Here is a 72089-nt window from a genome sequence, read left to right on the forward strand (position 1 = left end):
CGGTTGGACTCAATGGTCTTAAAGGTCTTTTCCAATGTAAATAACTCCATAAATGTGTGATTTTCTGGAACGGTGTATCCTCAAGTTCAAAATATTTTAAACTAAGACGTGATGAAAATAGGTGTAGCTCCATTCAGTTTGATGTTCAACAGCTACAAGAGAATTACACCAAGGTGTTTATTTTTAGCTAGGCATAAATTGCACCACATTTATGGGGTTGCCACACAATCACATACTTTTACTATCCACACAGCAGGTATGGATGGATCCTGACAGAGATGTGGGGGAAAAGAACTACGATAGCATGATCTAACTTCCCAGGAACAGCAGTACAAACACATCACTTTAGTGAAGGGGTTTGAAGCTTCTCAACCTCTTCTATATTTGTTACCCAGGATTGTTAGTCTTGGTCTAACCATGATGAATTTGACAGTTTATTTCAGCAGAGATACAGAGAGATTTTGCCAAATCCTATCTGAATTAAACATAATAATTCTTCCACAAAAACATGAGCTAGAAACATTGGCCTGTATCTCCATGTATCATTTGATTTTATTTTCAGTCCAGACCATAGCCAAGCAGGCCAGTAAGTGAATAATAAAAGGAGGGGAGGAGCGAGGGCAAAGGGTCATGGTAGGAAATTACTAAACTTGGTTTTCATCTCTGAAAACTTCTATGTGGCAAAAATTCAATTTTTGGTCAAAGGTTCAAATAACTTGCTATTTTTTATAAGTATCCTGTTTTCTTAGGTTTGTAAAATATGATGAAAAGTTTAAACTTTTAGTTGCAATTTTTATTATTCTTGAATTATTTGATAAATGAAGACTTGTCTTTATTTTACCTATCACCTGAGGAAAAAGTCTGTTCAGAAGAGTCTGTAGATTTACATTAAAAGGTCTTCACAAAGTGTCTCAGACACATTTTGCTTCACTGAATGTTCAGTTTTTTTACACTTCTAAGTTAGTTGAAAGCCAGGTAAATTTAAAGGTACCAAGAGATCTTTTTATTAACCTTGCAAAGTTTGTATATTATGTATTCTAGCAAATTTATATGATATTGAATACTCACCATATTCTCCTGATAGTATAATAATACAGTGGAAGACAAGCAGCATTGGCTTTCCTCAGGTGTAGGATATGACTCACTGTCACGAGTGGAAACAGAGGGTATATGGATTTTACCAGTTGCCTAGGCCTATGACAACTAGTAACCAAACCTATTCAGAGTGACCAGCACTCCAAAACCCAGTCTCACTCGTAAGTTCTTATAAAGACAGCCGATTTATGTCTAATGTAAAATAGATTATAGTTTATTAGACACAGGTGAGAACGGAACAAAGAACTAGACAAATTTTACTACACAACACATGAAAAGCTATTCATAGCTAAAACAAACATATATATATGTGTGCCCAAAATAGGGAGATTAAAACAATACAGCGCTAAAAATGAAAAGGTACCTATTAATATTATTGTAGCTAGCAAAGAGGAATACAATTCAGGAAACTGAATGCTTCTTACCAAATCCAATTCTTTGGAGCTGGGGATGCACCAGATCCGCTCTCAATCCCACGGGAAGTAACCGCAAAGCCTGCGTCCAAGCTTAGGGGAGAGACTTTTCTCCACGCTCCGATATCCATGTAGAAAAGCTTCTGATTTTACTGAGTTTTGCGTGGTGTTTTATAGGGAAAAGAGTGTGTATTTTGCGGTCACTTGAAAATTATTCACATTCTCTCAGTGTCTCGCTCTGAATTCCAGACGCCAGCATTGATAGTCAGGATTAAGCCATTGACTTAATCTGAGCCATCGATCTCGGCTAGCAATCAGGGAGAGAGAGAAGGGGGGGGGGGTGTCTGTCCTGCCACACTCACCAACACACACATATCTGAAAATTTGTAAAAATATTCAGTTGTAAAAGACATTTTGGATGGAGATTTTCAAATTGCTTGTTTCAGACAGGAGTTGACAGGAAGCTTTCTCAAAAGTCTAAAATATCTATCTTGGTACTAATGTCTTCCAGTCCTGGCATTTCTTTCAGTACAAAAGCAAATGATGTTTTATTAACCTTCCTAAGGCCAAATTGTGACTGTGTGTGTGGAGGGTCCTGCCACCCCCGAAATTGTTGCGGTGGCCCTTAGGCAGATAAGCTTGGAGGACCAGCTGTATGGGTCAGTGACAGTGACCCATGGAAGTGTCCCAGGAAGCAGAATCCTGGGTCTGAGGTGAAAGCTGCCACTTCCGAAGTTAGGGTAACATGCTTGTCACGACCCAGAGGACCCTGCGGCTGGAAGCATTGCTATGTGCCATGTCATAAGCCTATTGGCCCCATGCACTTCCCTGCCTTTGTCCCATTTATGGTTTCTGTTCTAGAATGTTCCGCCCAGCACAGCACCCCATTGGTTTAAAGGCTTTGTACCCTCCCTTGCTGTATGGTTATTGGTTTGTACCCCTTTCCATCTCCCCTCAGACTCTCCCTGGTTGGCTCCTCGGAGCCAACCACGCCCCTTTTTCCTCCCCTTTTAACCCTGTGCAGCCCTTTGTTCTGGGCTCTTGCGTCCCGGATTCCTGCCCTGCTGCCGCCTCCCGCTCTCCACCCTCCTCGCTGCCCTTCGCCTTTCCCTGAGATCCTTCAATAAACCTCCTGGAATCCCAAGCGCAAGAGCCTCCTTCATTTCTACTGCTTTCCTGTCTCGCTACTGTCCTCCTGGGTGCCACAGCCTGCCAGCGTGCTTCGCTGCCGCGGCGTGTCCAGCGTGTGCACAGCGCAGCCATTCACCCTTGCTTGCCGCTTCTTGGCGTTCGGTCGCTTTTCGGAGCGCGAAGCGCCATGAAATGTCTCCAGCTGTGGTGTCAGCTGGGTTGATACAGTCAAATTAAGCACTTTTGATGACAGTGGCAACTACAGCTCACCTTCTAGTTCATTGGTGCCCAAAATTGCTTCTGTTGAAAATCCAAAGACCATCCCCAGCCTAAAAATACCAGTGTAGCCCTACGAGTTAAAAAAAAAAAAAAAGCTAATAAGCTTTGACTCAAGAACCTTGTTCCTACTAAGTGTGCAGGTGTCCTGCTCCCTGCTGCAGTTTTTGCTGGGAGCAGGGATGTCTGCCTTGGCAGCTGGGTGAACTCCTGTGTCCACAGGGGAAGCTGTACTTACAGAGACTCCTGCCCTGGACTGCCTGCCACAGCCATTGACAGTCCAGGGCAGCCTCACATCCCTGCTCTTGGTAGCCAGGACTAGCTGCAGCAAGGCCAAAGAACTGCAGAAATAGATTTCAGAGCTTGGGATAAGAAAGGCAGCTACAGATGAGTTAAATAAGCTGTGAGCAGAGACCAGATGTAAACTTCTTTTCAATTCTAAACATCTCCTGTGCCAAGTATTCTTGCTTGACCACCCCATAGCTCTTTGAAGCAAATGGAACTCATTTTTCTCTTCTTTCTTTCTGTTTTTTTAAACAACAGATGGCAAAGCTGTTCACAGTCTCCGTTTAGACTAGCATTTTCCGTATTGTAAATAATCATGAACTGAACTTTCAGTCCAACCATTCCCCAGCCCTCAAATATTTTTATGCAACATATGACAAAGTGGTTCTCAGAAAAAGTTCATATATTGCCGTTGTTATATTGTCTAGTTGTTGGGATTAATTGTGTCAGGTGGATGAACAGCTTGGCAAACTCTAGGAAGCCAAAGAGCACAAGACTTTGTGAGCTTTTTGCTATTACCACTATTACTCAGAGTAAATATCTGTGCTAGAAACTGCAGACTGTGATAATGCCTCAGGGGTCTAGAGTATCAAGAGCAACACATTATAGTTTTCAAGTTCTGACATAACATGCTTTGGTAATTTACTACTTTGAAGTGTGGTGACTTAACATGACAGCTATTTATATAAAAGGATAATAAGTTGATCTACATTTTCTGTTTCTGTGTGCTTTTGGAACTTGAACAGGGCTAGCTCATCCTGTTTTTTCTCCAGTTTTGTTGTACAAAATGGCAAGATACTAATTGTGACAATGGCAAAATTGCAAGTGTCTTCATGATGAAAGTAATCTTACATATATTTAAGAAATTTTATTTGAGTGTTCCAATGTCACAAGCTGCACTTTTTAAAAAATATTATTTTCCAAAACCAATGAGGTTTTACAGTGGAAAATGAACTCCACAGCCTGAAGATACATCTAATGGATTTTTCATTTATAGTCTCTTGGCAATATTGATATATTTAACTCTCTATAGCCTTCCACATTTTTATCATCCACCACAAAAAAAAAATTAAAAAGTCCAAGTTTTATCTGAAGATAAGTAGTCAAAGAAAGACCATATATCTGGTGTTTGAAAAGACTTGGGTGACAGTTTATGGCATCTATCACACTGGGAGGGAGGAGGAAGAGATCCTGCATAGCCCTGAACTTTTGCTGTATCGAGTGAGAAAACCGTGTTTATGCTTCACTGAGGGATGCTAAATAGAAAAGCCTGCTTAATTCTTTCTTCTCTCTTCCCTACCTTGATCAACCAATGCAAATCACTACCTAATATGATGATCGCCTTGATCACATTGAACATACATTTAGATGATGGAACAGTAAAATGTAAAAAATACAACAACCATTAAAATATCTAGAAAGAGAGCTGAAGCTCAATAGGAAAAAAAAACCAGACAAAACCCCAACAAAACCCAAACCAACACTGATTTGTAAGTATTACAGAGGATTAAGGTGCTTCAATCCTGGCCAGTAAAAGAATTGCTGAACTCAATACCACTCCCTGCACAGGGAAATCAAGAACTCCCTGAAGAAATTGCTGTAACTTTCTAAAAACCTGGATATATTATGATATCAGAGAATTACTCTTAATTGTTTATCTCCATGGCATAAAGAAGTATCCCAGAAGCTACAACAAAAGACATTAGGAAATTTGTCAATCAGCAATGCAGATTCTTTGAACATTATTAAGGGAGTCCTACAAGTACCCCACCAGCATGGAAATAGACCTATGATAACAGAGAAAGCCACTTACCTCTTGGGACAGACAGAGGTGAAACCAAGACACTTATTCCCAAAGCAGGAGACAGAAATTCAGCAATGATCCCATTATCCCAATTCACTGACCCACATTTATCCATTCAGTCACTCGGGTGTGTGTCAGAAAGGTCATGGACTGGTGTTAAACACTCACAGCTGTTCATCAGCACCACAGTCACTACCCACCTGGCTTTGAAATCACTTCCAGTGTTACTACTGGGCTTTCTCCCATAGAAAGAAACACATCTATTGGTGTTCCTCAGTGAGACAGCCTGATTAAAATATAATCAATTAGGACATTTTCTTTGCCCATGTGAATGCAAAAGAATGCACTTCATGAGGCCTTAAGAGAGCTGCACACACAAATCTGCACTATTTTATATCAGGCAAAACCAGCAAACCACTGACTGTTGTGGAACAACATAGTCTCAATTATTTCAGCAATGTGATAGTGGAAGTGTCCACTTGCAGGAGGTCATCAGGCTTTTGGACACAAATCCTGTAGGACACATAGAGTGTTGTCTTAGCTTTACTTCCCACTGTGACTTTGGGGAACTGGATTTAGTTTGGGCCCTACCTGAAGGACTTCTCCAAGGGAGCTATGACATTTTTTATACATTTTGAGATCTCAATCCCAGTGCCCAGGTTAGGATGTCTGCCTGATCATATTTGGAGCTCAGCTGACTGTTGCCTGACTGAAGAGAACACCAACAGCCTGCAGCCTGTTGGCTCTGTCCACACTCTCAAAAATGCTACATGTATTTTGTCCTTAATTTTCTGTTCACTAATCACATACATTACATATTAGAACTGAGCCTGGCTCTTTGAACATCAGAGAGCTGTGAGTGCTGCAGAATCTTTGGATTCAATGCTGTAAGGCACTGAGCACCCTAACCCCACTCCATAAACCTATGTAAATACCTAGGGTAGAAGAGAAGGGCTGCTCTTAACCAGAGTTAAATATTAAAAAAATAGTTAAAAATATATGTTCACATTATGAAGTCCAGTAAGGGCCAGTGTGCCAATTACCAGCATAAAGTCAGATACTTTTGTCATTGTTGCTAATACAATCCCATAAGCAAGAACCTCAGTATAGTTCCAATTATATCTTCAACTACAAACATACTCTTCTATACCAGCTTTGAGAAAATAGAATGAAACTGAAAATATTCTCCATTTGTACACAACTTTGACACAAGTCAAACTTCAAATTAATATTGCACAAAGTTCTGTAATATGTACGATATTGTGCAATAGATGTACAATGTTTTGTTTTGTCTATAAAATAAGAATGGAATCTATGTACAAATAAAGAACACAAATATTGAGTGAAAATTGTAAGGTAAAGAAATATAGATTTCTGTATGATTTTTTCTTTCTTAGATGACAGATTTTTTTATAGGCCATTACCAAAAAGAGTGTAATAAGAATACAAAATAAATAAATATCCTGTTTCTTTACTAAGACAATAATATGTGGGGTTTTTTGGTTGGTTGGTTGGTTGGTTTTGGGGTTTTTTTGGTTGGTTTTTTTGAGGGGGGGTTGTTTGTGTGTTTTGTGTTTTGTTTTGTTTTGTTGGGTTTTTTTTGCTTGCTTTCTGAGCGGAAGAACGATCAACATAAAGAAAATTTCATAAAGGAAATGACTAAGATTAATTTCTTTAAATTGCACTTAACTATGTAGAAGTAATACATGATGTAAATTATTCTTATTTTCTCCCTGAATTAATGATTAAGAGTCAATTTTCATTATGAAGTACTAACAAAAGTTGTCTCACTCAAAGATAAAACACAGAAAAGCTTATAAATAGAAATAACATTTTGTATAACACAGCTTAGCATTATAGAAGTAAAGTAAAGCAAAACTGTGGTTATACAAGTCTTTCTGCAGGTCTTTTTTCTGAGTTTGAAGTATGAACTGTGTCTGAAACCTTGTGAAAACTTTTCCTCAGTACTTGTTGATCTAATGGAGTATAACACTTGTTGATGTACTTACGAACTTTGCTCTGCACATGTCCTAGCTGCACTGAAATATTACTCACACACTGATTTTACAAATACATGAAAAATGGTTTTGTAAACATTGAGACCAATAACTCTTTCTTATGAGGAAGCATATGGAATTGGTTGGAATTTTCTGTGAGAATTTCCTTTCTGACGCTATGGGGATGTTTTCCACATGGTGAAGATTTCTCCTCTGCATCCAGTGAGAGAGAAATGTAGTGAATTTTCTCTTCCAAAACCACATATATATTTTTGTAACTACGGATGACTGAGAAGAAAGACATCCACATGCTTATCCTATCTCAATTCATATTTGTCAAAGCTGGCATCACTGTAACTTCATAGTCCCTGATAAATATGTTCTATAACTACACCAACAATAGTCTTGTATTACCTTGCATTCTTTCTATATTTTAAGAATAAATAGTGCAAGAAACTTCTATTAGGAACTGATTGAGAGAAGAGGAAGAATGTATTTTAACCCAGACAGTTCTCACTCCTAATGCCCAACATCTTTACTTTGCAGATGGATACCTGGAGCAAATTTATAGCTTTCTTGGAAGCTCACAGATTCTGAAAATTCTGTGAAAATATTCTGAAAATACCACAGATTCTGTGGTATTCCTGAAAAATGTGTTATACAAAGAACGGTATTAATTGCACAGTTCCATGTTTCTGACAACAAGTATAGCAGAGGCAAAATGAGATATAACTATCAAGCAAGTACTTCAAAACTTCAGAGGCAGAGGGAAGGAAATAATGAGAAATAAAAAAACCCTTCTCTACATTTGCTTTAATGTGTGAGAACCATTCTGGGAGCCCATCTGTACTTCAAAATAGGTGTTTAACACTTGGGTACTGACCTGTGACACACTCTGTGCCTCTTGAATCAATGACATGGAACAGGGAAGGAAAGGGAAGGACAGGGAACAGCACAGCACAGGTACCCTGCAAACCCTACAATGTTGGCAGCTGCGCATTGACAGAAGTCTTATTTGCAAGATTTTTGTAGGTGTGTCTTGTGCTCAGTATATGTTGAAAGCAGTTTTATGCTGATATAATTACATATTAGTATAAATGGCATAATGGTGTCCTTATCAAGTGTGTACATAGTCATTATGTTTATAGTTCTTCTGTCAAAGGAGTCCAACAGAAATGGGGTGGTTTTGTACTCGACCCTGAATATATGCTGTTGTATCAGCATTTCTGAAGGTCATAAATAATGGTACAGGTACTTTGCATGCTGCATGTATGCCTGATATTGGAAGCATAGAGCAGAGATTTCATATGTTTGAAGACACAATTCAGTTGGTTTTTTTTTAATTAATTCATGAGAGCCAAGTGTTACCAAATATGCATGGTATGACTAGTAATCTCCAGTTTCTACAGAATTAAGTAAATCAGAAGAATTCGAAGTACATAATAATGTCCCAATATATCTATTTCAGTGCAGCACAAAAGGCCTAAACTAGTGTGTTTCTAGTGGCTAATGCAAGCTAATAGCTGTTTGTGCACTTCAAGGTGGTTGAAGGGCAAGCAATTCAGTCGTTGTAATAGCAAAAGTAAGTCATTAACTCATGGATATAGCTAACTTGGAGAGTAAAGAAAGAACTAAAGAAGCACTTCATTTTGCAGGGCAAAAGTGGACACATTTGGTTTAAATGAGTTTTGTTAATTACAGAGACAGTCAATTTTGCTATAGAAGTATAATCCCTAATGTTTATAGAAACTTCCTAAATCTCTGACACTATTGAAAAGCCCTGTATTTTTACTGGACAGATATGAAAGGGGAAGTCTGTGACATGAGTTGTAAACAACCATTCTTGAAGAACAGAAACCAAGAATATGATGCTTATTATTTGACAGCCCTGCAATAGTGCAGAGCTTTGTTTTGCCATGGTGTAATAATGTGTACTATGGAAAAAAAATCTTAGCGTACATAAATGGAATTTTTGTCTAATTTTGCTGATATTTGTAGTCATTCTGTTCTTCATATATTTCTCTGGTCTACAGTCTAACTATAGTCAGAGCTCTCTGGGTAAAGCACTGCTTTCTCCCTGGTTGTCTTTCACAAGAGGTCAAAAGGCTGCTACCCTCCAGAAAGATGTTGGAGTGATCTTACTAGAGCTATATATTGAGGCTCAAAGATCTCATTAAAAATAAAATAAAATAAAATTTAACATGGAAAGGAATAGTCACATAAATATTTGATTACATACTTTGCTTGTAATATATTAATGACCCCAAGAAGTATCAAAGCCCCATTTTGGATAAATGCTATGCAAACTTACAGAAACCTCTTGTGACACAGACAGTTGTTACAGTAATTACAGCAGCAAGTCCAACACTGTAGAAAGAAACAGTGGGAGTGGAGATTAGTCTTTAAAACAGATAATGGTACAGTGTTAGGGGCTGACAGGGTATATCTTTGCAAACTCAGCAAAAAGAAGTTCAAAAGCTACCGCTGATAGATATGCAAGAGGAATACACGCTTGTCAAGCATCAGCCCTTCCCCTGGCATGTCCTGTTCCCCTGATCCTTTCTGTGACAGCATACTCTCTGCAGTCCCGATGTCTAATGTCAGCACCTTTACAGACCTGAGTCACTGCATTGCTACAATTTTTAGATTTCTTTCATGTGCTCAACTTATATTGAGAACAAACAGCCTCCTGTAAAATTGAGTTATCCACATTTCTTCAAAGCTGAGTGGTTCTTCTATAGTGTGTTCATGGCACATTTTACAAAGTTATCCCTATTGTAATTATTTCTGGATGTTCTGCCGTATGCTTTTCAAAGATATATCCTTGTTTAATTTAGCATTTATTTTTGAAACAGGTTAATTAAACCAGTAGAAATACTTTTTTTTTTCTGTGTACATAAGGCTTGTTTTAGTTTGGTTTAGGTAAATTAAGAGGAAATGTGAGCTAAATTAAGCAAAACAAGAGAAGAAAGAAATAAAAGCAAAGCCTAGTCTATATGCTAAATTTCTGCCAGCATAGCTAAGTAAATTAGGCACATTAAAAACCACTGCACTAAGCAACATCACTATCCTCGTTGAATAATAGTAGCATAGATATAGCAACAGAAATGTCCTCACAGTATGGTTTATATCATTCAGGTACAATCTCTAACAAAGAGTGATGTTTATATAAATGCAATTTCCAAAGTGGAAATTGGAGTAAATGGAAATTGGTATAAATGGAAATCTCCAAAGTTTTCTGGTTCGTGTTTTCAGTATGGATAGACTATCAGATTCTTTCTGCTCTAAGTGTCTGAAGATTGATTCAAGCAAATGTAAGAGCACAAACAGACTTTTGGAAATCTCACAGGGATTGTGATGACAACCACCTTCGATCCCCCATTTCTCAGAAGGGTTACTGGCCTCCCATTCTCCATCAGTTTTGGAGCTGTATTATAGTCCAGGATTAAGTGAGCAAGAACAAACAGAAAAAGAAACTTTTTTCCCCACATGATGCCTGGCTAAATGATGATACTCACTGATGCAGAATGTTGTATAAACCAGAGGTATAAACAATTTTGAAAAGTGGCTATTATGGTGGATGGGTTCAAATTAAACATGTGGCTTGGTTACAATAACCAGTGCAGGAAGCCTGAGAAGCACAGGCAGCTAGAAACTGCCAGGCTGCTCTAGAAATAATCCCTCCAGGCATGCTCAGCTCCTTATTTATCAGTAGCCCATGCTAAGAGTTGGCCAAGGCAGCTATCATGACTGTTTTGCTGAATGAGGTGCTTGCAAGCCTGGCTGGTCTGTTCACTTTGTAGCAGCAAAGGAAGAGCTTGTGTAACCATCAGATCAGAGGTAAGCAGGGGGCTGTTCACAAAGCAGCCCAGGGTGAAGAGTACATCTTTCTCTGTCCCTTTACTACCCTGCAAAATTTTGCATTAAAACAAAGCCATAGCACTGCAGCTTCTCAGAAGATGTATTTGTCTTAAGTGTGCTTCCAGTCAATTTCCACATCATGATTTCTGAATAAGTATTCCCTCTGCTCCATACAGCTTCTGTCCTTTTTCCTCTCTTAAGACACTTAGCCCTCATAATTGCTGACAGGAGATGTCCAACTGCATCCAGCTCAACTCAGGCCAATATATGTGTCTATGTGCACACATAAAGGTAAATGCATAAAGGTCTATGTATATATTATATAATTCTTCCATAACGTAAATATATTTTGTATTTCTATATGTTCTGAATAAATTGTTGCAGATCGTATTTTTCTCCAAACTTTCTTCTGCTAGCTGTGAAAAAGACCCCTCAGATATTAAACACTAACAGTCAAAAACTGGTGTTAGATAGTTTGAGGAAAGACATCCTCTGTAATAGTTTTTAATAGGATGAAAAATGAGAGATTTTATAACTTAGATGCTCCATTTTGGTGTTTGAGAAATGATTGTTTTTAAAGTATTGAGGAAAACCATTGCTGCCCCTTAAGCTTTAATGAAAGTTTCTCCCTATGTCTTAATTGTATGCAACCTGATTTATTTGGGGTTTTTCTTTTTCTTCTACGATAATTAAACAGAAGACACATGTTAAAATATTAAAAAGAGAAAAACCACTGTCAGGTTTCTGAACTGGCAGCAAAAAGAGCATAGAGAGCAAGATCCTTACCTGTAGTCAGGAAACGTTCTCATTGACATTTTAAACTTTGGTTTGGGGCCTTCAAGAGGTTTGGATTAAATGGACAGTTCCATTACATAATAAAAAATATAAATATGGGCTCCTAAATATAGTGCAGCAAATGCTCTCAAATTTGTTTATACTGTTTAAATTTCATATCCACAAATGAAACTAAAAATACTTATGGTTTCCTGGAAGAACTAGTTGTAGAGGGAGATAAAAACTTTGAAAATTTGTGATATTTAAAACAGGTAAAAATATCCAAGAAACAACTGTAATTAACATACATAAAAGTGATTATGGAGTTCTTACAGACTTGTTATTTTCAAACCTCTAGAACATAGAGAGGTTAATAGAAGACACTGATTCATTTACACTGGAAAATGCTTCTTAATGTCAGTGAACATAGCATGCACAGACACACTCTTTGTTCCTCTTTATTTTCCAATTATTTTTCTGTCTATTGTATAATACATGTGATACGGTAAGGTAGTGATAGGGTAAATAGAAACTGTGGGGTAGAAGGGGTAGAAATTCCTAAACTGTGGCATTTCATACCCATCACAAACAATATCAAATATGTTTCCATGGGTCATATATGGGTATCATTCCATGAGTCTGATCTTCGGCAGTGTTTGGTTTGTGGATCGTAAAGCTAAGTTGATGGCTGAAATCAGGAAGTTCAGTTCCATGAGCTTAGGGATTTTTCTGCTCTGGTCCACTTTTCCTATTTCCATAAGAAGGTTCTATGTTTAGAGAGGAGATACATGAAGTAAGTTGTAGGCCCTGATGGCATTTCCATCTGTTGGTCTCACTGCCCCGGCACAAGGGATTTTTTTCCCCTCAGATTTATCCTTTTTTTTCTCTCTAAAAAAGAGCACCACAGTGCTATTACAATGTGGACACAGTAAAGCATATGGAAAGTATAAAACATTATTCATGAATGGTGGTATATCAAAAATCAGAGAAACATCACTGACCAGTTATGCTCACTCTTATGCTGAGATTGGTTTTTGAGAGTGATAGCCTTCTATTCCATGTCTTTTCTTGGTCCATTGTGATGTTTACAATGCTTCCACAACAAAAATTAAACTAAAAAAGGGAGCAATATTTTTTGCACAAGGGGTAACATGGCCCTATTTTCATCTGTGATTTAGCAGTCCATCATTGGTGTCAGTGACAATAATTGTGGTTAGGGCTCATCTCCCCTCTGAGCCACCTAGGGAGTAACAGCAAATCAGTTTACTATCTTTGGTATTTTGCTACTACCCACTAGCATATAAATTGTCAAATAATATCTGGGCAAAGATCTCATAAGTTCAAAATTCCCATTTGGACATTCACTGTTCCTCAAACATCACTTTTAAATAAATTCTCAGTATACTTCTTACAGACAGGCCCATTTTTCTGGAGTGTCTTGAGTGTTACAGGAGTTATGAACTCTGAAAGAGAAATGTTCCAAGCAAATAGGGTTAATAAATAATCTCAGCTTGATTTACAGGGCCAGATTGTGGTTTTGCTCATACCAGTTGTACACTTGCATAGTCATATTAACATGAAGTGATTTCTTTCTGTAAAATGAATGATTTCCCCTCCTACCAATGAAAAGAAAGAACTGTGAGTACTCTCTTTTTTTCCAGTCTTCCTTTTTTTTTTTTTTTTAAATAAATTTGTTTACAAGAGCAGACTCATCACATTTTGTCATGAAGAAATTAAGAACAGATAAGGAAGGCAATTCTTAATTTGTCATATGTAGTGATTTTCAGTTTCTTTTCTCTTGAATGTGACAATTGGAGTCATATTTCAGGATTCATTAGCAGCTTCTTTCATAACAGCTGAAAGACCCTGTGATCCTTTTTGTTATCTTTTCTGTATTTTCCCCAAACATGGAAATTGAAGTGAATGTGGGTTACACAGTTGGGAAACCATTTCCTCTTTCCAGAATCCCTTTTCAAATGAGAGGTATGACTGGTCTCGTAGGAGTCTTGCTCCAACAGCCCAGTGAGGCTTTTCACTGACTTTTCAGCTGCAAAATTTGTTGGCAAATGCAGGCCTTATGTTCAATCCTTCCTTGTAGACATTGAGGTGAGTAAGGATGTTCTGCTATTCATGCTTCTTTACCAATTCCATGCCTTGTCAGAATATCCCTGATGACTTTGAATGCTTTGTTATGCAGATCTTTATTATACAGATAAGTCTCAGCTTTCATTTAGTAACTATATTTTTTTTACAGTTTTTCAGATGTTGATATGAGAGTTTTCTGAATTGGAGCTTTTCTAAAAGGGAGAAGGAATTCTGTTACAAATCAGACTCAAGAGTCATTTGAGTAATTGTGATCACAGTAGGGTTAATATTTGTGTCAAACAGTGAAGAAAAGTGTTGCAGAAAAAAATTAAGTCAATATAGCGAAGTTCAGCCTGCTCTTTCTGTCAAATAATTGTGTTTGTTCTTCACAGAACAAACACGAGGGTTTTTTTGATCATAATGATTTTTTTTTTAATCATAAGGAATCCAGATTTTAAGTTTAGTTTTCATGAGGTAAGTACTTAAAAGAGTGGTCAATATGTTCTTTATAGGATCATAGAATCATTAAGACTGAAAAAGTCCTCTAAGCTCATCAAGCCCTACCATTAAACCAACATTACTATTCACCAAAAAAACATTTTCCCAAGTGCCACATGCATATGGGTTTGCACTGCCAAATGTATCAATGTATCTCCATCCTTTCCAAAGTTTTCTGAAGCTTTCTGGGAATATCATGCAAAGATTTCTGAGCTGGCTGCATGAGGGCAAACTAGGGTCTGGAAGTGGCATAGCCACAAGGAGAAGGTGACCTTCTCAGTTCTCAGATGTTGACTCTTTTTCCGACTTGGAAGTTTGTACACTGCAAAGCCAGGCACCCTCGCTCCATGTTCCCCAGTCCCTTGTTTCCAGTTCTAGGGTTAGCATGGACATTTCTTTGTGATAGTGTTAGCCATTTCTTTGGAAGATTTTCTGGCAATACTGAGTGCTCTGGATACAACATAAAATACTGCACCTGTAGAGTCTCCAGGGCCATTAACCTGGGCATGTCCTGGTGTGATTTTAGCTGAGGTCTCCCAGCCTGAGGTTTCCATCATGTGTCTCTATTGTGTGGCAGAGACACAGTCTTGGGCAGACTCCCACAGGCATTTACAGAGGGAAGGAGGGAGGGAGAGAGGGAGGGGTCCTTTCCTGCAAACCAGTACAGTAACCCACATCTTTAATTTCACTGAGGTACTGTGGGCCACCCCTTCACTCCTCAAGTCTCTCAGTATGTGTGGCACCATCCTGCCCCAAACCTGTACAGGTGCAAGGGGAAAATGAAGTAGCTGCCTGTGTTCTTTTGCCTACTTGGCACACCTTGCTTTACATGCCAGGATTTTGCCTTGAGCATCCATTCTAAGAGAGAATACCATATAAATAAAAGCAAAGTCTTTCTTTCCATCATGTCATTAAATAATAATCCCAAAGTAGAAATTATGTACAGCGTCTGCAACATTTATTCTTTATATTTAATGTTGTATGTTTTTAATGTTCACTTGTAAACCCTCTGGCTTTCATTGCAATAAAACTAATCTTCAAAGTTCTGAAGCAATACAGAGTTTCCCAATGCTCTGTAAAAAACCTCACCCAGTTTCGAAGGTGTCCAATTTCAGAAGTTGATTACTTGGCTGAATAAAATGTCTTTATTCACTTGTTGGAGCTGTCAGTTCATGTCATCTTAACGGGTTCTTTTTTTTTGTATGAAGAGAAACTATGACTGACCACAAGTGCTAGGAAAATATTTCTGTACTGAATGAGGGGCTGAGAAGACTCAAACTAGTTGCCTTGAATAATGTTGAAAAGTAGCAGGTTACCTATGTAATTTGTTTGTATTTGTCTTTTTGCATTGATGTTTTTATTTGCATTACAGTTGTGCCTAATCTAGATCAGGACAGGTAATGCTCTGGTACACAGGGAGATGCATTTCCTTTCCTAAAAATCTGTTTATGTTCAGTTCAAAAATAAGAGGCGAGTGTAACCAAGACAGCGAGTGGGGGAGGATAAAGGTAAACTGAAAAGATAATGCAGCTGCATGGGTAGTGAGTGTCTAATGGTTTTGATTAAATAATTTTGGTTTTAATTAGTTATATAACTCTTGCTTGACTCTCCCACATTGTGTTTGCAGAGTTGGCAGTTAAGAAAACCATCTCTCTGTTTTCAGATTTCATCTGGAAATTGTTTAGAAACAATAAACAGCTATACAATGCCATTTTAACACAGTGTATTTTTCCTCAGAAGTCCATGGCTCTTCAACATTGTTTCTCTCATTTCTAGCTCTCAAATCTGGTATTGAGGCATTCACAAAAAGTGGAGGCTTTCACAACACTCTAGCAAACTGTGAGAAATAACCAAATTATATAAACAAAGAAATAGTGTACTTCTATATGTGTCAAATATAAGCACAGAAATTAACCAAATACATCTTGATTATCTTCTCCCTTCAAATTCTCCCCCAGCATGTAGGAGTAAATGGAAACTCTGCCATGTGGAATACAAGAGCACAAGAGAGAAAAAAAATCACGAGACTGAAGGGATGACATCTCCAGCAAACTGAGAGTAAAATGCTACATGATAAAGTTGCTAGCTAAGGCTCCAAGTCCTTATTTAGTAAGATGCTGTAAGCACCCATATGGTTGTTCTAAAGTTTAAATCCTGTTTCCATGCTTGTATTCCTAATTAGTCATGTGTAGTGCTTTGCTGAATTGAGGCCAGTAAGAAGACATTGGTGAGTAACCCCAATACATTTAATCAGTACCAGTGATCTGAACTACATGCCTTTATTTGGTTTAAACTGTTATCCTAAAACCTCAAATTGTACTATTTCTGATGCATCTCCTACTTGCTTCTTTTAGATATTTATTCATTTGTGCACTTTAAATAGTTAAGATAGAAATAATGTATGTTACACACTATTTTAAAGTGAGTGGGGGTTTTTTTGTGGATTGTTTTTGGTTCTGTTTTGGTTTTTGTTGCTTTGTTTTGTTTAATGTTTATGGGGTTTTTTTGCAGGCTTATGTTTTTTGGTTTTTGGGGTTTTTTTTGAGAGGATTTTTTTACATTACTTACTAATCTCTTTTACAGAAACCTTAAAAAAAAGTAAGAAGGAAAAAAGACATTCATGTTTGATTTGGGAGTAAGCCAGTGTCAACGTGGCCAATGATGGGAACTCTGATGATATGTTGGGTGAGTCTTTCAAGTTCTGAAACATGTAGAAGCCTGCTAAATGGGGCAGAGAGATCCTGACAGAAGAGCTCACCTGACAATAAAACTCACTGCAAGGATTAAGGGAAAAAAAACCTAACAGTAAAACATGCCAGGTTTAAAAATTCTCTTCCTTCTGCACAGGTCTCAAATCAGAGAAGCAGCACTAAATGTTGCAATTGAATATTCTGTGCATCCCTGATATACAAAAATATAAGTTGGTATTCTTTTTCAGTCATAGCCCCAAAATACTCTTTGCTCTCTTTAAAATGACTTGTGGGTGTGGTTTTCTTCATAAATATTTTGTAACATCTGTTCTTTCATTAGGTGTAAGAAAAAAATTGTAACAAATATGTGACCTCTCTTATTTTTCTTTGAATTCAGTATTCACAAAAATTGTTGGTTTGTCTACCAGATGGCCTAGTCAGAACTGAATTGTAGCTTATACCATATACTGCATATTTATACGACTACAAAATTTCAAAGCCAAAACAGTCTGTGAGGTTCTTACCTCCCCTGCTTTTGGTATTGTGCAAGTACTTCCCTCCTCCAGTTCTGTTTGCCAGTGTTCCTCTATTCCAGTCTCAGCAGGTGAGAAGAGTTTCCCCTGAGCAAACTCAGTACTCTGTTTCTCTACTGAAACTGAAACAGGGTATGGCTATTTTATCCATGCCAAAGTCTGACTGTGCTTTCTTGAATATAGCTGAAATAAGATAACAATAGCAGCTGGGAGGTGTTGCCACAGGTTTCTGATCAGGCTGAAGGTGCAGAATGTTAGCATATTATGAAACTGTACATGAAACAGAGTTTCATGGTTATATGCTTAAATTTATATCCCATGCGGGCATTTATGCAATGGTGCTGCCAGGTCTATTTTTATTTGGCCCTTGCATCTAAGGTGGCAATGCTTATTGCACCTTTGTTTTGACGTGTAGGTACACCCTTCTTGCCACTTTAGTACTGTTTGTTGCTTCATGATCTATCTGGCCAAAGGATTTGAACTGTAATTAGAAGAGCTTTTGTATTTGGTACCAAATAACCATTATGGCTTCAACTAACTAGGAACAAAAAATTAACACATGTGAAATAACTTGTTCTAAAAGTGCAGTACAAGAACATTATGTTTATTTCACATTTGCATGGATCCCACCTATGTGTTCCACTGTTGAATTTTACTCCCTCTTCTAAACAAGCTGGACTTTTCAGTAATTTCTAAGTTAATATATATTCAGTGTCCCTGGAGCCCTTATGTCATCCTACTCATAGCCACTAATTATTGTTTTGAAAACAAAATTTAAAAAATGTTTCTTTCTACCTTTGGGGATGTGAGAGGAGGAATTTAGTATCTTGAAGACCAGAGGATATAATGCTTCAAATGGTGGTCTTCTATAAATGCAGATGACTTGAGAAATATGAACCAGAAAGCCTTCTAAAACTAGGAAGGAACAAACTAGTGAGAAATTCACCACGGAAAAATATACCATGGAAAAAAATGCATCTTTCAGTCATGCAGAAGGACAAAGTGTAACACTGGAAGTTAATTTAAAACTCAGACTGTATAGAGTTCTTGCTTGAAAGGTAAAATAACCTGTCTCCAATCTTTACTCAACTCTTCTGATTTTAATTCTGTCTTTGTTAATCTATTTAAAACAAAACCAAGCAAATTTGTTTTGTGTTATACTGTGGGTCCACTGTATTTCTTTAATAGCTTTAAATGCAAATTATCCTGGCAAATTAATATTTCTGAATAATATTAACAGAGAACCCCCTCACCTCAAGTCCCCAAACCTGTCTCTTGAAGAATAGAATAGCTGATTTTTAGTTCTTAACACTAACACTGGAGTATTTGCTATGGTCATTCATTCAGAAAGAATAAAAAAGACAATAAGCAAAAGACTATGAAAGTACTGTTCATAGCAATAATGTATTTTTAAAACTGCCTGTTTCTGTCCATCCATCTCTCATGTGCTGTATGCACTGTCACTCCTACTTAACCCACTGCATTCTCTGTCTGATTTGAACTGCCAAATGACAGAGTGCTCTTGCTTCAAAGGGGCAAAACTGAAAGTAGATCAGGCTGCTTAGGACTTTACCAGCTCTGCCAAAGGTGGAAATTTCTTGGCCTTTCTGCACAACCTGTTTCAATGCTTAGTTATCCTTGCAGTTGCAAACCTCTTCTTATATCTGTGTGGAACCCCTATTGGTTTTGTCTATGCCCTTCTCTCATGCTCCACTGTGCAGGTTCTGGCTTCATCTCCTCAGTGTCCATGGGTATTGGGAGCTGCTGGTCAGTCCCACTGAAGCCAGGTGGGACAAGCCCAGGTCCTTCACCCTCCCCTCACCAGCCAATTGCTCCAGTCCACTCATCATAGTGACCCTATACTGAACCCACTCCACTTTATCAGCATCCTTGTTGTCCCAGGGGCCCAAAACGGGATGCAAGGATCCAGATGTGGTCTAACAAGTGCCAGGTAAAGTGGGGTGACCATTTTCCTTCATCCATTGGCTACCCTCCTGCTGATACAGCCTGGTGTGCTGCTAAGCTGCCATCACTGCCAGGGCATACTGGTAGACCTGACCTCTGGAGCAGCTGTAAGTGATAACTTAAAGTGATTTGGCAATTAATGCTTTAATTGTTCTCCTCTCAGTTCGCAGAATTTCCCAGGTCAGAATAAATGAAACTGGGTACAGAATGTGCAAACCTTTAGCAGGAAGTTGTAAACATTATAATTCACTGGAAAATCATGGGCCCTTCACTGTGAACAGCAGAACAGATACTTACAGCATATGATCCAGTCAGTGAGGACCTGAAAGACAGCTTCTGGGAATCTCTGAAAGCCCCTTGTTCATTTAGTAATTTAGATTTGCAGCTCCACAGTTAATGCTCTTTATGTATTGATCACCTCAGTGTAGAATATCACTCATCTTTTTCTACAGTGGAGGCATTCTTTTGATGCTTTCCATCGTGTTAACATTTCAGTGGATTAAGGCTCTGTATATTTGGGCAACCTTTGTATAACATTTATACTATGCTTTATTATATAACACTGATTACACTGATGAAATTAAATAACTGGCCTGTGAACTGATCTGCCCATCAAAGGCTTTTAGATGTGCAAACGTGTATGATTTCAGTCAGCAACGTGAGAGGCCATAAAGAACTGTCACCACTCACACTGGGGAATGGAATATGAAGTGGGACACAAGGCTTTACTATGCAGGTCTATGAAAATATTAAAAAACAGTCACATGACTGTGTTAGTAAAGCGTTGCAGCGCATAAATAAAGACTTGCTAATTCTTTTCTGGAATTGGAATTGATTGCAATAATTACAGAGATACTCATCAAGTACTTATTTTTTAAATGCCCTGTTAATTACCACAGGTAAAGTCAACCTCAGCAGATACTATTTTTGCATTATCCCACTTCACCTAATTTTTGCTGAAATCAGTGGTAGTTTATTATATTTCACTACAGATGTGTATGTGTGTATGTATGTGCATGTATATATGTGTGTGCACATGAGACAGGTAAGGAACAAGGAAATCAAATTCTGCCAGTGAAATGCCAAAAACAGTCAATGTTTATGAAATGTGTCATATGAGAGAAAATTGCTGAAAGATCACAGTATATTCCAATTGCTTTTATACAAGTGGTGCATTTTTAGTTAGTTGCTTTTTTTTGTTTTTTATTTTCTGAAAGTGTGCAACTCTTTTCTTTCTCTTTTTGTAGCATTGAACCTTCTTGAGATGAGGAAGACTGTGACTACTTCCATTCCAGTCTGAATGCCCTTTTTGAAAAATCCCTATAAATATCTCACTTTTTTTGCTTCCTCTTTCTGAGTGTCAGTAGGACAGTTCATAAATTCAGAATTCTTTTTCCTGGCAAAATTTGCAACTATATGGAAAAAACCAATCTCCAAAGTCTTCTACTGGGAACAACGGCTTTTGCTTTCCATGCTGACTTGAGCAAATTGCAGTGAAAAGCTTAATACCCTATTTTTGCTCAAGTGCCTTTGTGGCCTGGCCTTCCATAACCTCTTATTGCATTGCTGTAAAGGACCATGGCTACTCCTAACTGTTCTAAATAATGGGAAATATCTCTCTAAGAAATCTGGAACATGGAGTGGAATGAAAGCAGGAGGTGAACAAACACTGCAATGGCAAATTAAATAGACTGTCTGCAGTGGCCAGGTCTAACAGACATCACGGCACCTTCTCTTCAGCAGCAGCTTCAGATGCCAGAGACTGGCAGTCCTGTAAAGTCAGCAGTCTGAATTGTTCATTGTTCTTTCTTTTTGCCTCTAAATTTTCATGTTCTTTTTGTCATAGTTACTTTCCTATCAGATTGCCTGAATAAAGTTAATAATTCCTCTTATTTCTAGCAGTATATCTACAGAGCTTTGGAGCCAAGAGAATCTTGTGGAAAGGAACCAAGATTACCTTCTGTAAGACAAATCCAGGTTTCAAATCTGTATGAGGAAGAAAGGAAGGAAGGAAGGAAGGAAGGAAGGAAGGAAGGAAGGAAGGAAGGAAGGAAGGAAGGAAGGAAGGAAGGAAGGAAGGAAGAGAGAGTGAGAGAGAGAGAGAGAGAGAGAGAGAGAGAAAGAAAGAAAGAAAGAAAGAAAGAAAGAAAGAAAGAAAGAAAGAAAGAAAGAAAAAGAAAGAAAGAAAGGGATCCTGAGAGATTAGTCACTAATGTTAGAAATTGCTGCCGTCTGCAGAACCCAGACAAGATCCTGGATTGTAGGATTTTCTGAAAGAGAAAGTGATTTTATATACTTTCATATGGCAAAAGTACTTTACTACAAAGTGAAACTTTATCATTTTTGGAAAAAAAAAATTTACTTGTTGTGCAACTGAAGAAAATGCACTGTCAACAACATTAAAAAAGTCCCTTAAAATTACTATAACTTGAACAAATAGAAATGTTTTGTACAAAAATAAATGTAATACAGTAAAGTAATATAATAAAATCCAGGCCATTTAATGATTCTAAAAATTCTGTTCATCAGGAACTAGAAAACACTTGTTTATACATTTAATTTTAAATGAAGGTTGTTGATGTGGGGGACCATGGGTTTAGTGTTTTCCAACTATTTTTCCTCCAAGTTGAAAAACAGGTGGATGTCTGCTACCAAAAGTTAATCAAATCTTTATCAGTTTTCTCTCACAGTGAGTTTAATTGTTCTACAACCAGGCTGGGTGCACAATGCAATCCTCCCCATGGTACATACATTTATTTAAATTGCTTCAGAAGGTGACAGTGATAGATGGTAACATGGACTTTGAGTTGATCAATTGCAAACTCCCCACAAAACAGTTAAGTACGAGCAGTGCAATAATGTGAACAAATCATTCTGCTAAACAAGCTGGCAGGTGGAAGATCAGGTTCTAAATACTGAGACTGCAATCAGTTGAAGTGTTGAACTATAGGTACTCTTGATTAGGATGTGATTCTAAGAGAATAGGAAGGCACTGCGTAGAGGGGAACATTTTCTCTGGTAGGGAAAGCCAACATTTATTTATCTTAATTACAGTGGCTTATAAGTAGAAACCCCTCTTGACAAGACTTCCTATAAGATGAAGTGCTACTCTGCAAAAAAAGTCAAGATGGAAAGTGACTGTAACTTGCAAGTTAATATTCAGAATATTATTTAATAACATACTTGAAATAAAGATTTTGTAATTCACAGTTGTGAGGACATCCAAGTCATGATATTCATGTCTCCTAGTATTAGTTATACAGCAGTTTAAGTACGTTGGTGCACTGGTGCCACAAATAACAGCATTTAAGTTGGTGTGTATTGAGACAGCACATCCTGCTCCAATGTAATTTCTTTTTCTTTTTCCTTTCAGAGCTGCTAGATCAAATGGCCATTTGAATTTTTCTAATATTCTCAATAATATGCATATGTGTCTAGTAGTTTTCTTTGTAGTGCAGTGGTTTGGCTTCTCAAAAATTATGGTCACTATACCGGCCAGTAATAATCTGAACTTTTTTTAGCTGGTCTATAAGCCCTTCCTTTGGTTTTCTCTGGGGTTTTTTTGGTTGGTTGGTTTTGTCAGTGGTTGGTTTGTTTGTTTGTTTGTTTTTCTAGAGATGTGCATTTCTTCCTAGATTCTAACGTCTTCTGCTGGCATTCTACTGCCAGGCAACCAGTTCATATGTCAGATTTTCATTTGTGTTGATAGTATCCCATGAGCCAGAGTAAGTCCTAGAGTGATATGTAACTGCCCCAACTGGCAAGTAGTAGGAACTCATGATTTATCACTGAGTGAGAAAAAAGAAAAAGTGAAAAAATACCTGCACAACAATTTTTCTTGTTAAGTTTTTGTAGATCTCTTTTAAGGCATACATCAAAGCACAGTATCCACTGTGTGCAGTAACAATACTTCGTGGTTATACTGGATTGCTTTAGGCTTCAAAGTGAGATCGAGATGTTTAGGAAGTCAGTTCATCAACTTATAGCATCTCAAATATCCTGGAAACAAGGAGGAATTAATATTTCCTGTTTTCAAGGAAAAGTGTTACAGGCAGGACCCTGCTTCTTGAGCTGCCTTCCATGTGACTTGCAGGTAAGGCTCTGAACTTCAATGAGCAGTATACAGTGATTAGAAAATGAGTAATGGTAGAGGAGGAAAGGAAGATTTCCATGTAAATTGGGATAGTTTCCAAAGTGACTCACCCTAAATCATAGGAAAGATTCTGATCCCTTGAAACTGCTCATTGTGCCAGAATTACATAGCTGACTGCTCTCACCCTCTGTTTCACAATCTCACTCTACAGCAGTTTACTGAAAATAATCATGGTAGTGCTCCACCCTGAAAATAAAATACTGAAATCAACCTGAGGTTACATGAGGGAATTCTGCTAGCCTGAACAGTGAAGACAAATGGAAAAAAAAGAAGGAATTACCTTGAATGTAGGTCGATTTCCCAGGTGCCCTTGGGACGTGAGGTCACTTTTTGACATTATCTTTCTCTTTATGAGAAAGGCTAGTAAATAGCCAGAGGCTTGACCCCATGAAGGCAACCAAAATGCACTCCAGACCATGTTATACACTTGTGAGAGGGTCAATAATCTATTGCAGAGATATTTTCACCAAAAACTTAAGTTCTCCATGACAGAATTCTTTAAATCAGTTTGTTAGCAATACTTCCACAAAATAACCAATCTGAAAAATATCTTCAACATTAGTTCAGCTGCTTAGAACAGGGTCGCCAAGATTGTGGGTTTGATCCCTGTATAAGCCATTCACTTAAGAGTTGGACTTGATGATCCTGGTGGATCCCTCCCAAATCAGAATATTCTGTAATGCTGTGAAGTAAACTGAATGAAAATGGAGTACATCAGCAATGCAGAGAAGCCAGAGAAACTCCAGGCTGCACACTGCACTCTCCAGTCTGTATTCATACTGGACTGTTAGGACTTGTGTTTTGTTTTGTTTTGTTTTTTTTACCTTGACCTTTATTTAGGAGAATGAAACTTGTGATCTTATGAGGAACAGGTATGGGAAGAGTCAGGTGTATGAGTCAACTCTTTTACAAGTGCTGATGAAGAGGCCAAGATTTGCGTCATACTGAGGGGGTCAAGATTGTTGTTGAAATGCCTCATTTTGTCAAGGACTCAGCCTGTAGTGGTTAATAGATAAATATTTGTTAAGTTAAATAAACCATGAAATTAATAAAGAAAAGAAAAGCACAGAGACTGATAAACTTGGAGATGGGAAAAGAAAAGAAAAGCACAGAGACTCATAAACATGCAGATGGAAAGTTATCATTCAAACAAACAAACAAACAAACAAAAAAGTGTGTTTATCTGTTAAATTTTATTCTGAAATAATAACTTTTCACATTTCCTTATACAAAAGAAAATAATATTAATCTCTGGTCTTATCCTATGTGGCAAAAACAGTGTCCGAGAATATAGAACATTACAATGCTAATATTGTTGCTTAGCATTATTTTAAGGCTGTCATCAATAGTGGCAGCATCTGCTAAGTGTTTCATGTTTAGGAAGAGAATACTCTGAAATGATGTATGGGAATACAAACAGCCTTAGCTCCACAGAAAGCTACATGGAGAAGGCTGAATCACAGATTCAAGCCCAAACTTTCTTCACATCTTCACTACTTTGATGCAAGCCTGCTCTGAATCAACAGCACCCCAAGGAAAAAAATTCAGGCTGCTACATTCCTTTGCAGAGACTAAAACACATACCACTGTGCAGGTTTCCAGTGTCAGGCTTTGCAACTCTAATGTGATCTCATCCTGACTTTTGCTGTGTTGCCATGGGGCTGACACCATGCAGACAGCTCAGCTGAGAAGATCTGTTCCAGAAGGCTAAAGGCCGGAAGCCTTTGCCTCCTTTTCACTCTGTTTGCATATAGGAGCCAACACCAGTGCATCTGCCATAATTCAGTTTTTAACAGCTAGCCATGTAACTCAATATTAGACTGTCTAATCATATTGACACTTCAGAGTGGAGACTTCTCAATGGAGAATCAGTACATATATCATAGTTGCATCTTTTAAGATTAAAGCCATTCCACTGTGGAAGAACTTGTTTGTATTCGGTTGTTGCAAAAGGGAAATTCTGTGAGGAGCTCAGATGTTCATTTTTAGTATTTAGGTGGCTAGTGCTAGCTGAGTTTTAGTCAGTTTTGATTGAATGGGAGCAGGAACAGTATACAATATTTTTAATATACTGACTTATTGATGCATGCCAACAATTTCCTTTCTAGTTAAGCAGAAGAATAATATAAGCATCTTAGTTTTCCTTTCTCCACAAAACCCTTGAGTCCAGCAAGTCTCTGATGTATGTGTCAAACTTCAGCTTAACCTTCATTGTAGAGTACCTGTCATAGACAGGTACTTAGCAAATGAAAGTTTCCTGGTTTAGGGGATTTCCCTTTGTAGGTATATCTTTTGAATCTTGCCTCCGCATTCCTACTTAGAGTGTTAGTGAGCTAGGGATGGGTGGGGAGCAGGTCTAGGAGGATAAGGGAAGTCCTGGTGCTCTGTTGCACTTGCCACTGGTATTGAGTGTTGGCAAAATGCCTGCAGATGCCCCACAGTACCTTCAGGGCCATATCTATAATGTGTATTTGCACTTGGTCTCCAATCAGGCTGGCCCAGGTTCAAAAGCCACATTCAAACAGCACCAGTCTCGAGCTCTGCCTCTCAGAAGAGTTCATTAGCAGGTGTAGCATTGCTCTGTCAGCAGTTACAGAGATATTAGTTTGCATGAGTTCAAGTCTGCTCAGAGATTTGTGGGTGTCCCTTGTTATGACTATAATATTCCAGGTAAATATCTTCCAAGCAGCCCCAGAAGCACCAGGCACCACAATGCAGAGTTAAGTTTTGCTTAAATACAGTGTGTGACTGGAGTAAGCATCTTTTTGAGTTGCCTTGTTAATATCCTGAAACTATAAGGGAACTTTAAAATCTCTGTTTATGTGTGTGGAAGGTTTTCCAAGAGATACTTGCTCTTAGAAGCTAATAACTCACATTAGCTCAGTTCTAAAAACACTTATGTGTATGATCAGCTCCATTCATGCAAGTGGTCCCTGTCCAGTTTGATAGGAGCACTCATGCATGAAGACTATTCATATGTGTGAGTATTTGCAGGACTGAAGCTCATATCAAGAGTTCAAAGTTCACATCTGACAGCAGAATAAATTTTGAATTTCATTAAAAATATAGGTCTGTTTCATAGCAGATGCATGAATTGATAAGCACCACACTGAAACATGGCTTGGACCAGGAAGGTTGGAGGAAAAGGAAGTGTTTGTTAGTGATTGAATCTCACCCAAGGGCTTAACCCCAAGGCAAAGCCTGAGGGCATATGAAATTTTCAAGAAGCCAGTATCAACAACTTTCTGCTTTCCATAGATTATTATTGTTGTTAGATCACAGTTTGTGAGTCTGTAGCTGAAGAAGGTCACATCGTTTGCAAAAAATCCACATTTCTTTGAAGTAGAATGTTGTCAGTATAGCTTAGCTTTGATTCTAAAATAGAAATTAAAGTCTGGACACACTGGATGTCACTTCTAAAACTAAGACATGGTGTTTTTTCTCTTCTTGAACCATAGAAGTTTGGAAATAGAAATATTTTTGAAACTATTTTAAAATTAATAAAGCACACTGGGTCATTTGTCTCTTTATTATATTTCTTAATTAAATAACTAAGAAATTCTCAGTAATTTTACTGAGGAAGAATTGAAATAGGAGAAATGAAATCTGTGTTGGAGATAGTATTGCTCAGAATTTAAGGTTTACTTCCTTTTAAAATAATTTATTTCCTTTTGCAACCCTTCAGTTCCTTCCTTCAAAAACACTGGGGTAATTGATGTAGCACATGCTTTCCAGTCTCTGTAATATGTAAGAAGCAAAAGAGAAATATTTCAAAAGATATGTTAGTGCAACATAGTGTTCATTTATAATGACAATGAGGCTTTTGTTGTTGTTTTGATTCTTTCAGGCATATTTGTAATAGTTGCTCTTTGAGAGGCAACTTGGCAGTCTACAGTTAAGAATACTCTAGATCCATTTTCTCAGCATTTACAGTCTGATGGTCAAAAGATGCCAAGAATTAATATCTTGGTGTATCACCTGTCATGTTGCCAAGACTCACTTTTCAGGGGAGTATATTTGTTTACGAAGCACATGTAAGACCACTACAGTAAAACATGTTCACAATTGGCATTCAGGTTAACACATTCTTCAGAAATTTCAGACAAAGCACCTGTGCTCTGTGCTGAGTACCTTTCTTATTTTCTCTCATTTTCTCTCCCTCAGATATTTAACAGCTGTCTCTCTAGCCAACCAATAGTGTGGCATAACTTTTCCCATTTTCTTTGCCTGGCCTATTGTTCTTACACTGGCATAAGGGACACTAATACTGCTTGAACATTTGACAGCAGTGTCTTCCTTACACTTTTGTGTATCTCCTCTTTGTGTATGTCAGCCACAAAACACACAGATCTCCTTAATCCTTGTGTCCTGGAAATAAAAAGGGGTCTGGCTTTCATATGACTTTTCACAACTGCTTTACCACACAAAGAAAACTAGGAAAAAATTAAGGCCTTGACAAAAAGGTGGTTCTAATCCAAACAGTTCTGCTAAGAACTGCCTGGCTGTTATTACTGGAGGCAAGAATTGTCTGGAGAATGTCATCTTGAGAGATTACATCTGTAAGTGTCCTCAGTAATGGGGCATCCATTTACCTTAGCATTATTTTCATTGATGCTTCATTCACTTCCTGCCTCTGTTCTTTGTTTATTGCAATACAGTCATTTCACTTTGCCGTTCCTTGATTCATTTCTCAATTGGATGCTGCCTTCTACTTTCTCATCTGGACTTAATACATGCAGTTTAAAAAGAGTCGTGCTTTTCATACATATGATATAATTTCTTTTCCCTGTTTCTGCTTCTCTTCCTTATCCACCAAAGGCTTAACCTCCTTTAAGGGAATATATAGTATATATTTTCTGTTAATACAGTTTTCTGTGTTATATGAGGTGATAATAAACAGAAAAAAGATGCTTTTCGTTTTGAAGTCACAGTTTTTTTCTACCTCTTCATTCTCCTGCAACATAACTTCTCAGTGGAAGGAGGGGTGAAAATAGAAAACTGAAATCAACTGCTACAGATGTCTCCTCAAAAGCTGGAATATCAAACCCAAAATATGTATTAGGGGGAGGTGTGTGTGCACAGAATATATTGTGATACACAAAAATGTAACTAACTATAGATGGTTCTAAGTATTTATATGTAAAAGTGTATAAATTATGCTTTAATTATGTTAATAAGTATACTGTATAAAATAAACATAATTCGAATAGAATGGAGTAGAATAGACTAGACAAAACTAGAAACAAAAGGAGTGTGGTGAATTAAATAGTGCAGATTTTCTGACAGTATCTAACACTACATCAGATTTCTATTCTGTCTCCATATGTTCAGGCTAGCATTTATGAATGATGAAAGTGGCTGAAGTGGCATAGGGGAATATTTATGTTTTTTATAACTTTATGTCTTTGGCTTAGATTTTTAAGCTGGCTAGCAGGTCACCCATGACCCTGTTGGAAGATAGACATCTAAAATTAACTGGACCAGAAGGCTGACCAAAATGCTCTTAAATAACCTTTAGAGCAGCTATTTATACCACACAAATCCTGTGAAAAATTATGCCCCCCATACTTCTGACTCTGATCAAAAACTTGAGAATTTTTCATCTGACTTAATCCATTTCACTTGTTGTACATAAATTGGAACAGGAGGAAAAAGTTGAATCTGAACATAAAAATTACAAAGTGTAGTCTCAGATTTTGCTAGTCAAGGTGAATATTACTCTTTTCATCATCTTAACTTCAGTCTTTGGGCCAAGTAGCCAAGTTCAGATAAATCTGCTAATGTTATTGTCTGTGATATGAAGAATTAGTTGGATTATGGAATTGTAATTTTTTGTCCCATTTTAGATATGTTATGGGGGACCCTGTGCAGTGATTTGCCTACATGCAGTGAAAGCTCTTATCAATCAGCATTTTGCTGTGGTTATACTAACATTTACTATTTGGTTTGTAATGCTGATGCTCTAACACAGAGGGTAAAATAAAAAAATGAGGCCTTATGTTATTTTTAAAATCCTTAATGCAGAAATAAATTATGAACATTTGACATAAAGGGTTCTCACTGCTATATTCACCTACTACTTTATTCAATAGCAGTTCTACAGATACGAAAAGGACAGCTCGCAGAGCAAGATATTATTTTCCCTGAGAAAAGCTGACAATATGTCCTTGAGGTACTAAATGTGACAGAATTCAGTGGGACATCTGTTAAGGGAGACACAAGTTCACAGTCTGGAGCACATTTTCACATACTATTATGTAGCACAAGATTAGCATCCCATGTAAAATCACTTTCAGCCATCCAGTCTAAAATAAATATAAGGTTGTATCAGATTTGCAGAGGTGAGTGCTGACCTATTTTTTTGGTGAGAAAATCTTAAGTGATTGCTTCCACTTAGAAAGGTTGGAAAAATAGAAAAATAATGGGTTAAAGTATATATTCTATTAGCTTTATGCTGCATGTTATTCTATGAGTACATTAAAAAAAAATATATAGTGGAAAATGTTCAAATCTCAAAGGAAGAAGTCATTAGAAATGAATGGGCTGTGTGTGATGGAATCATTACCACAACATCCTGTAGGATACAAAAAACAGACTAGCAGTAATTACAGTCCTGCAGGAAAAATCAATGAGTGCTTCTCAAGCCTTTCTGATCAAGACTTAGCATGATATTAGCAGCCTGTGAAACTATGGGGTACCCATTTAATCTTACTTGAAAGTATAAAACGTTTATCAACTCATTCATATCCTCTATGCTTGCAAAACTCCTTGGTTTCCTGACAGGATAGTCTTTCTGATGGAATCCTGAAGGAAGGGCATTTCTGTTACGCTTAAAGGAATTATGTGCTGAAGAGGAAAGAGAATGAAGTGGTAATACATTTAAGTATTCAAAAGAGAAAAGAATACATTAAATTTAAGGTACCAAAGGTAAGTGTATCCACACAGGACTTAATTCTTTGCTCCTTTTATTGTATAAATGAAGAATAAATCCTCTGACTTCATTAGAGCAACACCTCATGAATCTTTTATAGTATGAGAATCACGTCTAAAGGATAGAACTACCCATAGTTTTGCATTATGGCTACTAATTAAAAAACAAATAAGACTTTAATCACTGTTACTCAATTGTGGCATTTCTTCAGCTCCCAAAATGTTAGCACCACAGGGACTTCATAGTTATAGATCAGATTGTAACATTGAGCTTAAAATTATTCCCTTTGAGGATGATATTTGTCCTGCCTTTACCTGGAAAATTAACCACCTTTTAATGGGAAATTGAGTTCCTTTCCAAAATGAAGAGCTCAAGAAGCACATTATAAAGTTCAGTCTCTTTCAGGAATATTATATTGCTCTGTGACTTATTTATGGCTCTATCTTTTTATATTTGACATGGCAATATAGAATACCATTTACTTACAATTCAGCTGATCTCATTTACTAAGTGTATCTTACAAAAATATATTGCTACGTGTATACACTGTATTGACAAATTCAGCTGCAAGTCCTCAAAGCACTCTTTCAGTTTATCACACATGTAAAAGTTTATCTTGAATCATATGCTTAAAGCTATTAACTTCTGGATAAGCCACTTAAAATGGGAATTAACTTTAAGAAACTACTTAAATGTTCTGCTCTGTCAGAACCTTTTCCTTCTCACTCTCTGCCCACATCAACTGCCTGAAAAGCATCAGACAAGTATAACCCTGTTCTACAAACTGGGAAAACTTCAATCCATAGGTCAAACTGAAGAACAGGTTAAATGAATAAGAAAGTACATTACCAACTGCAATAAATAATAGAAATTACAGTAAAGCAGTAAAAGCCATTAGGATTATATAACTTTCAGTACAGTGAAAACAGTGTAAACTAGCATAAATTAATATGTTCATTGCTTGTTGAGCTATGTTTACTTCAGATAAGTTCTGAGACAAAAAACATTTTTAACGCTGGTCAAACTGCAAAAAAATGTGAAATCATGTTTCAAAAAGCCTATTTCAAATACTAAAATAAAATTACAGTGATGATTCTAACATCCACTGCAAACAACTCCTTATAGAAAGGATGCTCCAATTGTAACACAGTTAAACATGTGCTTAATTTAATTAATCTGCTTAAATATTTCACAAGATATCAGATGTTTTCTAAAAGGCCTGGGGATGCAACATTACATTGACCTAGACTACTCTCATCTGATTAGCTCTCAGTACAGTTTGCTTCAGTAATTAAGATAATACAGAGTATTTCTATCTGAGAATAAGAAAATGTATATCTGATCAACTTACCTGAGAACAAACTGCAGTGAAATATAAGCTCGTCTTTTTTTACCCAGTACATGAGGCCATTAGAATAACCTAGTGTTTTAAAACCTGCATGCTGCTCTATTTGCTTAGCCATAATTGCCTCTAAAATCACAAATTCTTTGTATAAGATACTAGCAGCACTAAATAAAATAGGTCCATTCCTTAATGTTCCATTAAATTTTATACGTACCATAAACCAGACCTACACTGGGTAGGATTCTTAATTTAATTATGAGATTCTCATTCAACTTTATCTCTGGAAATACATATCTACTAACTTCCATGAATATGATTTTCATGTCTGCTAAATATCTGCATCTTCTGATTTCATTAGAAGTTGTGGATGACCACCACACCTTTAGGTTCAAATGATAAGAATCTGAGTGGGTTAGAAACACTTGCCTCACAGCTCAGAAATTGCCATTTGTTTTTATGCCGCAACAGAGTGATGTCCAGACCCAGCAATTTGTGAAGGTAACACACCATTATGGTTATCATCTATCTGCATGCTTACATGTAGCCTGGCTTTGTATTACGATATATACCTCGAGCAAGTCATTATGTTAATTACAATTCATTTGTCAAGTTGCAGATTTTCAGGCCAGAAGGGACCATTCTAACTAAATAATATGACCCCTTGTGTAATATAGATGATACATTTGCCCAGAGATTTCTGCATCAGACTAAAATTTTTGTTTAAGCTCAAAAGTAGCTTCTGGAAAAAAAGTCTAATAAAGCTTGTAAATTACTGCTTATAATAGCATCATGTGGCATGCCACCTCTAAATGCATTGTGACTTACCTTCATATCTACACCAGTGTTGTTAGGTCAGTCATTACAATATCTCTGCTAACCTATTACATATTGCTTCATTTACTTACAGGCATCATTTAATCATCCCATTTATGATGCACAACCCAATGCTGATGGCATTTGAGGATACACCCATCTGATTACCTTCTCTATATATGCAAGTCAGTTTCTCTTTGTGATTCAGTGCTGCTGCACTTGCAAAAAAATAAACAAACAAAAAACCGAAGTTGTTTTCACTTCCAACTTTCCAGAAATTTGCTTTGTATGTTTCAGGTAGATACAAAATCATCATTAATACACAACTTGACATCTTGATTTATTGTAAATACGTGCTGCCAATTCTGTGAGCTAATTGATTCCTTGTGCAGAAGTGATATATACTAAATTCCCCATGTAATCAACCTAATAAATACACGTACTTTAAGTTTGTGTGCCCACATTGCACACAAATAGCCTAGTATATGTTATTGGATTAGGTCTCCCTTTAAAAGAACAGCTAAATTAAGTGCTATAAAAAGAAACATGTTTATACTCTAATGTATTTTGTTGACAAAGCAGTCACGTGCCTGATTTATACCTGTTGCCACTCTCTGCCCCACAAGGGGAAAGATAGAGAGGGAATAAAATTTCTTCTTCAAAGCCAAAATCATATGACTGATAAGGAATTGTTCAAAACTCCATGATAGTATAATGAAGAATAAAGTAATATACATTCAGTGATTACACTGAAAGTTAAGTTTTGGCTCAGAATTAAAAAATATGTTTATGTTGTGGATAGGTGTGCAATTTGATATAGCAACAGGAGTCCCTAAATCCAGTATGCACAGCTTGCACGTCTCTCTGCTAATCATGAAAATAGTTTGAATTGCAGCTACTGTGCCACACTGCACCATGGTCATTGGCCATGTTTACAAGCTTGTTTTCCATACCTTTCCCATATCAGTGTGTGAACTTCTGGACTCGAGAATACTTTCCAGCTGTTGCGCAGATGCATCTCATCCTCATGCTGGGGCCAAAACTCTGGGACACAGTATTTCACTTTATCTCAGAAAACTTCTATTTTCCCTAGAAAAGAGACACAAATGTTTGATTTGTGGGAAAAAAAACCAAACCAAAACCCCAAAACAAGCCCACAAACAACAAAAAACCGACACGCTCCAATTTCTCCCAAAGACCACAAAGTCTTTTTTTGGTGAAAACCATTCTCATGTAAGCTTTGTTGGTTCAGGCCATTCATAGGACAGGGCAGGTCAAAGGCACCTCGGGAGATCTCTAGATCAGCCTCCTGTTCAGAGCAGCATGAACTGAAAGGCCAGTCAGATTACTCAGGGTGTGGTTAATTTGGCCTTGGAAACCAGTAACCATGGAAGTTGCATATCCTCTTTGGGCATGTCCTAATAATGAAATAGTTTTTTCCTATATCTGGCCATATGTTTGTTATTTCAGACAATGCCTGTTGTCTTGCCCTTGCCTTCCATCTCCTTGATGCCCTCCCTGTTGGTGCTGAGGGCTGCTGCCTTCTCCTGAAGTCATCCCTGCTCCAGGAGGAAGAAACCCAGCTTCTCTCAGCCTCTCCTCGCAAGGAAAGTGTCGCCCTCGCCAATAATATGTGCTGAACTCAGTCCAGTTTATTTGTATCCTCCTTATTGGAAGGCCCAAACTGGGCAGGTACTCAGTACTTAAGACAGCCCAGCAAGTGCTGTGCACATGGAGATAATCACTTGCTTAATTGACAGACTGTGTCATGAAAGTCTGGGATACTGCTGGCTGCCTTTGTTGCCAGAGCACACTCTTGTCTCATGCTCATCTTGATGTCTGCCAGGATCTCCAGGGGCTTTTCTACAAAGCTGTCCCCCATCCTTGTCTGCACTGTTTCAAGGGTCTCATCCTTGCAGAAAAGGTTCAGGGATCTGCATTTGTCCTTGAATTCATTAGGCTGCTTTAAGCCCATTCCTCCAGAAGGCCTCTCTGGATGGCAGCCATGACCTCAAGTATATTGGCAGTTCTCCTCAATTTGCTGCCATCTGCAAACCTGACAGGAGTGCACTCCATCCAATTCATTACTCTGGTCAGGTGATTTGGTAGGTGTTGCAGGAGGGAATGAGACAGAGGGAGAGCACATCCAGCTTTTCAATTCCTTCTCTTCAGTTACCACAGGCGTCCATATACAGACTGATGATAGAAATAATAGTCTTCCAGTATCTAAAGAGGCAACAAGAAAGCTGGAAAAGGACTTTTTACAAGGGCATATAGTGAAAGGACAAGGGGTGATGGCTTCAAGCTGAAAGAGGAGATGTTTAGATTAGATATCAGGACTAAATTCTTCACTGTGAGGGTGGTGAGGCACTGGAACGTGTTGCCCAGAGAAGTTGTGCACTCTGCATCTCTGGTAGTGTTGAAAGCCAGGCTGAATGTGGTTTGAGCAATCTGGTCTAGTGAAAGGTGTCCCTTTCCATGACTGGAGGGGTGCAACGAGATGATCTTTAAGTTCCTTTCCAACCCACATCATTCTGACTCTATGATCCACAGCTCAAAGTTCAATGATGACATATGTAAATGGCAGCTCTCATATGTCCTTTTTCTCTGCCTTTCTGAGACTTACCAGGAACAGGAAGCAGCTTGACCTTACTTTGAGAAAAGAAAGGTGTTCAATATAGAATCATAGAATATAGCTTTTTGCATCTAATAGACAAATAATCAAGATTATGTGTGGCTTCTTGCATCATTACCTTAGCATGCATATTCAATATAAATGTTTGAGCCATATACTTTTGCTGTGTTCCTTAAGCCAAGCATTACGTGTGTCCTAGACTTTGTTCTGAGTAGAATGAGCAGTTCTGTGCTGACTTTCCAAAAATAAGACAACAAAAGTCAAAGGTGGTACCAATTTTTTCCTTGGTTTGGGTATTCTGTTAGTGGCTTTGAAGAATAACTGCTAATTCTGTGGGTGTGACCAAACAGAAATGGAAATCTTGCTGTTTGCTTTAATTCCAAAGTAATTTCTGTATGCATTCAAAATTCTTGAGTGCTTATGGTAATTTGTATAATTCCCATTAGGATGGGCTATGGCAAATTAATAATCTAGAGAAACCTGATCGTAAACACCTACGAGTTGATCAGTTGGTAACATCACTCATTGATTACTGAATGACTGAATTCACAGGGTTGAAAATGTTACTACTCTCTTTAAAAGGTCTCTCTCTCTCTCTATGCACAGATAATGGCATATCTTTTGCAAATTTATTGTAAATGTATGGCACACACCAAAAGATTTAGTGCTTTCAGGTTTAGTGATACTTCAGGTGAAACAAGTATGTGGAAATGGTTGATACAAGAAAACCTTTGGAGATTTTGTAGCTGAAAGAGTTAATGTCCCATACTATATCAGCTTTTGTAATTCGAAAAGATGATGGAAAGAAATATAATTTCATAACTAGTATCCTCATTCTACAAAATATTTCAGTACCTCAGGCATATGGGTTGTCTTAATGAGGCATGAAATATGCTTCCTTGATAAAAACTTATATAAAAGTATAAGTACTAGCAATTTTAACAGTAACATTGCTATATTTACATGCTGGCATGGCTCATGTTGCCTTTAGGAAAGTGCAGTTAGAATTTCTTTGCAGCATTTTTCAAAACCTGCAAGTAAATTACACAATGAGGAATGGATTAATCAAAATTGTGATATTGATAGAGTGTCTATTGATAACAATGACTTCAGTAACAAATGAACTATAATTTAAGATCCGTACAGATCAAATATAATGGCAGATATTCTGCAGGTTGGAATACACGCATTTCATGGTGTAAAATACCATTTTCGGGGTGTTTTCTTTGCCTCCACTACCCCCCTCAAAACTTCCCAATACAGTGAATAATCTGAATGATGATTTGGACATTACTGAATTCTCAGTATTGATTTAAAGGAAATCACGTTAGAAAACTTTTTGATTTCTTTTAAATCAAGGATTGTTAATCCTTTTACAAATGTATCACAGACAGAAATCACTCTTACAAAATCTGTACTTCCAGCGATATCTTGGCTTGACAAGAATGCAGAGAGATAAAATGATGGAAGGTAGAAGTAATGATACATGCAATGATACACATTTTTTTGTATTATTAAATTTAATAAAGCTCTTGAATAGAACATGAATTGTATCCCTTTAACTCAATTCCTCCATTCTTACACTAAATAAAATATAGGGGGTTCTTGGCAATATACATTGATATTAGTACATAAGACTTGGATTTTAGGAATTTCCCAAACTCACTTTGTAAGAAGAGGCAATAAATTGAAATCTGCCCATATAAACCAATGCTTTGTGGATGTTATTTCTGTAGTGTAAAAGTCATTACTAAAATTAGGATGAAAACCCAGTACACTACTGTTTTATCTTTACTCAGTGAATCAGGCTTTACTGGATAGGAATTTCAGAGAGATAAAGGACCATAATAGCTATAGCTATATCTATTCCCATGTAAAGCATGATTATAGTACACCAACACTAAGAATATCTTAGAAAGAGTTTTGAATACATTGATTATAAAAAGGAGTTGGTAAAATAAATCCTATTTAACCAGACTGTCATTTCTCAATTTTCCCTGAACAAGGTTAGAATGTTAACAACTCAACTCTCAGGGAAAAACATATCATACATTAATTCTTAGTATGTTTTAGTTTTCTTCTTCAGCAATGGAGTGACACATTTGTTATTTGAGCTAGTATAAGAACTGAATTATATTGGCTCAAATATACCAGCAAGAACACTGATGACTGCTTTATCCCTTTCACTGTTACCTGTAATTAAACAAATGATCACTGCAGAAAGATAATGAGATGTTCTGAATTGAACTCATCCTGTTTAGCTTTACATGTCTGTGGTAAAGGTAACTAAATATGAAAAGTCATTCTCTATTCAATTCTATCAAGTGAAAAGGAACTAGTATTTTGCAGATATTCTTAGAAGTCTGCTTATAAAACTCAGTTTTATTCACTAAACATAAAGGAAAATAGGAGTTCCCAGTAGCATACTTAGGAATAATAAATACTATTGCAGCAAAAGGAATATCCTCACACTATGTGTTTGAACCTCACAGTTTCAGGATGCAGAGAAACCTTTAAATTTTTCTCAAGTAATTGGTTTATGTTGCCTGTATACTTCTTGCTCTTCAAACACCATCTGCCTCACTAAAACACATATCTGATCATAACAAAGCTAAAAGGAAACAATCTAACAAGAATCATTAAAAAAAAACTCTATTGTCATGTGAAAGTTAAATTCCTCTTACTGTAGGAATCATAAATGAAGATTAACTTCATTTAAGGTCGATGGTGCAATATTAGATATGACCTTCATCTCTCACAACTCTTAAATATATATTTGATGTTAAGTAAGCAACTAATATCCTTGACTTCAGGGACAAAATTTACACTCTTAAGTTCATACACGTAGAACAGAACCTAGAGGATAAAACCAGGCAAAACTTAGTTACTTTTCCACAAACTTAACCTCTGCTCTGTTAGGTGCTTAGGTAATGGAATGATCAATAACTATTTAAAGTTTTACCCAGGTTAATCATTGCACAGAAACAAGCTGAAGATTAAGTGAAATGCCTGCCTGCACTTTTCACACAGGTAGAGATAAACCTTCAACTGGGACATTTAAATTAGTGAACCAAAGTTGAGAATAAACAGTCTTGTAAGTGGAAAGCTTTTTCTAACACTTCCCACCCCTTCTCAAATACAACAGTAAAGCTTATCTTACAGGCTTATCATATAGGCACTTAACTTTTTTCCAATTAGGAGATTTTTACACAGCTAGTGACAGCTACTTCTTATGTAAATGATCACATTAAAATTTCTTCTAAAACTCTGTTAAAAGAATAGCTTTCTATTTTAATTGTGATGTCAGACATTCTTCCATATTCTTTCCTTCTCATGTTCATCCTGACTACTTATATCTCAGATATTCTGAATTTCAGAGTTCTGTCCCACTTAGACCTTTTTATTATTCAGTAAAGTGATTTCCTAGCTATTGCTGTCTTACCTTGTTTTGATTCTTTTAAATTCTTTGGAAAGAGAAAATAACATGCCAAATAAAATCTATGGCATCATATTGGGAAAGTCTAAATAATACGATAATACAGTTCTCTGTAGAATTCACAGCAAGTCAGACTTAGAAATCTGACAAAAAATTCTCATGAATGTAAAAGTAATTATGTTAATTAATGGCAGGACATGAATCTGTTCTGGTGAGTACGTTTTATTTGGAACAGCAAATTTTAAGATTTAGTGCCAGTCTTCTTCAGGATATTGTAGCTGGGATTACAATGATTTTAATTCCAGTTTGTCTGTTACAAAAGGGAGAGTATTGAGTTAAACAGAGAATAGAAACAGAATCTGCAGTTTAGACTCAGGCCCCCTGAGGATAGTTTGTGCATTTGTTTGGGCTGCCCTGCATTCTTCAGGTACAGGGGTCTAAATCCTTCAGGGAAAAGAATAAGGCAGTAACTAATGAAATCAAGTACTTATAAATTCTTAGGTTTTGACCACAATTAAAAGTAAATTGCAAATAGTCTCTTGAATACAAATTTGTTCAAGGATATCTTCTTCCATCGAAGGGGCCCTGAAATGGACAAATCTTTGAATGGCTACATCCTCTGGTTTGGGGTATCATACAGGACAGAAACCACAGGCAAAAAGATGGACAGACTAACTTAAAAAAAGTTAGGATGAGCTCTAGCAGATTCAGGAAGAGAAGTGACAAATAAAAATTGACACTCTCAGGGACACTACAATTATTTTATTCATGGAACATCTGGGACTGTCTAGTGCAGCTGAAAGAACAAGAAATGTTAGTTGAGTGATCAGTCATGGCTCCCAGTGAGTCACGCTAACAAAGACATTGTGGAATAGCAGCAAAGGCTTCTGCAGGTCAGTTGAGAAGTTTGAGATAGACTTGTTTTCTTCCTTCTCAAGTATTATCTAAGCTTGGTGGTGATTTTAATGTCTTAATCTAAATAGATGAGAATAAAGTAAATAATTTTGAAACAATGAAGCAGTGAATCTCTGTGAAGAATACTCACAGAATTTGTTTTCTTCGTGGCTTTTACCACAGCTCAGGATAACAGGTGTCACTATTTTTACTTTCAAATGTAGATAAATCTAGAAAATTTATAGGTGTTGGGTAGGCAGTCAGTATTGCCAAAAATCCTCTATTATGTCAGTAGAGGTTTTCATGGTAATTTCAATAGGAGCATACCTTTGAGACCTTTCCTATGTGGTTTGTGGAATGCAGACACCTTTCTTTAATTCTGAAATAATTTTTGAACTTTGTGGAATTTGATGTGTTCTGATCTTAGCAGGAGAACTCAACTGCCTTTCCTGTTTAAAAAAGCATGAAGTCACTCTTCTTTGATCTTAGTAGTAGTTTCTGTACCATGCAAGGACACAACCCTTTCTAAAAAGCAGAATTATTAAAGTTTGTATGCACATGGCAGATAAGAGATTGAGATTCAAATATAGAGTCTGTTTGGTCTGAACCAGATACTGAACCAGAAGTTCCTGCCTGAAATGTATTGCAACTGAGTTGAAAACCTTTTGACATGAATTTTCTGTAAACTCTTCCTATGCAGAAATTGCAGTGATAAGGTTTTCCTGAAGAGATCAATTATCTATGAAGAATGGAGAAATTTTAATAAGAGAAATTTGACAAATCAGAATGATAATATGTAATTTTTTTCAAAAATTTGTAATTTTTTTCAAATGGCCATTCACTTTGAAAAGTGAAATTTTCATTTCTCTCAGGCAAAGGGTCAAGCAAAGATGGGATTTGAGCTTTGCTCTACAAAACAAGATTTTCACAATATTTTGTATTCCAATATATTCCTTTGAAAAATATTGATAAAATCATGGGCTGGGAATCTTAAATTTGAATCTTAATCTGATGCTGCAATGGCAAATAGTAGCATGAGATGGTCAAATTGATGCATATTTTTGTCTCAGTTTCTCACTTTGTAAAACTGCGATATTATTATCTGCCTTCTTAGTAGAGTGTGTTGAAATCACTGGATTAATACTCAATTTTTTTTTAATCTTTCTGTTAACACACTGAATCTCTACCAGATTTATCAACCCCTATTATTTTAGGTGCCCTTTACTCAAGTTGCTGTCATATTAATTGTATGCCACACCTCTGTCCAATGGTCGAATATATCCCCCACAAAATATCAAGTCTTTGAAAATGAGGGCAACAAAAGAAAAAACAGGTGAATAAACACCTCCTACTGCCCAGCCTGATAGTTTAAGCTTTTGCTTAACTTTGCATTCTATTTATTTATTTAGTGTTGTCCAGGAGGGACCCCCAGGCACAGAAGCAAGAGTAAAGCCCATTCAAGAAGCACTGATTACTCATGTTTTGTTCCACTGGCTTATTTGCCATCATGTCACATACTCATGCACATGGTTATAAGCATTCTTCCATGGTTTCCTTCTCCTTGGAGGCCTTGATAACTGACACAGTAAGGAATGCTCTAAACCTCAGAAGATTAGGATGCCTGCACCACGCTCAGAGGACTAAAGACAGTGCTTTGATATCACTGCTTGTCTCCAGCAGCATGTACTTCTACTGACAGCTACAATTCCCATATCGTAACAGTGCCTCAAAAATATGGTAAAAATACATCCTGAAGTAAATTCTGTTTTCAGTAGACCCACACATGGTATTCATTGTCATTAATACATACATTATATGGAACATGCATACAATATTGCAGCTCTTCCTTGTCCAAATCCTTCTTGGCCTTGGTGAATGAAGTAACATGGTTCAGGACTACAGCAGTTTGCATGTGATTTTCCTGTCATGGAGCCTCAGTGTACTTGGTAGTACCAAAATGGAACATTTCATTTGTAATTCCATTGGTGAAAGAGCAGAGATGTAATCTTATTTTACAACAGTAGTATAGATATAGTTTCAGCCTTATTCATTTCAGTTGGAATCCACATAAATATGGGTGCTATCAGTAGAGAGCAGTTTTTGCATGACCAGAGCTAAAACTGCTTAAATATCTGCAAAAATGATCCTTAGCAAATTGTTCAATTAATGTTTGTTAGTACTCTTCAAATATATTACTTAATAAACAGTATTTGATTGGGTATATTTGCATACGAAGCAAATTATTTTAAATAATTTTTTCAATGCAGAGAAGATGACTTTCACTACGTAATGTATCTACTGCAAAAATGTCCATCCAGCTGGCAGGATAACAATTTCTCATGCTTCAGTACTTTATCCATTTGCCAAAACTGCTATGAACTGGAAGAGGTCCCACCACAGGTAATCAGCTGCCCACCTGTTCAGCTGAGTTCCCTTATCGGACTTTGTTTTCTGCAGCAATTTGTCTATCTCACAGCTGTAATAAGTTTATATTTAGAGGGTACAGGGTTTAAGAACAAGTTATCAGCAAATTAGTTGAACCTAGAAAGAGGGTCAACAGCTAACTTTACTTTTCCAACAGTTTATATTTGCTCTTCTCCTGGCATAGTTCTACCAAGAGTGCTACAGCCTTGGGCTGGTTTGAGCAGAGCAAAATTTCTTCACAGTAGCTAGTATGGGACTATGTTTTGGATTTGTGCTGGAAACTGTGTTGGTAACACAGGGGTGTTTTCACTGTTGCTGAGCAGCACTTACACAGAGTCAAGGCCTTTTCTGTTTCTCACACTACCCCACCATCAAGTGGAGCTGGGGTGCACAAGGAGCTGGGAGAGAACACAGCCAGGAAAAGTGACCCCAGCTGCCCCAAAGGATATTCCAGACCATATGGCATCATGCTCAGCATATAGAGCTGGGGAAGGAAGAAGAAGGGGGGTGAATATTCAGAATGATGGTGTTTCTCTTCCCAAGTAACCATTACATGTGCTGGGGCTCTGTTTTCCTGGGGATGGCTGAACACCTGCCTGCCCACAGCAAATTAAATAGTGCCTTGTTTTGCTTTTCTTGCACTCATAGCTTTTGCTTTACCTATAAAAATGTCCTTATCTCAACCCATAAATCTTTTTACTTTCACCCCTCCAATTCTCTCTGCCATCCCACCAGGAAGGTAGTGAATGGCTGTGTGGTGCTGAGTTGATGTGTGGGGTCAAACCACGGAAAGCTTTAATGGCCACACCTGTGCAATGCAATGACAGAGTGGTATTTGTCATAGATGTTTTATATGGTTTCTATATCTGGCCTAACATGCTCAGAAAAAAAAAAAAAAGAAAAAAACTGATTAAAAAAATTAATTGTACAGTAATACCAGCTCTGTATTAGTGAAAAATAATCCACAAAATCAATTATAATCCTGTTACTAAACCAAATGATTTTTGTATTGCTATATAAGTTAATGTCTCATTTTTATTAGTGTTATTTATCACATATTGCAATAGCATAAAGATGCTTATCAGAATCAGGAACGCACTTTATGAAGTAAAATAGAGAAACTTCTTCAAAAACATTGCATTTGATTAACCTCAGACTGCTTCAGCTTTTCATAGAAATTGGTTTTCTGGATGGTATGTTAAAATTCCTTCAGTGGCTGGGTATCAATATTTGCCTGAAATCTGGATATTATTGGAAAGAAGAGCAAAATGCCTTTCATAGGACTTCTCAGTGAACTTGAATTTCAGGTTATTTCTATGGTTATTTACTCTTCATGTGAGCACATCAGAAATTCCTTATAGCAGGCTTTGTCTTCATTTACTGTAAATCAATGTATTTTTATCAGTAATTCTTAAATATGGACATGCACCGTTTTCTTTCTGGGGAAGAAATAGTCCATTAATGTCTGGATTCAGATTCAAGTTTTCTGTACTACAAATCAAAAGTGAGGTTTCTAGCAAAGTGTTGGGAACATTCCTGACCAATTTCTACTATGGGCACAGAGGAAATTTCATGCATTTCCAAGAGAAGTTTATACTTTTGGTATGCGTCTCCAATCATCTTGTTCTTAGCTTTACATATTCTAGTCATCTATAGTGTTTCTCTTCATGCAGCAACGTGATTTCTGTGTCCCAGTACCACAAAGGCAAAGAGATTCAGGGGGACAGCTGCAGTTTCCTTCATGGCAAGTCTCTGCCCTTGTGCCACTGAGACCTTCTAAAGCAGATACTCTTCCTCATCACCTTAACACTGGAAGAACATATTCACAGGTTTATGTTTATTAAAATAAGATTTCATAAAACTGCTGAAGCATCTGTGACCAAGGTAGGAAATGGTTGCTATAGAGAACTGCTATTTTAGTCTGCACTGATCAACAAGTTTGAAAGATTGATGTGCTGATGGGAGTTTTGCTGACTCCTACCAACTTGAGTGAAGCTTTAACCACTCTGAACTTCCTGTTCCCAAAGCAGAATCAATCAAACATGTCCACACTGCATCAGGGCCAGAGCAGCCTGAAGCTATAGCTGAAGCCATTACTGAAGGTAAGTTTGAGTTTATATGCTGCAATATAAACCGTGGTGGCTGAGGTGCTGACATTAATTTCTATTTTCTGAGGATGTTACTGATGCAGAAGTCTCTGAGAGACCACTACAACAGACTTAGGGTAGAAACATGACAACTCTGCTCCTAAATGTGACAATGTTTGAATGTCAGGGTCTTTAGATTTACAGCTGAGCCTTTAGAAATAAAACAGAATATTCTTGCCTATAACTGGTCCTTTTTCAGAATGAATGCAGACAATCTAAGTAATTATATTACATAGTCTTCATTTATACCCATCAAAAAAATTGTTATTCCACTATGAATACAATAGGAAACTAATTTAACTATTTATTATGTTCTACCAAGAACAAGATAATTTCACAGCAAATTCTTTACTGCATGCTTTTGTGGACACAATTATTATTTTTTGATGTAGCTCAAAATTATTACCTTGGCTAAGCATTTTGCATTTTTTTAGTATTTATCTTTCACTTGTTATGCTAAAACTAATATTTCTTCTGCTGTGTATGAATTCACTTTACTGTTTGTGATACTTTCAACATTACTGCTGAGATTACAAAAAAAAACCAACAAAAAACACTTTCTGGAGTTGTATGTAATAATTAAAGCTTATTCAGGGAGAAGCATACTTTCTCAACATTTTCACTATCTTGCAAATCATGCAATTACCTCTTTCTATCAAAAAGATATTTTTACAAAATTTTTACTTCTTTGTTTGTAACATCAGACTTAGAAAAGACAATATTGTAGCTCTTAGAATTGAATTTGCAGCAGTGTTCCACTTCTCACTAGAATCAATGTAACAACAAGCAATATCCCACCAAATTTTTAGTCATGTTGCAAAATCAGTATGTCTTGCAGATCCTCTGCAAAACAATGTAAACCATAATGTTTGGATCATTTTACATTGTTTATCTCCCTCCCTCCCTCCCTCCCTCCCTTCCTTCCTTCCTTCCTTCCTTCCTTCCTTCCTTCCTTCCTTCCTTCCTTCCTTCCTTCCTTCCTTCCTTCCTTCCTTCCTTCCTTCCTTCCCCACTTTTCTTCATGTTCTTAATTTATTTAACTTCAGTCAGATTAGAATGTGTAGAGAAGAAAACTCCAGCCTCCAGAAAACTGGAGAAATTCCAGAAAACAATTTTGTTTGCATGTGTCTGTAGATTATTTTGGTCAAGCAACATTATATCACAGCTCTAATCCCAAATCTAGGTCTTGCAAAGTAAGTCTGTTCATGACTTTGTGTCTCATTATACTCATCTGGGGATATTGGTGTCTCAGTTATGATAAAGCTTGCAATAAAACCAGATTACCCCTAAACTAGAAGATATTCTGTTAGGAAAACATTTAAAAGAGAATAGGTAGAAGCATAATTTTAAAACATTTTCATCGCAGTGCAATAAGAAAGAAAAAGCATTTCCACAGTCCAACTGGTTTAGAGTTTTATTTCTGTAATCCAATCATAATTTCATTTTCTGGCTCAAAATGCAATGGACCAGACTTCTTTGTGATGCAAGCTGATGTAGCAACTGTAAAGATATTATATTTTGCTCAATTAGAGCGTAAGAAATAGCTAAAGAAAAACAAGCAATTAAGCAAAAGAATAAACCAATATTTTAGGGGCATTTGTTCATCCAGTCATATTTAATCTCTGCCAGTGTAGATTACAAGGCATACAACAACAAAGAAAGTTAACATATTGCATTTATAACCATATACTGAATGTATTTCACAATCTGTTGAGTACATTTAAAAATACTTGGAAGACATCCAAGCTCTTATAAAAATTGATATATCTCTCATTAGCATTTTGAAGATGTCAGCTGTTTTTATATTGGGTTGTAGAAAGTAATCTGCCAGGGGAAATAGTTAGTGTACTGCTGTGTGTCAGAACAAATATGATTAACATTGTGCCAGATGCGTGTCCTCATGAACTCCCAGGAGGGACTGCAGAAGTAGACCTTGTAGTCAATTATTGAAATTGGAAGTGCTCTGTACCTCCGATTTGTGTGCACCAAGAGTAACTTTCACACAGGGATACCAGAAGTGCTGCTTGTGCATGCATCCGTGCAGAGCATTAATAAGCAGATACATGCACATCATTATCCATGTCTTCTTCTTCTTCTTAGCTGATTGTCATTTTTTTAAGAGAAATTAACATGCTCTACTGCTTCTACATAATAAATACACATTTTGCTAAAAGTCATAGGAAGCAGAAAAGATATTGCTGATGTAGATGTTTATTCCTTATTGTTTATTAATGGTCTAGGAGAGAGATAATTAACTTGAAAAGTGGTGTAGAAAAAGATTATAGTAGTATGTAGTTATAAAAGAATGTATTTTTTTACTGGTATGTAATTTTTCCCCTCCATTTTAGGTTAGTCTACACAGATTTTTTTTAACTAAATCAAGTGCAGAATGATAGAAAACCAACATATTAATTCTATTTTTACACTTATCCCTCTCTATAAATATCAACTACATAGATTTTGTCTGATGAGTCATGATTCTGAATATGAATTGGTGAAATTCAAAGTTGATTCATAATTTGTGCAGAAGAAAGTGTTTTTCTAAAGTCAACTGAATTTTTCAGGAAGTCCTTGCTTCAGACTCATTTCCCTGAGGACCTTTTACTTTGAGATACGTATGAAAGCTGCTCACTGATTCAGAGGCATGAGGACAATATGGGCTGCATCACAGGCTAATGGTTCACTCAGGATACTTATAAACATTACAATTTGAGCAGACAGGAGCCTGTCTGCTCATGACAGTCCCAAGACAGCAGGATGCAAGCTGTGTGATGGCATTACAACAGTGTCGGGTCTGAATAAGTACTTCTGGGAAGAAAGACTAGTGGTTCAAAAGCCTTGACTTGATGGCTGAAGTTCTCTGGGTTTAGTCACTTCAGAATAGCCAGAGGAATGAGGCCACTTTTTTATATCTATATGTTTGTGCTTCTCTAAAATCATGAGATAAGCATATTGCTTATGTTTACATTGCTTACCTTGTAAAAAGTCTTCCCCTACGAAAGCCATACTGAAAAATGTTAAAGGAGCAACACACATTTTCTGATGCCTGGCATGCTATCCATCTATCACCTCAACCCTCAAGGTGCGTGGGACATGTGGGTGTCACCTCCCATGGTTTCCAAACTGAGCACTTGCTTCTCTGATGTGTGGATGTTGCTTTTGTGATACATTTAAAATTAACTGCTGCTGTTACACCTGCACTAAAGGGTTGTCTCTTGAGTAGGTACATCCCAAGAATGTACAGATTTGAATCAGCATACTGCATGTTGAAGCACTTATGAAAATAACTTGGGTTGATTTGCTGTTTGGTTGGGGTTTTTTTCTATCTTGCAAAAGACTATGGTTTATAAAAAGTTGTTTTGACCATTTATGGAAGTACTCAAGACCCAAGTACTAGAAGAACTAAGTACAATTAGTTAAATTGCAGAGGTCTATACTATGAACTTATTTGAGAAAGATGAGCTATAGTTGTGATTATAACTATAATTCCTGGAGAAAAATCAATTCCTGCCATTCCTTTTTTCTGCACATCTCCTCCCCCTCCTGTCCCCATCAATTATCTCTTTTATCTGAACTGAGTGCCAAGTTTTAATCGCACCCAGACACCATGAAGGCAAAGACATTGTGCCATCTGGGTTTGCTATTTTGCTGAGAAAGAAACATTGATCTGTGTCAGTGCTGTACAGATTTTCATTCTAATTACCCAGCCAGTCTCATGTACACTCTGAACAAGACAGGTGACTGCATAACTTCACATAGGATGGATAACCTCACTTTGGAACTTTGGGGTATTGAGCAGCTGGCTGAGACTAAGCAGTCTGATCATGTAGGATGAAAGAACAGGACTTCTGAACTACCTCAATCGAAATACAATAAATAGAATGTATTCAGTATACTCTGTGTAAAGGCCTTACACTGGGAGAAAAGTGTTAAAAATATGCATAAACATAATAATGTAGCTTTGCAGTAGATTAAAAGTGCAGGTAAATTGGATTGTGACAGAAAAAAAGGTCAAAGAAATGCAAAACAAATTTGCAGTGGCTTTTTTTTCCTATTTTAAAAATTTTATTTCCATGAGTGTTTTAGTACTTTTGAGAGCAATGTAAAGAAAGAGAAACGTTGTACATGCCTTAGAAATAAATTAACAGTGGGAGCCTCTCTTTTAACTTCACCAGCTTCCTTTATCCACTTGTTTCATCTATCATATGAAAGACCATCTGTTAGCAAAAGATTATTTAATTTTCAGTCTGGTCCCTCCCTGGGGGCATTTAGATCCCAGTCTCTAAGAATGGTGTGGTTCTCTTCAACTCTCTGTACTTCAGTTGCCCTCTGGTGAAAAAGCAAAGCAAAAAGTCTGAAGTCTGGGTAAAGAGCTTTCAGGCATCCACAGAAAGAGTTTTGAAAATGTTCTCAGATGTAGCAGATTTGACCAGAGTCCCTTATGACAGAAGGATGCCCATAGGTGTCTGCTAACAAAGCACTCACACCTCTTGAGAACTTAGCTGAGCTATAAGTGATGGGGTTTTTAAAAAGGTAACAATGGACAACATCTATAACCTCTCATGTAAGATGATTGAAACCTTTAGTTATTACAGGAAAGTATATATAGTTCAGGCATAGAGGTGGGTGCTTATTTTTAAACTCCCTATCATCCTCATTTCCTTTTTATTCCTGCTTTTGTTATGGCTGTTTGCCCTTTTCAGCAATAATGAGGTTTAATTTTTTAATCTGATATTCTCAACATCAGTAAAATACAATTTGAATGATGTCATTGGTATGGACTTGCACAGTAATAATTAGATCCAGTCTTAAAATAACGAACTTAAGAGAAGAGGAGTAGAATTTGGAAAGAGCTTCAGAATCTGGGGATACAAATGGGAAAAAAATCTGTCCAAATTCTGTCTTCAAAAGAACAAAAATATTCTTTAAAATATTCATATATTTTTCAGAGGATTTTGCAAACATGTCTACTTATTTATTATGATTTAAGGATTTAAAAAGTTGAGGCTTAAGAACCACTTTGAATCATAAGATTTTTAACTTCTAGAATGCTCATTTTTATATTACATCTACTCTATTTTTATATTACATCTATCTAAGTTAAACGATACATTTCATTGTGCCTTTATTTTAATATCAAAACCCAAGAACTGTTTGAAACCCTTGTTCAGCCTATTTCAGTTCCTATTGTGTTGGAGACATTATTCTTGTAATCACTTAGACTGTGGCTCTCTGCTCTTAAGTTCTCCAGCCACTGGGGCATTCCCACCCTTTAAGGAGTATTATGAGAAGACCTAGATTAAATATTGTGAGGTTTGATATCAAATGCAAATAGGTACAACTGAGAGGAAAAAAAATTCAAACACTTTTCACTGGAAATAATTGACTATGCTATCAGTGTGCAAATGAGGGTTTACATAAACAAAATAGTACATGCATACACATATATGCATAAATGTTCATGTGTATACACACACATATTTTGAGAGGGAAAGCAGGTATTTAAATTAGGCAGACAAAAAGTCTGGCATTTAAATGTGTCCTAATCTTCCAAATGTCATTGGTTTCTTTTCCATCTCATTTTGATTTAATTTTTTCCAAAACAACGTATTTGATCCCTGAGCAAAACTGATAAGAGAGATTTTAGACAGACAGAGAGAAAGGAACCTTCCAAGGTTATCAGCTTGTGAGAGCTCTGCCACCTGTATCTTCCCAGCGTTCCTATGATCTTTCCTACTGTTTGATTTTCCACTCTCTGCTGAGCTGTTTTACATCCAGCTGTTAGAGTTTGACCAGGTCCCATAACCCAGGCCATGTCAAGGTTTGAACAGGAGCATGATAATGGAAACAGCATGCTTGCAAACCAGTCTTTTGAAAAGTTTTACAGGAGATTTACAACTGTGGTTTTGCTGAAACACAAGCTGTGCTGGGGTGAGGCACTATGGGGGAAACTTTTTGGTGAGACTATGAAAAGGCTAGAGCTGTGCCAGCCCTTTGTTGACAAGACCTTCAAAAGGAGATTGTTGAAAGAGATTTCAGAAGCATTTAGAATTATTTTAAATTATTTTAGAAAACAAAGAAACTGAAACATTTTCTACCGCCTCTATCCCCAGAAATTTCCTGTATGAAAAAAAGTGTGAATTTGCTGATGCTTCAGATTCTTGCTAGTTTTGAATTTTTGGGTGGTTTGATTCACTAAAAGAGTCCCAAGACTAATCTGTTCTGTAAAGGGTATTCCCTTCTGTAGCCATGCAGATGGGCAACTGTTTCAATTTAATATTTTTACAGCCCAGATTTAAGTAATTATGTTCCTGTTTGCAACTGTAATCTGAATGTAAACAGTGAGTTGTTTCTGTTTGTTGTTTATTGGGCTTTTTTCTTCAGTGGTGGTAAAAGCTAGAAAACCAAACAAAGGTAAAAACAATTGCGAAACAGGTAAAACACCCTCTAGGAAAAGAACACACTAAATTAGTTTCAGTGTTAGAGGTGGAAGTGGTAACACTGTCTTTTATTAAGATTCCCATTATAAGATGTTGCACTCTGCAGCCTATAATTTTGTTGTGTTTTAAATAATTGAGCTGACATTTCAAAAGCTGATTGCCTTTCTTAGGCCAAATTACATTTTTTTATATATATTTTAATTTAAGTCAGGATGATTTGGATATTTCTGAAAAAGAAGCTTGAGAAAATATTGTTCTTTGTTCATATTAAATAAGAGAAATGCTTCCTTTGAAAGAAAGTAAAAGTTATCTAAAGGAAAAGGTCTTTCTATCAGGGTGTCCTTTTTGCCACCCTAAGGAAAGGCTGCACAGATTTGTCTAGGTTTTAAGTCTGTCTAGAGTTAACAGGTAAAATGGGAAAACTCAGAAAAGCCATAAATTATTGCTTTTATCTGAGCTTGGACCTGTTTGTTTTGCATTTGCCAGTTTCTTCTTGTCACTGCTGTAATCTCAGGGACCTTGGGGCTGGCAGATCTGCTGTTCAGGAACTCAAGCACACTTTCTTTTCAGAGAATGGCCATGGACCAAGCCCAGAGTAGAGGGCAGAGCTCTAACACACTTGCCCTCTGACAGACACTTGCTCACTCATGAATGCTTTTGCCAAGTATTGGCACAACACCACAAAGGGTTTCTGAGGCCAGTAAAACGCTGAAAGCTTTTCTACCCTCATTTTTTTTAGTAGAGGTCAAGATGCTTACATGTTACGCTGCACTTGCAACCTGATCTCGATTTCTACATACCTGTCATACAGCACAGGAAGAGACAATGATTCATAAATTTGTTTTCTTTTGCTCCCTTCTTTTTTTACCTCTGCTGTTTAACAAGACTGTTCACTTTGCACCAGACTCTTCACCATTTAAGCACATTTATGTGTGGACAGTACTCCTGCCTGCTGCATCTGTCTTCTGTAGGGCCTGCTTTGACATTCTCCAGAGCACCTGTAATGACCATATCTACGTGAGTGTCTTAGCAGGAATATTGAGCCTACCATCACAACCACAGGCAGAGAACCTGCCCATCCTGTGTAGTCTGAATAATCTGCCCCTGGCCCTCTCTCAGGCTCTTCTACAAGGAGTATAAAGGAAAACACAAGGCAGGAGTGAGGGAGGAATAAGATTACATTAATGAAGAAATACAAGTAAAAATAAGATACGGGAGGAGTGGAATTGGGATTGACAGCCGGAAAACAGAAAATTGGACTAATCAAGCGTGAGACTGGGTGCCTGAGGGAAACAGAACTACATGAGGTTTGCAGTGAAGGATGAGACTGAAGTCTGGTGTATGGGCGATTGCATCCAAAAGCTGGTGAAGAGACAAAGTATAGGTTGGTCAGACAAGAAAAATAACATGAATCAAGGAAGCAGTGGAGAAAATGGGATCTGCTTTGCTGAAAAAGAATTACCAGAAAAGGATGATTAGATAGCTTTCTGACACAAAGAGTAAAACTGCAACATGATACAGCAGGCTGGAAGTAGGATCTCAGAAAACCTAGGTAGAATGTGAGAGACCAAGTATTGCGGGAACTGATTGTAAAACCAGTCTGTGAAAAGGAGGTTGTAGAAACAGTAAAACAGAAGAGATTTTATTGTTGTTTTTGTTTTAGCAGTTTCAAAAGACACAAGGAAACAGCAAATCAGCCATGTTGGGTCTAAGACTAAAGAGGAAAATAAAAGGAACAAGAGACCAAGATGGTGAAATGGCAATTAGATGCTTGGAGGGGACCAGAAGATTACTCATGGCTGGAGTGAACAGAAGCTCCTGCCAGAGTCCAGGATGGACCCGTTATTTTAAATCCAAATTTCTTCTACCAGCAAATTTGTTCTTCTATCTGCTAGTAGAACTTATGAGGGTGACATTCACACTTACTTCTTGTGAACAGAGCATAAAAACCTACAACTGCTATGTTTTAGTTACTCCTTTAGCTCAGGACCACGATCCATGCTCAGGACACATGGGGAGGCACTGTGATGCCCAGAGAGGGAGTGTCTTTGTTTTCAGGTGACAGCTGACAGGATGTCACAAAGTCACACATACACACACAAAACATGTTCATGAATACATATCTACATAAAAGAAAGAAAACAAACCCAAAACTTTAGGTGTTCAGAAGATGCAAAATTCCGAGATAAAATCATTAGGGTAATATTAATTTAGCCTGCTTATACATAAATATTATGAAACACTCTGTAGTAATGTGATCATTTCCACAAGAATCCTCATGCATTTAGTGCATAAAAGGCATATTCAAAGAGTGAATCAGGTCTTATTATTAAGAGGTTGCTTGTAACTAAAATGAGACATCAAACAGAAAAGTGAGGATTTCCTGATTCAGATCTTTTAATATGGTTCTGAGGAATTTCATTTCTTCTCTCCCTCTTCCCATCTGTGTGATGCTAAGCAAGTCACGCAAACCAAACTTTTCTGAGGTCATCAGTAATTGCATGTCCTCGAGTTCCACATGTTCAGCATGAGACATAAGGACCTATGAGAAATTCTCTACACTCAGAACTACAACTAAACTTACTGGAACCTGAACTGGAAAAACATGAAGAGCTGTATAACACCACCTTCTTGGCAAAATTAAGTGTTGCAAGTTGGCACCTTAAAGTACCATGGATGCTCTGACCTTTGAACCCTTTTCCTCTACCCTGTCCTGCACTGGCAAATTAGAGGTTAAAATGGCTTTGATTAACAGGGATATTGCAGAAGCAAATTTAGGAATGTTTGTAACATGATCAAGTACTAATTTCTAGTATTGAACAGCATAAGAAGTATTCACCTTAAAATTAATATTCTGCCTCCATGTAGGATAAGGATTACTGGAAGTAGATAAAACCCGAGACATTGTTCTTTAGCACTGATAACTACACTTGGTTAACCTAAACTACAGTTCTAGACATTTTCTCAAAGGACTAACCATCTTTTATCAATTGCATGAAGCAATAAAATACCCTTAAAAATAAGAGCACATAGTCATGTAATTACAGTTAATGTCTTAATATAAGTATACAAAAGGGCTTCATTAGAGTTGGGCAGGAAATCTTAAGGGTGTTTTTTCTAAACTCTGAGCAACAGATGTTTCAGTCTTAATAAAATTCTAACAGCATTTCATGTGCATTTAGGTATAGAAGTATTTACAAGCTACAAGTGTGTGTGTCTTTAATAACCATAATGCCTGTTTTGTTCACTAGTCTTTTTGTCATGCTTCCTCACTGCTTCTCTTTCCAGTGAATTAGGGGAATTCAGTAGTGATTTAGCTGAGCTTTGAAAAACTAACCCAAGCCTCTCTTAATCTAAAATAGAGTGTCTGAACCAGCAGGTCTGAGTGCGTGTGAAATGAGGTAAAGCAAGCTTATGAATCCACAACTGAAATACAGTTTTCTAACATGTATTCAGTGTGTGGGACTCAGTACAGTACACTCTTGGATTGTTTGTTTTTCCAGCCTCTAGTCTTTAAAGAGAGTACATTATACGTGGCAGTAACCACAGAAGTAGGTCTGCTGCCAAGAAAACATATTACTACAGTTCAGTAATGTAGCCTAATTGTTTTCCCTCTGGTCAAGTTACCCAGAAATACTTGCTTTTCTGCAGCTCTACAGCAACAGTTAGTTAGATTAAATGATCTGCCTTCAAGAGGATTAGAGCCATTTTCTGAGGTTCTATTACTGAAAAAGGTTTCCTTCTTTCACAATTTATGTATCCTCCCTGAGCAGGGTATTTTCACAAATGGAGATTTCTATCAAGAACAATAATTTTATGGTGAAAAATGTTCTTCCCTCTTGGATGTATTACATGCCATACTGTTTAGGATAGCTGTAGGACGTGAAATGATTTGCAAGTTACTAAGGCAATAAAACTACAACAGGTAAAAAGCAAAATTAACTAGTGTGTGTAGGTCTAGCATCTTCTCATTCCTTACCCAGATCTACAAGACAAGGAATGAAGGAACAAAGATTGGCCAGTATTCCTGGACACAGTAATCAGCTTCCTTCATTATCGGGAGACAACGAGTCTAAAGCCATGAAGAGTTGAGGATTACTACTCTATATTCTACAGTAGGAGAGGAACTACCCTATATTTCCCCTTCATGGTGAGTCTTCTGAGCTCCATTAGGGCTCAATGCTGGAGTTTCCCCCACCATAGGACTTTGCTTTTATGGTACAATCCAGAGCCTTAGAAAGTGTGAAGATATTCTCAGCACTCTCAGAGCTAAGTGAAACAAATTAGCTTATCAGTCTCTTGTGGAAAGCTGAAGATTGTTTCTTTACTTATCTCTAAATAACCTACTATTAAGCTAAATTTGATAGAGAGGAAAATTCTGTCATCTCAGAAAAATTTTATAAAGCCTGTGAATCAAATACAATTTTCTATAATTGGTCTAATGAGCTGAAAAGGGCTGTTCTTCAGTCAGTAGTGTAATTTAGAAAGCCCTGCTTTGCTGATTCTATATATAGAAATGGATCTATTGATCCGATCTGCTACACTAATTGAAAAAGCTAAAAAATAGACTGAAGAGAAAGGATTCTGTGAGGTAGAGATAATAGAAATAATTTAAATATTTTATATTGATTTAAAAGAAGTGCAATTAAGTCTTGCTGGTAATTAGTAATTTCTTTTTTCTGCCAGGATAAATACATTGTGCCTCAACATAATTACTCACACAGCAGAGTACAAAGCAAAATTGGCTAACAGTCTACTGCTGGCCTTTCCTAAGTGAAATGAAACATAACTTAAAAAGAATTTGGGGTTACATGGAGATTCTTTTGACACGAGCATGCAACTTGACTTGTTCTGTGAGCTGCACAGGAAGGTCTTCGTGTGTCTGAGCCACAAGAGGTGTATCCACAACCAAGAGGAATGGGACCTCCAGAAATAGTTCACAGGTAAGAGATGACATCAGCTCTGCAAGGCCCTGGTTGCTCTATTTCCAGGGGGTACAGAGTAGTTTGTGCTGCTTCTTTGAAACCTCCCCCAGCAACCTGCACCCATTTCTGTTATATTATGGGGTGTAGGCATGAGAGAAGCACTTTGCCTTCAAGTTATAGACAGACTTGGGAGCTACTGCTTGATGTCTGAAGGATATGAATGAGCTGCCAGAAGAGAACTACAATACAATGAAGTCATACTGAACTAGCATTTATAAAACGTGCACTTCATGGCTCATTTTTAATCCTTTGGAGCTCCTCTTTATTCAGTAATTTTCCTTCAAGGAACTTTGTGAAAACTCCTGAACCAACTAAAATCGTAATGTATTTTCCAGGAAAAAAAATATTTACTACAGGTCCCTTTGAGGGTGGATGCACATGCAAATTTATCAGCAGCTTTTGTAACTTGGTTATGCCCACCTTCAATGTACTGTATAAAGAAACCCATGGACTCACCTTGATTTTCCTGATTATACATGTAGACTAGATCAGTCAAAACAAAGTTTCTAGAACCACTAAAATCCAGAGGTTTTGTCATTGTATTCAATGCAAAAACAAACAAAAGACTGGATTCACCAGGAATTTGGGACAACATGCAGTTGGGCTTCTTTTGCTATTGGCAAAAAGCAGCCATTGGAAGATCTTGAACAAGATTTTTTATGACCTTTTCACCACTTGGAAAGTTGTATTTTATTTTAGATGTAGCCAGAAATAATTTCATCGGCAGGTTTATTTCAGCCTCTTAGTTTTCTCTGTTTGAATGACAAGGACTTTGGGATGGTGTTAGCTTTTGTTAGTAATCAATGTGTTCCTGCTGGTAACTTTATTTGCTGTAATTAAATTTTCTAGAAATTTAAAAATCTCTGTGGTGTGATTCTTGAAGTCCTAGGTCAGCTGAGGCCCTTTAACTAAGAAAAAATTTCTAAAGGAGTACTGTTGAGCAGAAGAACTCAGCATGGAATTTGTTTTTTAGTTGCCTGACAGTCATTGTCCTAATTTGTTACTCAGTGCTTCAGACCTAAGAAAAATTCTAGGCAAATGTTTTGAAGTTTGAAGTTATTATACTTTAGTTTTGCCATGAAGTGCATAAGAAAAAGTAGAATCATTGTGGAAGTGTGTTGCAACTTCAGAATTAACTCTGGAATGCAAGAGCAATCCTGGAATGTATGTAATTTGTTCAAAATTAGCTCTGAATTTTAACCCTGCCTAGAAGGCTGCCATGTTTTTCCTGACAATCTATTTAATCCTTTAAGTTTTTAAAACAACAAAAAAAATGCAATACGAGCCACGAATGACATGGAATATTCAAGGACTATAGCAGAAAACTTCTAAAATAATGTTGAAGAAAAGAAAATTCTATTATAATTAGTATTTCTGATACTTTCCATTTATTCATTAGCAGATTACATTGGGCAGGATCCTCCATCAACATCCTTTCCCTTACTTCTGTTGAAGAAAGGCTTCCCATTTACCCTTATCCTAAATTCAAAATTATTGTTCTCCACTGTCCATGCAGGGCTTAGATTCCCTATTGTCTTGCAGTGTTATTGTTTATACCATTTTATACAATTTCAAGGTATATTTGAAAAGCAGAATGCTTGTACATTCTAGCATATATATTCGAAGGAATAAATTAAGTGTACATATGCATGGTTTATTCTTGTTAATAATCCAAGGAACATGGTTATCCTTGTGTAAACCCAGATTTTTTTCATTATTATAAAGATTTCATTTCTTTTATTTTATTTAGGAGATCTTTTAAACCCACTACCATAGAAATTAGAAATGAAATTGCTTCATATACTATGAAAATGGCTTTATTTTGCAGTGGTTATTCCAGTTCTTCTGATAACTTAGTTACTACTTTTGCATGAAAAAGAACATAACCGTTCCAATCTAAAGAGTGTTACTCTGCACACTTTATAAGCCAAACTCACCAGATGTTGAACTCTAACAGGATTTACTGCTTTTAAGGACAAGTATATATGTACATGTTTGTGCTAGTGATGTACTTGCGAGAGAATAAAGTGTATAAAACATTAGAAAGGGGCCCAAATCTCCAGTATTTGGACTGGCAATTATGAAAACAAAATAAACAAACCCAAAGAACTCTAGAAATCAAATTCCTTAAAAAAAACAAGAAAGCAACTTGTTGAACATGTTAATAGAGACTACTCCAAGTTCAATCTTCCTTCCAGTGTTCAGGTATTAACATTGTAATATTGAAATATTTTGTGCTTCACAGTCCTTTACCAGTGCCCGATGATTTAAATCCTATGCATGTGTTGTAATTATGGCAGTGTAATACATTTATTTGCACCAAATAGTGCAAGTCCATACTGGCATTTATTCAGGCTGTATAAGTGTTAATTCCCCTTCATTGTACAGTATAGCTACTTAAATGGAATTCTTTAAAGATTTTGCAAGAATTCTTCAGCTTTGTTTCTCCTTTGTGTGAAACAGAACCCACTCTAGGACACTCTATAAACTGTCATTTGGGTAATAATTCTTTTCTATTTCCTAGAGCCAAATATAATATTCTGGTTTTTATTTAATAGCTGTAAACATCACAAGAGGTCAATTTCACCATTAACTTCTCTTGGAAATTTCCTTTTAAATGTGATCCAGTTGTCCCATGTGCTTTTTTAGCGTTTTGTTCTCATTCTGCATAAAACATCCTATTTCTGTCTTTTAATCCATGCTGTAGAGAGGTGCTTTCCCATTATTATGTAGCAGACAATGCGTCCACAACAACAGAAGGGAGACAGGCATTGTGTCCCACAAGGAATGACCTGGAGGCATGAAATGCTAATTCCATGATCATGAAAATGCATATCAATGTGGAGGAGCATGAGACCCATCCTGCCCTGTGACTGTGCTCTCACCAGACAGAGGACTGCTGATCCAAGGGTTGTCAGTCGGGGAAGGTTCACACCAGAGATTCTGAGCTGAGCATGGGTGAGTGCCCTAGGTGCTACATGGAGCAGATGGAGCAGATGGAGCAGATGGAGAGATGAATAGGAATACCACTGGTAGCAGTGTCTGGTATTTCCATGTTGTAGATTTCATCTTTCACCTTTCACTAAGTGAGAGGGTGTGGCAGCTTTCTCCCCTTGCAAAATTTTACCTGTGACATTTGTTCTCCATGGCTCTTCCTGTGGTGTCTGAGATAGCACAGAAACCTCTGTGATGGACACACACTATTACTGTGGGATGAACTTTGTTAAATAACTTGAATAGTTCAGGAAAGAAAGGGAGAGGAAGATCTGTTTCTTTCAAACTCTCTCCCTTTTTGCAGGGACTCAGTTTCCTACATTCTTCTAGTCTCTATTAAGCTGTGTAATTTAAAAATAGAAGTGCTCGGAACTCCTTCTATAAGCTACCACAGAACCAAACCAGAGGGATGCTGCTGCTGCAAGGGTGTTTTTAAAATAACTGGAACGTGCAATAGTTGTGAAGTTTAATTTTCAGAAAACCCTTCTAGCAGTAAAACAGCAAAGTAGCAAGTTCTTCAAGTTGCACATATTACGACTGTAAAAGAACTCCCTAATTTTAGATTATTAATTCTTTTTAAGACTAAACCAGAATCAATCAGTTCCCCTTAATCCCTATAAGTGCTTTTCCTTTTAAATTGTTATTTCAATTTTTCAAGTCTTCAGTTCACAAAGGAATAGGAATTAGCACTGCAGACATAACAAATTAATCATATTGATCCTGCAAAAGGTACTAAATTATTAATAATCAGCCCCTCCCTACACAGCTAGCTTTAAATTCGCAAAAAGCCCTCATGAAATCTCTGGTGCAACCATCTGGGCACTGTATAAAACCTTTTTATTCTTCCCCAAATCTGTTTCATGGTTTAATCTTCTTCACTAATTTATGTTACTTGGGAGGAACATGGAGGAACATATAAAAAGAGATTTTACCAGTTTTACTTTCATGTTTTGGGAGGCAACTAGCATTCTTAAATGCACTAATGTTCCACCAAAGGGAAACAGATAAAAAAGAAGAGAGAGTCAATATTCTTTAATGACATTCCAGCTGTCTTAGTTCTCAGAGCCTTGTTTGCAGACAGCCATGTCAGCACTCCAAGTGAAATAAACTTTATTGGCCTGAAGTGCCAATAGTGAATGACTGTATTACAATTGCTGATATGCATACTCTGGTGCCAGAGACTGCTTAGACAGAATGAATATTGTTGTTATAAATTACTCCTCAGAGTAGAGAAAAAAAAAAGTAAACACTTCTGCTCCATTCTCAGACAAGTGGCTGTACCAACATTTATGTCTGTTAGATTTGCATTTTGAATGAGCTGTGCTTTCTCTATAGAAATACTGGAGCACTATTTAGAGAAGGGCTTTCGACATAGTGTGCTGTGTTTCTCCCACATGAGTGCAATCTCTGTGTATTCCCTCCCCTATCATCATCACATGTACCCTGTGATCACAAGATCACAAGAAGGATGAAAGAGGTTATTCCTATGAGAGTCATAATCTATTATCTTAATTCAAAGCGAGTTGTCTTTTTCCTCTGGAAGTGTCTCATCATTTTAAAAAGGGGTACTCCAAAAGGGCAAAACTTTGATATCTTTGTACTGGACAACAATATATATAGAGACAATGAACACAAGATGAAAGTGCTACTGTGAAGCATGCTGGTAGTTTCATTATCATATGGAATAAAACCATTAAAGACTAGAATAGCCCTAGTGACTCCAGCACCTATTCATGTAATAAGATGTTGTTAAGGAGATAAAAACTCACTTGAACAAGTTCTGAACATTAGCCAGTAATTTTTGCATGCTATATATTCATAATCATCTCATGAGACCTTCTAACTTGTGCATCTGAAGTAAAATTTTGCAACTTTCAATTTCATTCCTAAATTAAGCCATGTTTCCTATTATATGTCCAGAAGCCCCTTGACAGTTGCATTTTACCCATTCACAAAATTGTATGTATATGGAAGATGTACAGGTGTATTAACAGTTAGAGCAAAACGGGTGTACAATATGGACCACAGTCAGATTTTAGTCAGTTGACAGAACAGAATAGAACATTTCAGTTGGAAGGGACATACATTGACCAGCTAGTCCAACTGCCGTTACCTTTGTGCTCACTAGGAATTTAGCAGGATATTTACAAATATTTTTTGTCATGGATTTCTTCCCCCTCTCAAAAAATGGCCTTATCTCTTAAAAAATGCCCTGAGTTCTCTCAGGGCATAGCTGCTGCCCAGCCCTGCTGAGCTCTCAAAGTCAGTGTCCTATTGCTTAGATAACTCCCTGCCTCAAAACAAACTTCTGGTCTTGACCCACTGAATGCTCTTTTTTTCCTGAGGTTCCATGTCAAAGAGAACCATGAAAATTTTAGTTTCTAATTAGCCCAATGGCAAATCCTGTACTTTTTCAGTCGAAGATGATGTCAAAATTATATCACAGGAAACAGGGAAACCTGATACTCAGTTTATCAGCCTTTTCATACAGATACAATGGAAGAGTCACCAAAATAAAAAAGGATCAATGTGTTGTGAATAGAGAGATTACCCTGAATATCACATTGTTATAAACCAAGGCACATCCCTACTAATCACCAGTGTGATTTCTAAGTGAAGTTTTAAACTAAGAGACAGATCTTCACTACAAAAAAATTAACATTCTTCCACTGAAAATAAGAGAAGGCTCTTGTTGTTTATTAGTAATAATGCTATAGTGGCTATACTTTTTTTTTTCCCCCCCGCTACTAGGAACATAACAGAAAAAAATCTGTTAATATTACCCTTAGAGCTCCCCAGAATTCGGATGCTTTACTCTAGACTTTTGCTTACTTTCTCTAGTGCTATTTACAGACAATAACTTATGCAAGGGTTTTAAAATATCATAAAATTGAGAGCTTCAGAACTCAGACATGGAAATGTCAACAAAGTTTGGGTTTAGCTCAAATCTAAAAGATCTTTGAAGTTTATATGTGCTTAGATTTTGTTCCTAACTTTTGGCCAAGACCTAGACTACAATGATAAAAATAGCTTGGCAGCATCATGTAAACCCAAGCCATCTGCACCTAAATTAAGCAAATTTTCTGCCTTTGCTGATTGGTATTTTTGGACCATTGCCACTCTACATGGTTAAACTAGTCTAGTCTTGCCAATAGGATGTTTCCAACAGTGCAACAAGTATCTGCATCATTTAAGAAGTGCATCTTCTTTTTGAGCCACATAACCTACACTTATTTTTGTGGCAGCTGAATTACTGAACTCAAGGCTTGAATTTTCTCTCTGAAGTGCCGTCTGGGAACTTCAAGGAAGAGCTAAAGTCGTGAAACAACAAATTGTATCCAACCTCACATGATTAATATAAAAACACAATGTTCTCTTTTCATTTAATTATGGGATTAACAAATTAAATTGGTAAATAGTTTGGGGCTCTTTTTCTAATTAAAAACATTCCATTAAACAGCCTTAGGTCTACAAGAAGGAAGTAAAGAATGCTACAGGTGATGTGGATACTCTACTGGTGGCTTTTTTTATTATACTGGTTATAGTTCTAATGCAACAATGTCTACAAGGCTCAGTCAAAATCATAAGCCATTATGCTAAAATCTGAAGATGAAAATGTTGTGAAGGAGTTCCAAGACCCATATCCTCACAATTCTTCCAAATCTATAATTTTTATCAACTTAGTTGCTTGCTTTTGTATGTGAGGAGCATAGAGAAATCTGCCTGCTACTGCTGGGCAGGCAATTTTATATTTCATTGGTAAAAATTTGCTATACGATTACACTAAAGTCTATATAGGCGTTTACAATGTATGTAGCAGAACTTCAGGGAACTCTACCTGATTTACTTCCCCATCATATTTGTTATGGGCTCTAAAGAACCTCAAGTGCAATAAAATAATTACAGTTGCAAATCTACAGAAAAATTGAATGGCTGAGTATATTGCATTTCCAAGTGACCTGTAGCAAAAAAAAAAAAAAAAATACAAGGCACACTTTTAAAAAGGTCGACTCAATTACGACTACACAAAAGTGCTAAAGGAAGATCATCAAGGTACGTCTGTGTCTTGACCTACTTTTCTCTTTATACTTCCAGGAATACTTCTTTGTCCCTGTTATAAAATAAATTTAGAGCTTGAGAAAAGAATTAGGGTAAAAGCAATGGAGACTGAGGACTTAGGTGAGTTACAAGCTTAACCAGGGAAGTCAGAGAGCTCTGTGTGTTCCCTGCAGACCAGTTGAGGTGTGACAGAGAGGAGATATTTGGGAGTGAGAGGTGGAGCTACACCACCATCTACTTTCTGTCCTTGGCCTTTTCACTAAGGTATCCGAAACAGGCAACAAAGGCAGTACTAGATTTTGTCATATTGACAATTGCCAAACTCCAATTGGACTGAACATCTATATCCCTGTTCTGCAACCTACACACCAAAAAACCCCAAAAGACCCCAAAACAATGTTTACACATTAATGCCTTCTGTTGGCCACCTTTTTAAACTATCTATGTCAATCTATGTCACCTTTTTTTTTTTTTCCCTTAAAGGGAAAGAGACACACGTTCAGTTGCTGGAAATCAGCTCATTTTTCTGGTGGGTTCCAACTCTCACAGTTCTGATTCCAGATCATGCAAGTGAATAGACATGAGGATGAAAACCCACTGAAAGAGAGCCCATTCTTCTCCCTCATTTATAGATCTTAGTCACTTTCAGAGTAGAGGCGTATATAATCTGCTAGTAAAATACAGAGGTGCAACACACAGGCAAGGGAGGTGTGCTGGGCATAGGGCTGGGCTTGGAGCATGCAGTGCCATTTCTCTGCCCATTGTTAAATTCAAAGCACTTGCTAATACTCACCTTTGTTTATAGACTCTCTCTGCACAGCATGTAACAGCAAGAGTTCACAGTAAAATGCTTAGATATGCTGCAGTTAATGAAAATATACTAAAACTTTTGCAATGTAAACAAAGGGTGATTTCCCAGTTTACTGCACACATCAGTTTATGGGATACATATCTTCTCCTTCTGCACATCCTGCCATTTTGCCTCTGTCATGTTCCTCTGCTTTTCTCCCAGGCATAAGCAGATACCATACTAATAGCCTCATCTGTATTCCCAGAGAGGAAAAAGAAAACAGCAGAAATGCATGAAGGTGTGTCATTCACATACCAACTCTCCTCTCTGGAAATGCCAGCTCCCTGGTACTACATGCTATAGCAAGGTTCATTTAGCAGGTGGAATTCAGATGTTAAGTAACAACTATTTCCTGTCCTTTAAGAACAAGAGAAAGGCCACACAGGTTACATCCAGCCCACTATTTTGTCATGAACATGAAGATACTGGCAGATGATTTCAAGAATAGAAGCTTATGACACCTTTTATTCCAGCAGTTACTGAATGGGGTTTAGTAAGCCACACTAAGCCAGATGTAGTTCCTATATATTTTTTAATCCTTTACATTTTTCTCTTGTAAGGAGCAAAATATTGAGAATCATTCAAAATACTGCTTTTATTTGGTTGATGTATTTATGAAAAGAAATTCAAAATTTAGGAGAAAGATATACACTTCAAAGCATAATCACACAGGAGAAAGACAAGAGGAGTTATTAATTTCTGTTGCTGCTGTAGCGAGGAGGATGGCTCATAGTTAATACCAACATGAATTATAATAAAGACATTTTAAAACCTGCAGAAAGTATCTCCACTGCATGCTGTAACAGGCATAACAAACCTGTCCAATTTTGGTTTCATATTGGTGTGGGAGAGGTGTTAATGACCTATTGGAATTGAAGCTGATTACAGGTCTCATTAAACAAATGGGTGGAGTAAGCATTCAAATACCCTGAGTAGTAAAAACAGCTGTGTGTGCAGGAGCCAAAACCCACTGCCAGCTGACAAGACCGTGTTGTCTCATGGAAAGCATGAAACTGAGAAATGGGTGTTGCTGTTGTGTAAGTGGTGGCGTAGGCAGCCACCAGGAGCTCTGGCAGAGGAGCACAGACAGGAGAGCTCTCTCTGGAACTGGGACAGGGAAACCCAAGGCTGTTCAAATGCAAAGTAGTGCCACTGCTAGTCATATACGTGGGGATACATGTATTCCCTCAAAAATCCATCAAGGGGAAAAAACAACAGTAATTATCTTTCATGGCAAAGGAAATTACTTTTGAAAGCCTCAGATTTCAGATTTGAGTCAGTGAAATAGCCAACAATATGTGTAGTGTGGCTTCTTGGCTGTTTTTTTCCTTTTTCATCTCCTTGAACTTCTGCAGGGTATTTAAGATACACAGTATTTATTTATCTTCCCACATTTAGTCCTGAAAAATATTTCAGTTTATATGTAAAATAAAGAAAACAACATAAAATTTGGTGGAATTTTGGAAAAAATCAGAATAAATATTGATGAAAAGTACTTTATAAGGATAAAATATTAATTATCACCAGTCTACCTTCCAACTTTCATAATGAGCATTGTCTGACAGGAAAAAAAATCCAACACCTTCCTGAATTAATCAAACAAGCTGAAATAATTAAACATCAGCAAAAAAAATTCTTAAGGTTAGTTGCAACAGACAATCAAGAATGACAAAGGATAATAAAAAAACCCATTTATTTGTGACATAGACATTTATTGCAGGAATGGAAATTGAAATATTATTTTCAGTGAAAATGTAGTAACAGAAAATAATGGAATTCTACATTTCGTGTCTTTCCAACTTTGGCAGATGAAGATGATAATGTTTGCGAACACAGCAGCATCCTCTGATGGAATTTATGCAGCTGCTATCTCCATGGAGTTTCTGAATGCTGCATTGTCCAGGCTATACTAGTACAGGCTTACTGGAGCTGGTATAATAGTAAGTGGATGTTCATACTCAGTAATGGTGCCATATGAATATATGTAGATTGTAACACAAAAAATGCATTTAAAATTATGTCCAGTTTTTTTATAGTGTTTATTCTTCAGTTCACTGTGACATCAGAAATTAATGATTTCTAATAGTTCTCTGAAGTATACAGAGGCCTTTTCCAGTATTCCTGTTTTACAGAGAAGAGAAAGTGAGACAAGGTGTGTTTAAAATGAGTGTGAATTGGTATCACAGCCAGCATGATGGTCTCTCTGCGTGTTTCCAGTTAACTCACCAGTGCTGCCCCTGCAAGTTTAATTCCTCTGTGACATGCTCTGTGCCATGTGACACTTTCATGTCAAAGGCTGCCTGGGTGACATCTGGCCTGCAGCTGGTGATTTGTTTTGTCTGTGCACTTCACAGCCTGACAGGGTAAAGCCAAGACAAAGGTGACCCACAGAGGCAGGTAGGAAGTCTCTCTCCCCCATGCAGCAGGTTTAGCCACTGCTATACAGATCCTGTAATGTGATTACAGAACCTGCTTAGAGGGTTTTGCTGCTGACTGCATCCTAATGACTAAGCTTGCCATTATAGAGACTGTGCTCAGGCTTGCTACCCTTCAGCCAGAGCCCCAGAAAGAATGCAGGCAGGGTTCTTCCTCAATGCCTCCTGAAAAAGCTTCAGAAGATAAATAGCGTAAACTTAGTCAAGAGGGCATATTTCACATCACAGTATTTGTAGAGACCAGGCAGTGTCCTCTGCACCACTTGCCCTGCATCAGGACACCAAAAGGATAAGTTTGTCTCTCTGTGGCAACTAATATGTTGAGCATCCTCCCAGGGACTAGTTTTCCAGTCCACAGATAAGACTGTAATTCTACAACTGTTATCAAACCAATACCCACAGTGATTCTGTGAGGACTGGCAGCAATGAAACTTTGTTTCCTACAAAACACTGACTCGTTGACCTCCAACTTTAATAGCTGGGACAGACACCTCCATTAGGACATTTATGAAGATTTTTCTGTATTTAATACTAGTCTTACATCTCAGTCTTTCCCTTAAACATGGCTATTTGTTGGCAGTTCTGATCCATTTAGCCTCCCCTACCCATTTATCTTCATAGTTGGAAGAAATTAATTGCCCTTCAGACCTTTACCCTCCAAACTGTATCACTAACTTTCTCTTCCTCCTAGATAGGAGGAGGCACACCCTGAACATGATTATATACACTATGTTTCTTTAGGTATAGAGGAAAAAGTATTAATAAATATCTTATTTCTCTAGTCTGACTAGAGAAGGGTGCATTACTTGCTGAGCCTTCTGAAGAAATTTTCAGTCTGTTGTTCTGAGAAAGGAGAAGTTGGAAGGGTCGCATTGGTAAGAAAGGTGTGTACTTCCCTTTGGAGAAGTGCCACTGAATGGTCAATGCATACTTTTATAGAGGCAGAAAGTTCAGCTCATACGCAGCCAGATTTGATTACCCAGTTTAAAGCAAACATATGCAAAAGCAATGAATCAAATCCAACAAGTCAAAATAAATTAGAGTACATGCTGTCTATTGATAACAAACAATTGCATACATGAATGAGTCTTTTTCCTGTGATAATCTCTTATGGGAACTTCTTTCTCTGTCTGCATGCACGTCAGAGCTGTGAGAATTCTACTAAAATGCAGTGACCTGCTATGCAAACACCAGACTTTGAAGACTTTGTTTACCAGCTGTTTCATGAGGTGCTTTAAGACTTTTGCATAGATAGGGACCATTTAAAAATCTTTTCCTATTTCTCAATGTATTGACACAGTAATGTACCTGGCAGAGATACTTGGAGAGTATAGACATGTAGACTGTCACATTTGGGAGATGCACTTTTCAGAGCAGGATTCTGTTTAGAAGCTTATCAGATTTATGAACAACCAGTGATGCTGTGAATCTGTCTTTTTAATAATGAACCAAATTTCACCTTTTTTGGCCATTGTTTAGACAGTAAAAAGCACTTGGCCATATTGTATGTGGCTACTTTCTAAAATTTACATAGGACAAAAATAAAGGCATGAGTGCAGACATGCTAAAAATTTGTCTATTATACTGTGGGTAGCAAATTTTCTAACATTTGGGGCTTTTAATACACTTCTGGGGACTGAGAAACCAGGGTGGTTTGATGCAATTTGGTGAAAGCTGTGTTTGCAGCAGCGAATACCCAGCCGCATCTGCAGCATCTGTGACTAACAGCTCTTCAGGGTCTCTGAAGAAACCTTCAGATAATTTGGCATAACTCTAGGAAAAAAAATTAACAGACAAACAAGGTCAGAGAAGATCTAACTAATTTTTTTTTCCAGAAGGAAATAGAAGTGACATTCTTTATGACGTTTTTATTGCACTCTATTTTTTTTTCTCAGGAGTGTCTCATATTTTTTGACTTTACTATTTGTTCATAAAAGGTCATTGTACTTGTTGGAGGTTCAGGATGAAAATTTTTTGTTTCGTTCCTTTTCTGACTTTCATGAGTGATTAGAAAACTTCTTTAAGTTTTTCAGATCACTGATTAAGATCTGAAGAATCAGATCTTTGTAGATCTATTTAAAAACAGGATCTGAAGTAGCTTTCCTATTTTTTGTCATTCCTGACTGCTCTATTTGCCTTATCAGTCTCATTCAGTATTCCGGGTCAGTTGCCCATTCCTTAGTTAAACTTAAATTCTGGCTTTTAAATATACACATATTTCTTGAAATGCTCAAAGCTGCTCTGAGTTATTTTGCTCCATGATTTCCATCAAATCTGCAGAACTTCCATGAAATTTGTAGACCTACAATCCTCAGCTGGATTTGCAAATCTTGGTTATATCTACAATATGATTCCTGCATGGGTTTGCAATAGCAAAACTTCAGCACTACAAATAGAAGTTTAACAAGGAATTCTCTTTTTCATGCATCTCCATTGAAAAATAAGCATGGACAAGCACAGGCTATAATATTTTTTCCATTTCAGCCTTCTTGAAACAACATATTTAGTGTTTATTTCTAAACAAAGTCTAAGTTTCTATTAAAAAGAAAAACATTGCACAAAAGCAACAGTAAACTTTAAAATTTTCATAACCTAAAGAAAACCTTAAACATTACTAAAATGAAATATTTTCAAAGACTCAAAATACAGAGTTTGAAATCAATTGTTTAAATTCAAAAGTCTAACACAAAACAAAATTTCCAGTCATCATTACTCTCATTAAAACCTTTCAATTCCTAGTTACCCAATGTCTTGTGCATATCACAGAGCCCAGAGGGGATGGTTCTCACAGGGCTGTGTGTCCAACGTCACTGTAGCAGGTCAGCACAGGAGATGGGATGTTACTTTTGATCCTGATACTGGCTAGAAAAATGTCCTGGGCATAGCTATGGTCCTTAGTCCAGCAATATGAAAGTAACATCTTTGAAAAGTACTTTTTGAACCACTGAGTATGAAGCCACATAGAAGGTAATACTAAGTTGTTATAACTATCCTTGGGTACATACAATACCTCAGTTTTCAAATGTCACTGAAGTGGCTTTGTTAAGGCAAAGCATCATTCTCATATGATCCGTGTAGGATGGGAGTTTAAAACCCCTTTGGCAAGGGAATGAATGGGAACTGATTTCTTAAGTACTATATTCTGTTCTGCTAAACTGAAGAGAATTTGCCAGCAGAAGCCCTATCATCTTCGCCACAGCTTAGTTTGGGAAATTTGTCCCTTGGATACTCCTAACATGGAGTTTTGAGGGTAGGACTGGCAAAAAAGTGGCTGCATCTGTGTCCTGAAACAGCTCAACCCTTGACAGATCACAGACACAGAATTAGCAATTAGTGCCAGTTTTGCAACAGTTTAATAGTACATTTATATTCTAATAAATGTAACAATAATCATCACATGATAGATATAATAATATATAATAAGTATTCTCTGCTTTAGAAGAAAAGTCTGAAGATTATTGAGTCACTTGTTTTGTATCCATTTTCCCCATTATTAATATGAACCTCATGCCATTCTTTATGTGTAATTAAATAATAATTGCTGTCCTAAGGAACATGATGGGAATTTGAAAGGTTTACATCAAATAAAGAAGAAACTCTGGTTGCTTTTGTTGTTGCTTTCATTTATTTATGGTGGAGTTAAATTAAGATTTTTTAGCTCCTCAACAGAATCCACAGTAATTTGAAGGAGACAAGAAATAGTTAAGCAATTAGAAAGGATGCCATTCTATGAGTTATTTTTGAATTTGTCGCTTTTATGTTCTCTCCAACACATATAAAATTTTTTTCTTCATGTGTTATATTTTTCTTACTTCTCTCTTCTCCAATGATTTTTTTCCTTGCAATTCAGGAAAACAGTCTCAGCAGAGGAATCAACTGGTTAAGTTGGTCATATGCTCAGCTGGATACAAATCAGCACAAATAAGAAGTGGGCAGACATCTCAGTGGGGTGTGAGGGACCCTGTGTGTTCCCTGGTTGAAATGCTGCCTTGGCCTATGTGACGTTCTCAGTTTTTACTGAACTGAATAAAAAGAAAGAAAAAAAAAGCAATCAAAAGGATCAAATCAGAGCAGGATATCTGAATTATTCAATATGATTTCCAGTGAAAAGACAAACATATTTTTTGATAGTATGTTCTGTCTACAGCATGCTGGACCATAGACTGTCTCCAAATAGAATTGCGCATCTTAGCTGATGTAAGTCCTAGTGCAATTAGTGAAACAAAAAGTCTTTCAAAACCATCACAGGAGTCTAATGCACCTTTTCTAGCTTCATAGATGGATTCATAAGCTCTATGCACACCTGGGAGCATCACTGCAGCTGCAAAACTCTTAGCCATGCCATTATGGCTTGATGAAAGCTTTGAAATTAGCCATTGCAAAAGATGCTTTCTGGCTTGTCATCAAGGAAAGAATTAGAAATAGTTAAGAATTGTAAAATAAGCACCTTTTTTCCCTTCTTTTTCTTTATTCTAGAACAATTAGTGAAGTAATAAAATCAATAGAATCATTTAAATCAAATTAATAGAATCATTTAAATCACCATAACAAGCTCCAAAATTAATTCTATGAGTAAAGTTCCTTATAACTTTGATTTTAGTCTGCTTGCAGACTCAGGAAGACAGTGGTTTGTCTAATTTTGTTTTAGTCAGTCAGGATTTTAGGTTTTTTAAAAACAAGTATTTTAACTGACTTTGTCATTCTTTTTTTTTATATAATCCTCAATTATGTTCCCAAATACATGAAATATCTGCAAAAGGAGGAGTGAAAGGTGATGAAATATTTTCCTGTAGGAAATCAAAGGATATATTCATTTCTCACAAAGCACAGAAGAAGAGATGGACACGAGAGTAAAAGTAGATAAGTGGAGTATTTTCTATTCTGGTTTGGGGGATACAGTATTTATTTGTTATACATAGCCTGACCAGGAACACTGAACAGATTGCCTTAAAATTCACAGGATTATCTTGTAAACTTTAACATATTTTTATTTATCAAGAAAGTGATATGCTCTAGGTAGGAGGATAAGTTTTTATTGTGTTGCTATAAATTCTTGAAGATATATTTGGTATGTTTTACCCATAGCTCTACTTCATTTATGATGGTGAATGGAAGTGTAAATTAAATATTTGTTTTTTATTCATTACAATTTATAGTTAATTACATGGTAAGTTTACAGCAATCAGAAGCATAAATACATGGGAAAGCAAACCCCTCATTAGTCTTAAAAACATCAGTGCTTTAAATTTTTCGTCGACATTTAAAATAATCTACTGCAAGATAAAAGTTTGCTTTCCTGTTGAATTAATTCTCTGGCAAAATAAGTAATTATAAATATCTCATTGCTCATTCAGCTCTCCAGAGCCAGATGAACAGACGTCTGTCTGAACATGATACTTTAGAAAGTAGACCATACTGTCTGTAAGCAGAAAGATCTTCCTTGTTTTCTTAAAGACTTCTAAAATTAAAATCAAAATTTTAAAATGTTTGCTAAACAGGAAAATCATAGACTGGAATCATAGAATAGCCTGCATTGGAAATGACCTTAGAGAATATTTAGGTAGAGATTATCTGGTTCCCACCCCACTGCCCTGGGCACGGTCAAAAAAAGAGGAACAAAATGAGGAAAAAATGAGTGTCATGTTAAATCAGTTTCAAATTGTCCATTCTTGCTTCATGATGCAAATTATAGTATCGGTCAATACTCCCAGAAATCATCAGTAGTAGAGGAAACCAAGGCAGAGAGATAATTTGAAAAGCAGATGCACAACATTTTCTGAAATAAAAAAAATCACTTAGGATATTAAAGGATGAACCAATAAAGTGACTCATTTGTCAATCAGCAATCACACTAGATGTTGAGACTTTGACATCACAGTAGATAAAATTCTATTTTACAAATGTTTTATCTGGAGTAGTAAATTGTATGCTAGATGTCTGCACATGTGTATGCATGTGTACTTGAGACACGAATTATACAACTTTGTTGGCTCATAAAAATCAGTGAAAAAGTTTTGGCTTTATAGCTAACAGGATTTGTTATTAACTTTACTGCTTCTGTGTTAACTTTCAAATGCCAGGCTGATGTGTCAACGTTACTCCTCAGAGATGTCTGTGGTGTGTAGAAAGAACTGTATATCA

The sequence above is a fragment of the Lichenostomus cassidix genome, chromosome 1Aa, assembly GCF_008360975.1.
Source record: "Lichenostomus cassidix isolate B80296 chromosome 1Aa, HeHo_3.0, whole genome shotgun sequence".
NCBI lineage: Eukaryota > Metazoa > Chordata > Aves > Passeriformes > Meliphagidae > Lichenostomus > Lichenostomus cassidix.